Source organism: Vitis riparia, chromosome 7, assembly GCF_004353265.1.
Source record: "Vitis riparia cultivar Riparia Gloire de Montpellier isolate 1030 chromosome 7, EGFV_Vit.rip_1.0, whole genome shotgun sequence".
Lineage (NCBI taxonomy): Eukaryota > Viridiplantae > Streptophyta > Magnoliopsida > Vitales > Vitaceae > Vitis > Vitis riparia.
Genome location: NC_048437.1, coordinates 17,575 through 89,663, shown reverse-complemented (window position 1 = coordinate 89,663; position 72,089 = coordinate 17,575). Strand labels below are relative to the sequence as shown.

General features: G+C 33.8%; 3 protein-coding genes across 11 annotated transcripts; 2 read left to right on the top strand and 1 right to left on the bottom strand.

Annotated features, from left to right (window-relative positions):
* Window positions 1-11,380: 11,380 nt before the first annotated feature.
* On the bottom strand, window positions 11,381-21,813 carry LOC117918804 (protein FATTY ACID EXPORT 2, chloroplastic-like). 3 transcript variants are annotated; one of them, XM_034835701.1, is made up of 4 exons: window positions 21,485-21,805; window positions 21,332-21,451; window positions 21,093-21,227; window positions 11,381-12,217 (listed from the first exon to the last, which is right to left on the bottom strand). In XM_034835701.1, exons 1-4 carry the CDS (start codon window positions 21,783-21,785, stop codon window positions 12,078-12,080), a joined length of 696 nt encoding a protein of 231 aa, XP_034691592.1. In that variant the 5' UTR covers window positions 21,786-21,805; the 3' UTR covers window positions 11,381-12,077. The 3 variants fall into 3 exon arrangements, with proteins under 3 accessions (XP_034691592.1, XP_034691591.1, XP_034691593.1); XM_034835700.1 differs by lacking the exon at window positions 11,381-12,217 and adding an exon at window positions 12,333-12,601 and having other exon boundaries at window positions 21,485-21,813; XM_034835702.1 differs by lacking the exon at window positions 11,381-12,217 and adding an exon at window positions 14,407-14,468 and having other exon boundaries at window positions 21,485-21,809.
* Window positions 21,814-37,758: 15,945 nt separating this feature from the next.
* LOC117919349 (anaphase-promoting complex subunit 8-like) lies at window positions 37,759-43,614 on the top strand. The gene is made up of 4 exons (XM_034836530.1): window positions 37,759-38,178; window positions 38,368-38,674; window positions 41,594-42,844; window positions 42,978-43,614. The coding sequence occupies exons 1-4, from the start codon at window positions 38,093-38,095 to the stop codon at window positions 43,065-43,067; spliced, it is 1,734 nt and encodes a 577-aa protein (XP_034692421.1). The 5' UTR covers window positions 37,759-38,092; the 3' UTR covers window positions 43,068-43,614.
* A 5,854-nt stretch (window positions 43,615-49,468) lies between these two features.
* On the top strand, window positions 49,469-71,914 carry LOC117917936. Of its 7 annotated transcripts, none has more exons than XM_034834409.1 (15): window positions 49,470-49,573; window positions 50,997-51,051; window positions 51,162-51,270; window positions 56,667-56,874; window positions 60,592-60,721; window positions 60,833-60,935; window positions 63,007-63,130; window positions 65,602-65,667; window positions 68,570-68,608; window positions 69,103-69,183; window positions 69,305-69,352; window positions 69,991-70,041; window positions 70,156-70,224; window positions 70,902-71,147; window positions 71,225-71,914. In XM_034834409.1, the coding sequence occupies exons 4-15, from the start codon at window positions 56,725-56,727 to the stop codon at window positions 71,477-71,479; spliced, it is 1,362 nt and encodes a 453-aa protein (XP_034690300.1). In that variant the 5' UTR covers window positions 49,470-49,573; window positions 50,997-51,051; window positions 51,162-51,270; window positions 56,667-56,724; the 3' UTR covers window positions 71,480-71,914. The 7 variants fall into 7 exon arrangements, with proteins under 7 accessions (XP_034690304.1, XP_034690301.1, XP_034690300.1 ...); XM_034834408.1 differs by lacking the exon at window positions 49,470-49,573 and adding an exon at window positions 49,608-50,903; XM_034834413.1 differs by lacking the exon at window positions 50,997-51,051 and having other exon boundaries at window positions 49,469-49,573; window positions 51,162-51,204.
* Window positions 71,915-72,089: the final 175 nt, after the last annotated feature.

Below are 72,089 nucleotides of genomic sequence, written 5' to 3'. Positions count from 1 at the left end.
AAAATGTCACCTATGGTAAGTATTGTATTATAATTATATTATGATGAATCATAAGTTTTTTGGAATGAAGTATTATGTGATTTTGCATGATCGGCTTGGTCCTCTAAGGTTAACAATGAACCATCAAATAATTGTCCTCACATGGTACTAAAAGAACCCAAAGATTTATTTGTTTGATGCTTGTTTATCTATGATAATATCTATTAATCCTTATGAGATGTCATGACATATTGGATCAATTGTTATTTTGATGAGACAATTGTCTTGTCATTATGGGAGGAAAGTTAGTTCCAAAAAAACGATATAAAAATAATAAAACGCTTGGAATGCATCAATTTTGTTTCATCTTAAAATAAACGTGAACTAGAAATTCACAGAATTATTCAATTGCAAAGTTTTGCAAATCAATTACAAGATATGCTCATTGACACAATGATAATAACAAAGTTACATATACTAGATGTAAACCTTACAACATGTGTTATTATCCCTAAAAGACAGATCAACAAATTCTATAGTAAATAAATCGAAGATATGCCTTAAGCAGGATAGATTTGTCTATTCAAAGAACAATGATTCCTTAAAAGAGGTTGGCATGAGGAAAAAACACATGAAAATATCAGTGCTCCTAAAGAGACCACAATTAGTCCTCCTAAGGATGCTACAATATTAAAAAGAGAAATAAAATGATTGATCAGTCCAAAATTGATTAAATAAATAACTCTAAAGAAGCATAAATAAATAAACCTAAAAAGGAAACAAGTTATACAGCATCCTTTGAAGAGGTAGATGGTTCCTAAAAGGGTATGTAACCCCTAAATAAGTATAGGTACCTAAAAATAGCGAGATCTACATAGATCATTTATGTGAGAGAAATGAGATCAAAATAATATTTTCTTTCCAAGGTGACTTAACATCATTAAAAATGATGAGGATCTTAACCAAGAAAAAAAAAGGTAAAAAAATCATTAATCAAAGTGGAAAAAAGTTATCTAAATAGACTTAAAACTTGTTAATGATTACTTCTTTTATATAGTAGTCCTAAAAGGACTTAATACATGTTTTCTTAATGTAGTTACAATTTATTTATATGGATCCATAAATATTAATATATATATATATATATATATATGTAAGAAAATAAAGGCTAATCTTAAAAGAGAAAACACCCAAGAGATGAGAGAGAGAGAGAGAGAGGGGGGTGAATTGGGATTTTAAAAATCTTTTTAAACACAACAAATTTAAGCATAAAAAGAGCAAATATAAAGAGATAAGGTTAGAGAAATCAAACTCAGATTTTATAGTAGTTCGACACTTCATTGCCTACGTCCACTCTCCTCAAGCTCCTAACCAAGTGAGAGTTCCACTAACTTGAAACTTCAACCAAGCTTCTAATCACCTTTACACTTGGATTTTGGCTTCAATGGCTACACAATCTCTTCAAGTCTCCACTCACTTGAAGGCTTTATCACTCAAATAATAAGTTTAAGTCTCTCAACCTAATTCAACAATGGCTCAAATACAACTCAAGGCTAGGATGAATCACAAAGGTGCACTAAAAAAATATGCAAATAGAGATTTAATGCACCAAGAAAAGAATGAGAGCTTTTAAGGCAAGAACAAGTAGGTAAACAAATAAATGTAGGTGTTATCTTGCTCATAAATGAAATGAGGCTCTTTATTTATAGGTTTCTAACCCCGGGAACAAAAAAAAAACGGTATCGACCGGTCGAGTTGGGGGTCGACCGATTCACTAGCCGTTGGAGCATTTAATGCTTGACAGGTGACTGTTATCTTTGACCGGACCTCGATCAGGAAAGCAAATCTCTCGATCAGGAAAAAAACGCTACTGGAAAAGAGAGAGTGTTTTTTGCATCTCTCAATCGAACCTCGACTAGGGAGGTAATCAATCGACTGGTACCCTGGCCAGTTGAGCCGGTTGGCCAGTGTCTCGACCAATTCACCATTTTTGGCCCAAAAACCTATATTTTTCTGGTCATTTTTGCTTCTAGCACTTAGGCAAGGTCTTTAGGTAAAATTATATGCCAATTTTGAAACGTTTTGACTAAAGTTCATTTGATAGATCTTGGATTTTTATGGAAATGTAACTTTAAAGCATAAACCGAGTTTTTCAAATATGCATGAAATGATATGTAAATCTTAAGTGCACATATGAATTCATCTTACATATGTTTCCTATGATTAAAGGTCTTCCAAAAGTCTTGATATTTCATCCATTAGGTCCTTAGATGAATTTCCAAATCAACACTTAAAACTCTTTATAATTCAAACTAATTAGTAACTTAACAATGATTTGTTATCATCAAAACACAATTAGAAAAACCCTTGTGCTAACAATATGTGTAAATCCCTAAAGGATTTCGAATGTTTGAAGCAAATAATTTACAATCTGAAATGTATGAAATTCCTTAAGAATTTAAAATATTTGAAACAAATTATTTAAAACCTCATAATATGTTCACAATTAAGCTATAACAATCCTTGTATTGATGAAAGCAATTTAGACGCATAACTATCTCAGTGAATATTTACTAAGGAAATGATAATGAATAATGAATAATTTATTCATCAATGCAATGAGATTTGAAACTATTATAGTGTATGTGGATTATTGGAATCTTGTTGGAACTCTTGAAGAACTTAAAAAGATAATTGGCTATCTGGAAAGAGAATTTGAAATGAAAGATTTAGGAAATACAATTTTGTTTTGACTTATAGATCGTGTACTTTCTAATTGAAATATTGATCCATTAAGTAAACACATACAGAGAAAGTCATGAAGCACTTTCACATTAATAAAACATGTTCATTATACTCCTCAATAGTTATTTGATCACTTGAAGTGAAAAAAAAAAAAAATCATCTTAAAAATGCTATTGAAGAACTAGTTGGTCCAAAAGTATCATATCTTAGTGCTATTAGTGCACTCATTTACCTTGCAAATTGTACATGATCAAATATAGAATTCTTTATCAACTACTTTGCAAGATATAATTCTACACCAACTAGAAGACATTGGAATAAGGTCAAACATGTACTATGATATCTTTGTGGAACAACTTAAATGAGTTTATTTTATTCAAAAGGATCATAATCTCATTTACTTAAATATGTAAATGTTATATATCTTTCAAATCCTTACAAAGCCCGATCTAAAAAAAAGTATGTATTTACCTATGATGGTACAAAAATATCATGGAAATCAATTAAACAAACAATGGTAGTCATCTCTTCAAATCATTCAGAGATACTTGCAACTCATGAAGCAAGTTGTGAATTTGTATGCTTAAGATTGATGATGTTAGCATTTTAGATCAATGCAACTGAAACAATATCAATTTTTTTTGAAAAATGATCTTTAGAATTAAAAATTTAACCTTTAGGTTTGAATGTTCCCAAACTTTATATTCCAAATCTTGAAGACTTAGAGATCTTCCACTCGATGACTCGTCCTTGAGCTTTGACACAAAGATGGTGGAAATCTCTAAAAATGGAGGGTAGGGCTCTCTTTGGAATGTGAAGGGGGAGAATGGAAGAATAATGAGACCTTAACCTCATAATGGGTATTTATAATGTTCCTAGTGAGCTTAAGTGACTTGAACCCATCTTGGACTTGGATCACTTAATATAGTCCAAAAAAAGTCCTAATTGATTAATTAACTCAATAAGGTTCCAATTAATCAATTATTCTAGTCTAAAGATGTTGTCCACTAATTCCTATGCAATATTTTGTAATTACCAAAATGTCCTTATGCACATAGTAAACTTAAAGTTGATCCAACCTTCATCAAATGTGCTAACAAGGTATATAAGCTCAAACAGGCACCATTAGGACCTATGGGATAGTACTAGCTCCATCAGAATCCAGTTCTGAAGTTGACTCAACACCCCATTATAAATAGTCAATTGCAATCCAGTACCCTATGTATATTACAATGAGACACTAAATGTTTCGACACGTGACCTACTATTCATTATGCATAGTCTCCTTATGAATTGGGGTTCATAATCTAATAAGGGGAAAGTTATTAACCTTTTAAGATTACCTATACCATCCTTGAGTTTTAGATCATCCTATAGTGTGGCCAATTAACATATCTTAACTCACTCAAGCTAATGTCAGGTTCCACTTAAGGAACTACCATGGTCATAGTTTATGTGAACACATGTTCTTAAGATCACCCAATGGGACACACTGTCTCAATCCCATGTCATGATGTCTATATTAAGAATACATATTGTTGTTGACTTCCACTAATAATGACCCAATCCATAGGGAATATATGATCACATTAGAATCTCACCTAGGAATGGCAACGGGACTGGTCGCCTCCATCCCAACTCCGCCCCGTTTATTCAAAACAATTCTCATCCCCGTCCCATTTAAAAAATAGGAAAAACCTAGATCTCTCCATTTCGCAAGCCCAAATCAGGTTAGGAACACACATAACTATTCTAGGCTTTTCTAAATCTTATGCACAATGGAAAAATAGCATTTTTGAACTTTAAATGAATTCAAAAAGTGCTACGAAAACCATACCTTAGATTCAAATATTCTCGAATCAAATCCATGTGGTGAAAATGAAAAATGAAATCGTAAAAGTCTCATAAACTCGAAGTCTTCCATCCGATAACTCGAACCTTGATCTTGACACACTTCTAGTGGGGATGGAAAAGAGTATGGAGGCTATAACTCTCTCTCTCTAGAGATGGAAGACGACTCTTTAGAAAAAACTATAAGAACTCTAACCCCTAAGGGGGTATTTATAGGTTCCCTACTAGGCTTAAGTGAGTTGAACCCACTAAGGGCTTCGGTCACTTAATCTAGCCCAAAATGGGTCTTAATTAATTAATTAATCCAATAAGGTCTACTAATTAATCAATTAGTCCAATCCAGAGACCTTGTTCACTACCCTTGTGCAATCTTGTGTAATTACCAAAATACCCTTATACATAAAAGTGAACCTAGAGCCAATCCGACCCTCATAACATGTGCCAACAAGGTATATGAGCTCAAAATAGGGACCATTAAGACTCATGGGAATATTGGATCCTTCATAATCCAATTCTGAAGTTGATTCAACATTCCCCTATAAAAAATCAACTGAACTCTAGTATCTTATGTAAATAACAATGAAACACCAAGTGCTCGGATTCATGACCTGTTATCCATTGTGTTTAGTCTCCCCATGTGTTGGTGTCCATAGTCTAACAAGGTGAAAGCTAGCAGCTTTTCAAGAGTACCTCACCATTCTTGAGTTACAAACCCTCCTATTGTGTGTTCAATTGACATGTCTAAACTCTCAAACAGCTTATGTCAAGTTCCACTTAAGGAACTACTATGACCATAGTTTCCATGAACACACCTCATTAATATCACCCAATGGGACACACTATCTCAATCCCAAGAGATATCATGGTGTCTTTATTGAGAATACCTATTACTACCAACTTTCATCAATAGTGACCCAATCGAAAGGGAATATATGATCAACTTACGATCTCACCCATTGGTTAAAGCCACTACTAACTTTAGCACAAACTCAATATTCTCTAAAGGTTGAGAAACAACACAACGAATCAACTTGGTGAAGTCATAACTACCTTGAGAAAATAAAGACTAATCTTAAAAGAGAAAACACCCAAGAGGAGGGGGAAGGGGAGGGAGGGTTGGGGGAGAGAGAGTGAATTGGGATTAAAAAAAAAAAAAAATCTTTTTAAACACAACAAATTTAAGCACAAGAGAAACAAATAAAAAGAGATAAGGTTAGAGAAATCAAATCTAGGTTTTATAGTGGTTCGACACTTCCTTGCCTACGTCCACTCTCCTCAAGCTTCTAACCGAGTGAGGGTTCCACTAACTTGAAGCTTCGACCAAGCTTCTAATCACCTTTACACTTGGATTTTGGCTCCAATGGGCTCTTACACAATCTCCTCAAGTCTCAACTTACTTGAAAGTTTTACTACTCAAATAACAAGTTTAAGTCTCTCAACCTAGCTCAACAATGACTTAAATATAACTCAAGGCTAGGATGAATCACAAAGGTGCACTAAAGAGTATGCAAATGGAGATTTAATGCACCAAGAAAAGAATGAGAGCTTTTAAGGCAAGAACAAGTGGGTACACAAATAAATGCATGTGTTATCTTACTCATAAATGAAGTGGAACTCTTTATTTATAGGTTTCTAACCTCGGGAGCCAAAAAACCAAAAAATAGTCTCAACCGATCGAGTTGGGGTTGACCGGTTCACTTGCCCTTAGAGCATTTAATGTTTGGCAGGTGATCGTTACCCTTAACCGGACCTCAACCGGGAAAGAAAGGCTACTGAAAGAGAGAAAGTGTTTTTGCACCTCTCAACCGGATCTCTACCGGGAAATGGCAACTGGTCGACCGGTACCTAGTTGGTTGAGCCGATTTGGCCAGAGTCTCGATCGATTCACCATTTTTTGCCCAAAAACCTATTTTTTCTGGTCTTTTTGCTTCTAGTACTTAGGCAAGGTCTTTAGTTTAAATTAAATGCCAATTTTGAAATATTTTGCCTAAGGTTCATTTAATAAATCTCGGATTATGATGGAAATGTAACTTTAAAGCATAGACTGAGTTTTTCAAAGATGCATGAAATGATATGTAAATCCTAAGTGCACCCATGCATTCATCTTACATATGCTTTCTATGATTAAAGGTCTTCCAAAAGTCTTGATCTTGCATCCATTAAGTCCTTCGATGAATTTCCAAACTAATACCTGAAATTCTTTATAATTTAAATCAATTAGTAACTTAACCATGGTTTGTTATCATCAAAACATGATTAAGAGAACCCTTGGGCTAACAAGCTGTCAAGTCATGACTCAGCATAGGTCTTGTCCAATGTGTAATCATACACGCTAGTGCACTCACCATGGGAAACTTATCCCAATAACCAAGACTAGTCATCCTTCCAATTAGGAGATGGTGCACCATAACCTCTAATAGGTTGTCTAGACCCATAAATTGACTATGAACAAGTCATCTATTTATAAGAAGCCCATAACTTGGATCTTTTGTGCAAGTCCTAATGCACCCAAGTCATGTACAATACAAAAGATGCAAGTCAAAGTGCTTACATGCATGGAAATAAGATAGATAAAAGTGAATTGAAACTTTATTAAATAAATAATAAAATCCAAGAATTTATTATATCATGTCATTCTTTTAATGGTTCTATCTTAACACAATATTTTCCTAAGGTTGAGAAACAATACAACATAACAACTTGGTGAAGGCATGATTACTCGATAGTCTTACCTCATGACTCACAGTAGGTCCTATCCAATGTATAACCATACACACGAGTGCATTTACTATAGGAAAGTCATCTTGATGGCCAAGACTAGTCATCCCTCAAATTAGGAGGTAGTGCATTACAACCAGTAATGGATTGCCTAAGTCCATGAATCGACTGTGAACAAGTCATTTACTTGCAAGAAACCCATGGCTTGAATTTTCTTTGCAACTTCTAATGCACCTGAGTTATGTACAATGCAAGAAATGCAAGGTGAGAATGTTCATAAAGTATAATGCATGAAATAAAGATAAATATTAGTGAAATTGGAATATCATTAAATAAATAATGAATTCCAAATCTATTACATTATGTCATACTTTTAAGGGCCATATCTTAACATATAATCTAACATATTAGAAAATCATGTGGACTATCCTCCATAAAAGATATTAAGGTTATGATCTAACATATTCAACAGTCATGTGGACTATCCTTCATCAAAGATAATTTCACCAAGTTACATAAAAGTAATGCTGCTTATATTGCACAAATTAAAAAAAGATTTATAAAGGGTGACAAAACTAAGCATATATCTTCTAAGTTCTTCTATACTTATAAGCTCTAAGATAACAGTGAAATTGATATTCAACAGATTCGATCATGTGATAATCTAATAAATTTACTCCCAAAAGTATTATCATCTACTACTTTAAAAAAATTAATATATATAACGTTGAAATATAGAGGTTAAGAAACCTATAAACTGAAGCATTGAAGAAAGCATAATTATGTCCACATCAAGATGAGGATATTAATATGGATACATTGTACTCTTTTTACCTTCGTTTAGGTTTTGTTCCAATGTGTTTTGCTGGCTTTTTAACGAGGCAGTCTTGATAATAAATTCTTTAAAAAATGTTGTACTCTTTTTCCTTCACTAGGGTTTTTTCCATTAGGTTTTTTTTTTCTTAGTAAGGTTTTGATGAGATATATTCTTATGATCATCAAAAAATGAGTGTTATAAACTAAGGAATTTATTATGGAAATTTATTAGGATGGATGACCATTCGATTCCTAATATATCTTAAATGTTGTCGTAAGCCTCCTCCCAACTTTCTATGAAAAGGAGACCTACTAATGGAATGAACAAATCATTTCCAACATTTCAATTTCTTTGTTCTTCCATTTACTCTTGTTTTACAACACATTTTGGTGTGCATTTTTGTTATTAGGTATTGTAGATAATATTATTATTTTATTAGATATTATAGATAATATTATTATTTTATTAGGTATTATAGATAATATTATAGGAAAAATAATAATATTATCTACAATACCTAATAACAAAAACACACACCAAGGTATACAGAGAGCATACAAAGATGTCAAGGAGACGTTTTAGATGGAGAGATTTTTTAAAATATAAAAATAAAAATTGAAACACCTTGCTTTCATTAGCAAGAGTTTGACCAGTCAACAAAATTTAGAATGTACATAGAATAACCATCTAAAGATTTCCTTATCAAACCCAGATAGATAAAGCATAGGGAGGAGTTTTTGATAGTTTGAATTGGTTGTTCTTTAGTAGAAAAGCTCTATGATTCCTTATGTTCTAGATGGTATAGAATAAGTATAAAGGAACTAATGTTATTTCATAAAGAAATACTCTAAGGTAATTATTTTCTATTTTACTTTCATGCCTAGAATGTTATTAGCTAAAAAAACATTATAAGCTAGTTAGAGTCTAGGAAATGTGATTTAAAATCAATTTTTTGTTGTTAAAAAATGGAAAACTATTTTTAAAAAATTATAGGTTTATTTATAGAACTGTTTAGTCATTGTTCTTTAAAAACAATTATTAAAAATAAAGTAAAAAACAATTTTAAGAGAATAATTAAATATTGTTTTCACATGTTTTTAAAAACAAAAGAAAAACATGAAGAAATAAAAAATAAAAACCATACAAAGTAAATAAAGTGGCACACAATATCTTTTTCTTTTATTCTCTATACCACCCATGAAAAAAAAATCAAATATAATAACACATGTTTTCCCAAATTTCTTTTCCTTTAAATTCTCTAACTTTTTTATTAGATAAATAAATTTAAAATCATGCAATACTTGATACATATAATTTACTAATTCTTAAAAATAATTTGAACTCAAAAAAAAATAAATTTAATTAGTACTATAAAATCACCAAATTAAAAACCAATCTGATTAATATTAGAAAGTAATATTTTAAAATAGTAAAAAGTCACAAAGCAAAATTCATTATGAATGACTTTGTTATTTTCTTCTTTACACATAACCATAATTTTGTGAATCTTTTCCCAAGGCATATGAACTCTAAATCCAACAAAAATTAATATTTTTTATTTATTAATGAGTCTAATAATTTTTAAAAATAATTTGAAACTCAAACACAATTAATATTGAAAAATTATGAAGAAAAATTGGTCCAAAATAAACCTATTGTTTTTCTTTTACATTAAATCGGATTTTTCTAAATTTTCTCATTAGCCAAATACACTATAAATAAAGCAAAGCTTAATAAACTAGATTCAGTAACTAGTCCATTAATTTTTTTAAAAAATAATTTAGAACACTAAAATCAGCATAATTACAACTAGAAATTCAATTTGGTCAAGAATGAGTATAGTTTCACCTACACATAATTACATTTATATTAATTTTTTCACTGAACAAATAAACTTCAAATCAAGCAAGACTTAATTTATTAAATTTATTAATGATTTTAATATTTTTTAAAAGGAATTTGAAACTCCAAATTATATTTAATTGTTACAAAAACAAAACAAAATTAATACATAATGAGTAATGACTTGAATTACTATTTCTCCTATTCACACAACTATATTTTTCTAACTTTTTTCTTTAAAAAAATCAAGTGAAATTTAAATGTTTTAAATTATTGAATGAATATTCTAATTTTTAAGAAGAATTTGGAATAAAAAAATCTGGCCTAACTAATTAGAAACTGAACCAAAACTAATCTAAAATACCTTGCATGTAATTAAGTACTAAATATATGCATGCAATAAAAAACTTGACTTATTTACATATCAAGGGCTTAATTATTTGTTGACATTTGTTAACTATTTTTTAGAAACCAACATACTCTAAATAGTTTTTTATTAAAAAAAATATATATATAATATGATGAAACATTATCTAGGTTTGTCGATTATTGTGTACTATTTATGAGATATTTCTAAGGCAAAGTTAAATTATGCTTCATTAATAATATATATATAATTCATTTATTATTTATAATTAAATTAAAGATAAAAACATGGTAACAAAAGTAGTGATTTTTTTTTAAATGAAGCATTTCTTATTTGAAATAAAAGAAAATTACAAGTAAAAATCTTTATTTAAAATGTTATTCTTATAATTAAAATTTTGAAGTTAAGACAAAGTATTAAATCAAGGTTTGATGTCAATTTTTTCGTTAACAGTTAACTGTTACGAAAAATTGTTAATGTGTATATTTACTTTTGAAATAAATAATGGTTAAAAGTTTCATCTGATTTACCATAAAAAAAAAAATACAATATCTATATAATTAAAATTAATCAAAAATTAAGTGTGTTGAAATTATTAATAAACAAAATAATATTGAAAAATAATTTATTAACTTCAAATCTATCTTTCATTTTTCTTGGCTCTTTCCTTGAGTTTTTCCTCTAATTGTTTTCCTTGCATTTTCCCATAATTTTTTTAAGAAATAAACCTAATATAAGTGTATAGTCTTAGCAATTTTTGACATGGCATTATTAAAAATTTGCGTGGGAATGTCATTGTAGAGCAATCTTTTAAGTTTTAAGTCGATTCCTTTATCTTTCTAGGACTGACTCCAGACAGAAAAAGCGTCCTCATAATTTGTTTCTTATTAATTTTGGTGGTCTATTTATTTTTGTGATTGTTAACACAAGACTCCTGCTTTCAACCATTTGAAGCTATCGACTATGATGCTCAAATCTTTTTCTTCACACTAGACAAAACACAATCTATCAGTACCAATCAGAATGGGCAACTTACTAGCAACCAAAACCCTTGGGAGTCCTTGTGTTTAATTCTGTACGCAAGTTCAAAAGCCTCTAATACAGAACCATAAAGCCAACTTCGATAATCGAAACTAGTTAATGAACGTTGGAGTACTTTTTCACCTTACCAGCTTCACCCCAACAATCTGTCAACTTCTGGAGTTCAAAAGCGTAGCCTTGATTCATTCTATCTCCATTTTCTTGGTGTGAATTGTTAAACACTTACATTGTTCCAAATAGAATGGGCATTCTACTTGGAACCCTCCGTTCTTCTCATCCAGACCCGAAACATGTTTTCATTTTCTTTCCTTTCTATCCTGAACCTTCACCTTCCCAGAGTAGTGATGACGCATTTTCAATCGCAAACCTCCAAAAAGGTTGATCATGGCTCATGAGATCTCATCATGGGGAAGGTTTGTGCTCTACTACTTCTGTTTATTACTGGGACTGTCAAATGCTCAACACACCTCCAGTTCCTATAATCATCAAGTTTCTTCCTCTTTACATTATAAGCTAACTGCTGAACTTGTCACTATTCATTAACACGCACACGCACAAACACACAAAAAGGTGCCTCTGAACACTGGTCTGTAAAAAGTTTAAACTCCATATTCTATCATAGCAATTCTACCTACCAGATAGAGGCGTGGACAAAGACTCTGACAAGATAGTTCAAATTAAAACCATCAACCCTTCATATCCATATTTTAAGCATCTTCAGTGCAGACTTCGCAGAATACCATGCAGGTAGCCACCAGTCATCACAAGAGACACAAGGGATACAACACCTGCTGGAAACAGCTTTCCCGACTTCTTGAAGCGAGAACCCATCACTCCAACAAGTGCAGCAGAGAGACCTGGAAATGGAGAAGAATGAATTAGTGAACATAGACTTGCAACAAACTTAACTGAAGATGAATCAGTGTCCCAGCGATGTGGGTGAAAAGATCAGTTGTTGGGCCATTAGTAAAAAGTGAACATCTTTGTGTTGCAAATATGAAAACTCAGAATTTACTTGCTCATTTTGTCATAAATTAGCATCATCTTAGGACTTCTGAAAGAACTTCTGTTGCTTCTTAGCCAAATCTCAAATACACAGCTCCATATAATTAATAATCTACCATTGATAACCTTTGAATCTAAATTATCAACCAACCAACTTGGTTCAATGATGTACAAGTAGAGTTGCTCAAACTTCCAGTAGAAGCTTCTCAAACTGTCTAACATAGCCCGAAATTCTGCTGCAACAACCAAACCATTTTATTCAGTTTTAGAATAGCCACTCTAGCAAGAAAGATTGGGATCAAAGAATGCCTTTTTTTTTTTACCCAAATATCTATAAATTTAACACAGGATAGACATGGAAAAGATCATGAAGTTCCAATGGAAGGCCATTGTCTTCCCCCTTCTAATTAAGGTAGCCTTGCAGCTTCCTTGATCTTCAGAAGAAATCCCCCCTGCGTCTTCTTCTCCATGACAGAACAATGGACCCATATTCTAATTGACACAGTTTATCTCTTCTACTTCATACTCTAAACCAGCCTCTGAGAACCCAAACAGGCTAGTTTTGTTCAACCTTCCGGTCTGAAGTAAACCTCCAAATACACAATGCTCTGGGCTCTCTCCACAGCTGCTTCTCCACTGTTAGGCTATTCTTTACACACAGATAGTTATGGACTTCCCCACCCTCAACCGTCACCCTCCAGACAGTAGCACTGTTGATTGGGCTTTTGACAAGTAAACATTTGGCTAGCACCCTCATTTAAGGGAAAACTTAGGTGGGCACTGATCTTGTGCCAGAAGATTGCACTTTACCATGTTAATCTCAGGCACCCCATGATTTTGGGCAGTTAAAAAGATGACAAACTCTATTGGGTCCTAATTTAGGATGCTATTGGGTTTTAAGCTTTTCGTTGATCTATTTGCAGAAATTAATGGCCTATTCTCAAGTTGATTCAAGAGCAAATCAGTTAGGCCTCATTTCAACTCTTTTATAATTATTGATGTTGATAACTTGAAAATAGCGAGTTCTGTCCATCTGAATAAGTAATAAGAATATTTATAAGCCTACATAAATCAAAATGCTCCAACAATCTTCCCTCTAAAAAATGCCCTAGCCTCCTAAACAGTGTGAAGAAGAGAAGAGAAGGGGAAAAATAAAGTGAAAATAGAGGAAAATTTTCAGGCACTTGATTATATTATATAAAAATATATATGTAAAATAGGGTGCGCCTCACTTCACTAAAGCCCACGCCTTTGGTGCGCCTTGAGCCTTTTAAAACTATGCTTTCTCTCTCCAAAAACGAAGAATGAACTTCTACTGAGGCAAGCAAATACCATTCTTTGATTTTGAAATTTCAATGCACAAAAAATAACGAAGCTTATCGACATCTATAGTATGAAAGTTGTATACAAGTGATTAAACAAACTTTCAATCCCATTGAGTTCTGCTCATGCCATGAGATACTCTTATATTGCTTAAATTTTTCAAACCATACATGAAGAGATTGTTTGAATATATAAATAGACTTTTTAAATTAAACAACATACTCCCCTTAGACGAAAACCCAAGTGGCTAAGCCATGAAGACTATTTCATTCAACTTGTCATAAAGGAATGCATTTTGTTACGTCAATTTGACAAAGGGACCAATTATGATTTGTTGCAATAGATACAAGATTCTTACAAAATTTAGTTTAGTCACAGGATAAAAAGTCTCAAAATAAGTCAAGGTCATAGGTCAAGTGGATCATTTAGCCACCAAAGAAGCCTTCAATCTATCAATTGTATCATCAAGATTGCCCTTTATGGTAGAGACTCGACAACAACCAACAATTGGAACATTAAGAGGCTAAAGAACAACACCCAAGGCATGATTTCACTTTAAAAGAATGCATTTTTGCTTCTAACTAGGACCAAAAAGAGTTTCATTGTAAGACTTAGGAAAAGTAATAGAAGAGAGAGAGGTAAAGAAGGCTCTAAAAAATGGGGGGAAGGAAAAAGGATGTTTAAAATGAGTGTGTACCTTGACAAATAGTGATTGGGAGGTCCGAAGCCAAATCTACGGACGCCAAGGGATTGGCGGAGGTGACAACGAGGACTTCACTCCTTTAAGAGGAGAATGTCATTGTCATTTGTGAACATCGAACCTTTGGTAAGAAGGAATAAAAAGAACTAGAATAGGACTAACAGGTTTTGGAAGAAAGAGGCTCATGTAATTCATTTCACACCATAAAATAATAAGGTACATCCTTAAAAAAGGTAGCATTAGCACAAGGAAAGTGTTTTCATGAAGTAGGATTGTAACACCAATATCCTTCTTAAGTTTGAGAATAACCAAGAAATAGACACTTTCAAAAACTTTGGGAGGAAGATAAAAGGTTCTTGGTCATGAAATAACATTTGAAAAGGAGACTTTCCATAAAGAACTTGAGAAGACAATCATTTAGTAGAAGAGTCATCATGAAAACATCTCCCCAACATAACTTTGGTATAGTCATTTGAACTATGAAGGCACAAGCAATAGCAAGCATAAGATCATTCTTACTTTCAATAATTCTCTTTTGTTAAGGTGTATTAACACATAATATTTGGATGAATAATATCATTTCACTCAAAGAAACACTAATAGTGTGAATGTTTGTACTCAAGGACATTGTTAACTATAGGAATTTTTAATTTAACATTCAATTGATTAGAAATTTTAGCATAGGCGTTAAAAACATCAAATACTTGGGTTCCATCCTTGAGAACATATAACCAAGTCATATGGGAGAAATCATCTATGAACTAATTAAAATAACAACCAAATAATCCAAAGTTGAACCCCAAATATTAGAATGGACTAGCTAAAAGGGATACAAATAGGTTTATTAAAGCAAAATTTGGAAGTAGACTTATAATGTTTTATCAAACTCATAGGTTTCATAATTGAAGTGACTAAAAGAAGGTAAACTAGGAACTAATCAACAAACACTAACAAAGGAAGGGTTTGAGAGCAATTGTCACAAGCACGTTTCTTCCTTTGAACTTTTGTGTCTATGCAATGCTTTAATGCACCCTAAGACAGCCCAAGAGAGGCTACACTAAATTGGAACAAAGAGAAAACCACAGAGCACACAAGATTATAGGGCCAAATTCCCCCAACTTGTGTATTTATTCTCTATAAAATTCAAGACAAAACCTTCCAACAAGACTCCTACAATTTGCTTGGTGAGTTCAAATCTTTGAGAAGGAACTCTTGCCCTCTTTATACAAGTTGGTGGCACCAGCCACCCCCACATATCTAAGAACAAGCCTATACTTTCAAAGGTCTTCAACGACTACTTTATCCTTTTGAAATTGTCTTCCCCGCTCATGCTGCTACCACATGTCCAAGACACTCAACCCATTATGCTCTTTAGAGACTTGGATGCTCCACTTGCTTAGTCAAGTGTCTTGCCCCATGACTCAATCCATGATTTAGCCTACCAAGTGTCCTACCTCGTGACTTAGTCCACACTTATGCTAAGTGTCTTACCTTATGAGTTAGTCCACATCTCAACCATTCAAGCACCAGCCCTGCATCTTATAAGCCTGCTACATGTGTCTCTAAGCAATTTGTGTGCGTGCCAAGCCCCCTCTGGGCCACACATTTAGCAACATGCCTTGGTGCCAATCTTGCCCTCGGCTCATCACCCATGTTGCTCCCCATTAGCCCTTAGACATGCTAAACATGCTTACATGCATTCCCATATCGAGATCGAGTCCAAGCCAAGGCAACCAACTCATGTTTGTTTTGTACCCACACCCCATGTCATTGCACCCACGGGTTGCACCATATACCATGGCTTAATACCCATGGGTGCGTGCTTGGCAAGGGTCACTACCACTCCTAACCCATATGTCCAAAGCCTGAGTGTGTGCCCTTGGTTAGGAGTGGCTTATGCCACCTGCTACCTATGCGTGCTAGTAGTGTAGGCCATGTGATGCTCATGCCACCTACTGCCATGCATGCCAACGCATTAGAGGCAATGTGTGAACAAATTGCACGCTTGGAGACACATGTTGGAGGATCTCTTAATGCAGACACCACTCTATCTATAAGAGTGGCAAAGGCTTGCAATGAACTTGGTGTTTAGTGGGGTGCACTTGAAGGTTGTGATAAGTTGGTTGAGAATTGAGTTGTTGCCTTCACAATTGAGAACAAGGCCATCATTGAGGAATTCTAGGGCAAGATCGAGTCCCTTTGAGGGGAGATCACATTGTTGAAGCGAGCTATCATTCAGGGAACACCAGCTACTTCAAAACCAACCCCAGCCAAGGTGCAAGTACCTAATCTAAAGCCCTTTAGTGGGGTGCATAATGCAAAGGACCTGAAGAACTTCCTGTAAGACATGGAGCAATATTTTAGTGTTGTCTATATCCCTTTAGTCAAGCAGGTGACCATAACCACAATGTATCTATCTGGAGATGCAAAACTTTGGTGGCACACGAGAATGAGTGATGATGTTGAGTCAAGGAGGTCTCATATCACCACATGGGAAACTCTGAAAAAGGAATTGAAGGATCAATTCCTCCCCACTAATGCTCCATGGGTGGCTTGAGAATCTTTGAGAAGATTGAAGCACATGGGTTTTCTACAAGAATATATGTCAAAAAGTTAAGTTCCTTGATGTTGGACATCAAGAACATGTTCAAGGAAGACAAACTATTCAACCTCATGTCTAGGTTGCAAGGGTGAGCCCAGACTAAACTGTGGACTGAAGATTTCCTTGTTGCAATGGCTACAACAAATTACTTAGTGGACTATAAGATAGTCGATGCCATCTCCACCACCCAAAACTCAAAAGCTGAGGGGACAAAGAAGTCAAGGGTAGAGGGAAAACCTCCTAAAAAAGAGTTAGAAGGAAACAGGGTCAATTGCAACCCTAAAACAAGTGGAGGAAACCACTGAGGTGGTGCAATAGACATCCAAAATGGCAAGTTGTTTCATCTGCAATGGACCTCATCATGCTAGAGACTGTCCAAGGAGGGGAAAATTGTTAGCCCTCATGGCTACTGATGCTAAGGGAGACTCAGACTCAGACTCAGATGAGTCTACTGTACAAGTCGATCCTTTGCCATGGTTGAATGTTCTTCACCCAAGGGGCTTTATTCACAACGAGCTGATGGATGTGCCATTGTTGGTGAATGGAAAAAGGGGGAATGCAATGGTTGATAGTGGTGTAAACCACAATTTTGTGGCTAGCAAGGTAACAACCGAATTTGGGTTGAATTTAGAGGAAGATGGCTGCAAAATCAAGGCCATGAATAGCAGAGCCACGCAAATTGATGGCATTGCTAAGAAGGTTCATTTTTAGGTGGAAGATTGAAGGAGCACCTGTAGCCATTTAGCAATACCCCTAGATAACTTTGATGTGATTTTGGGCATGTAATTCTTTCTACAAGTTAAGAAGGTGTTGCTCCCTCACCTTAATAGGCTAATGATCTTGGAGGAAAGTCAGTTGTGCTTTGTGAATGCTCTGAGGGGAAAGGTTGCTGGGAAGGGCCAGACAAGCATGTTTTCTATCATCCAACTCCATAGGAGTCTAAAGAGGGTCAACAACAACATAAAGGAGCAACATACAAGGAAGCAACTAATTGAGTTGTTAGAAGCGGGTTTGGAAAAGGTGTTACAGTGAACAAGACAGAAGTTAAGCATGGAGGAAGGACTTTGACAACATTGGCTAAACCCTTTTATTGGCAACAGTGAGGTAAGGAAGTCTGAGCACATGGAAGGCTTTGCATGAAATACCAATTGGATAAAGACATGGAATGAAAGTTCCCAATCAGAGCTGAATTAGGCATATGAGAAGGTCATCTTCAGGTGGGGGTGGCTTTGTAAGCACCTTTTCTCAAACGAATTTGCGCCAAAGGCCTCATGGGCTGGCATGTACCCATGAGGACCTTAAGAGTGAGACAAGGCGGAGAATGATGTAACAAGTGCAGTGTGTGCAACCTAAGTGGAGTAGGTGGAACAACATTTGGAATGGCATGAGGGATTGCATGCAGTAACGTGACATGTTGCAGCCAACACAACACAGAACATGCCACTTTAGACAATGCAGCGTGTCACTAGCAGCACAACAACCACAACACTTTGACTCAAAGTATGTGGCCAAAGGTCTGACATGATGCCACCAAAACTTCCTAAGATGCTCCTTCCTCGACAACTTATTGACCATCGAATTGAGTTGTTGTCGGGAGCTAAGCCTCCAGCACAAGTGCCCTGTAGGATGACTCCACTGGAACTGGTGGAATTAAGGAAGCAACTAAATGAGTTACTGGATGCAGGTCTGATCCAGCCCTTGACAGCACCTTGTGGAGCATTAGTGCTCTTTCAGAAGAAGCAAGATGAGACCCTTCACATGTCTGTTGACTATCAAGCTTTGAACAAGGTAACTATCAAAAACAAACATCCTATGCCACTAGTTGTAGACTTGTTTGATAGATTATCCAAAGCCACCTACTTCACAAAGCTGGACTTGCATTTTGGGTATCGGTAAGTCCAAATTGCACAAAGGGATGAGGGGAAGACTGCATGTTACACGGTATGGCATCAATGAATTCTTATGATGTTGTTTGGGCTTACCAATGCCCTTGCTACTTTCTGCAACTTGAGGAATTATGTCTTATTCGATTTCTTGGACTGTTTCGTGGTAGTGTACTTGGATGACATGGTCATCTACAGTCAGATTCTAGATGACCACGTCATTCACCTTGGGAAGGTGTTGCAGCGGCTAAGACAACACCAGCAATACGTGAAGAAGGAAAAATGTGAATTTGCCTAGACCCAAATAAAGTTTCTAGGAAACTAGATCTCTAAGGGGAAAATTCAGATAGACGAGACTAAGTTGGAGGCAATAAGGGATTGGTCTGCCCTTGCAAAGGTAACAAAACTATGTTCTTTCCTTGGTTTAGCTAATTATTATCATCATTTTATAAAAGGTTACTCCAAGGTCACTGCTACTTTAACTGGTTTGTTGAAGAAGGAAACAAAGAGGTATTAAGAGTCGGACTCTAAGACAACTCTCCAAAGTCCAAAGAAAAAAGAATTAGAAGATGTTTGGAAGCATGTTCATGAAAACTATTCTTTAAAACATTTCATGATAATAAAAAATATATATATTTTTGTTTTAGAAGCGCAAGCACTTAAACAATTGAAAATGCCAAAAATTCAAAGTCTTTTTAACATGCCCATAGTTTTCAATTCTTAAGATACAAACAATTGTTAAAAAGGAAATTAAATAAAATCATCATTTACCAAAGAGGCCTGCTTGTAGTTTTTTTTTTCTTTTAATCGTTTTATGAGAAATTTTCAATATTCTTTTTTTCTTTTAATTTAAACTAATGTTAGTGTCCACATCAATATAGCAGTATCATTCACACTACTTGTTCTTTTTGGTTAGGTTTTAGTTGATGATAAAGGATTAGTTTGAATTAGAGGCTTGGATTAATAGTTAATGGAATTTTTAGTTTGGCAAAAGGGTTGTACACAGTATTTTGAGCAAAAGAATTCTGAATTTAAAATTCATAGCAACAAGACTTTATTCTATATGCATAATTATGCATATATGTATTCGTGTATTTTTTGTTCTTTTCTATTAATTCTATTGCAATTACACAATTTTGTTGTATTAGACAAAAGCCACAAATTAAACTATCAAAACCCCTAAAACACCTATTTCTACGCCAAATCCTCTATTAACCGATTCCTAATCACCCTTTAACCTGTGTAACAAAAAACCTAACCCTAACTCCCAATTAAAGTGCAACCGATTCTATCTTTCCCTAAAGCTTGAATTTTCTCTTTATCAACTCAATAATCATGGTTACAATACAAACAGATGTTTTCTCTCTTTGGTGTGGCTTCAGTTCTCTCCTTCTCGGTTAAGAAGGCACTCCCTAGGTGGCATGGTTCCTTTGTGGGTAAAGCCCGCAACAAGGCTTGGAAGGTGGCCCCTATGTTTTTTGGATGGTATGGAAAGAAAGGAACTTGCTAGTGTTTGATAATGCAGGGATTTCGATCCATAAAATTAAAAATTCTTTTGTATGTAATTTGTGGTCTTGGTTTAGGGCGTTCGTAGATATGAGACTTATTTCCCTTGTTAGCTTTATTGATTGGTTAGGTTCTAAGCAAGGGTAAGTGATGTTTTTTGTTTCTCTCCCTCTCTCTTTTGGGTGAGCCCTTGGGTGGCTGGTGTATACTTCATGTATACTTGGGGACGCTATTTTGGCACCTCTTTTTATTAATTTATATTTTCACTGATCTTACAGGGAAAAAAAAAAACAACCTTTAATTAAAGTTTAAGGCCTTTACACAAGATTGTGATTCCCCAAGAAAAATATCACTTGGATTAAAGATAGATGTCCTAGCGATAAAACTTTGGAAGAGAATAACTTTTTAGAGTTGATGTCCGCTGCTGTTGTAGGCAATGAACAGTCTGAAAAGCTAACGTATGTGAGAGTTAGAGCATCTCTCTTGATTTTGAAGGCAAATACAGCTTTGAATTTTCATCTCAGGTAAAGTATGTCAAGAGTGCTAATCAAAAAATGCCTTCTCATACTCGGTAAGATTGAATGAGCAATTCTGGAAAAGATAATTACAGAAAACGCTAACAATGGGTTCACTCTTTTTCGTTAATGCATAAGATAATCGTATATGCTGATCTCAAACAAGACATTATTATTAAGAATTATACGATCTCTTACCAAGCCCCAAGAATGATGCAAAAGCTGGTCGTGTGGGAAGCTGAGTATAGACATAATACAGAAGCAAGGCTGATAGTCCACCTGCCGCAAGAGACTTCTGGCTGCCACTCTTCATATAGCCCATAACTCCACCGACTGTTAGGAGATTGATCAAAATCAGATAGAAAGCGCAGCGCACAGGGATGCCAAGAAGTTGCACAAGTAAAACACCAGCACAATCCACTAGAAAATGAAGTTACCTCCGACCAGGGCAGCGTAGCCCAGAGTCAACTTTTGGGACATAGACATGGCAATTTTGTTATTGCTTTCGTCCGATCCGCCCTCGCCCTTATTGTCGTCTTTGTCGTGATCACCACCACCACCGCCACCGCCTCCGCCGCCACCGTCACCACCACCGCCTCCGTTTCCACCCTCGCTACCAGAACCGGCTCTGTCAGTGGTATCTGGTTGGACGTCGATCTCTTCCCCTGCCGATTCAACGATGAAGGCGGGCGCTTTAGAGTCAGAGACAGCGGTAGCAATGATCCCCGAGGAGACAGTGGTTTGCCGCAGCCCAGCAATTGATTTGTGAGAGATCACCGGCGAAGAAGCCCTAAATCGAATCCAAGATTGGCGCCAACCAGTTAGAGCCCTAGGCCCTCCAAAATGAGGCAACACGAGAGAGGACTGAGAAATAGCCACCGATTCTGCCATTTTCCCCAATTGGATTTTACCCTTCTCTCCGGCTTTTTGGCTATATCGTGTGTAATTTCACACTCTAAATCATATTATAGTATCATTGTTATTTGTTAATCCAATGAATTTTTGGAAACCTATTTTAATCTCGATAACAAAATTTTATTTAGGAATTTTAAAAAAATAAAATGAAAAAGGAACAGTTCTCTTGGTGTATTTTTCATTAAAATATTATGCATTTTTATATAATGTACAAGTTTTCAAATTAATTATCATATTTTTAATTTTAATTTTTTTGATATTGAAAAAAAACTTTTCATAACTGTTCTTTGGACTCTCTAGGGAATCCAAAGCTTAGGTTATTGCTTGGATACTTTCCATATGTTCAACGTTGATAATAACCTCTGGAACTTTGTGAGGTTTTACCTATTTATGATATTTTTCATATATTCTAAACTTCTCAAATAAGGTTTTAGGCTTTGGTTTTCTAAGATTGAGAGATTATTTTCATCTTTCCTTGCTTGTTGTGCTGACCTCGGTCTAATGTTATGAAATGTAATTCAAAATTTAGGATTATTGGTGCATTTTTAGGACCCTTAGATATTTTTCATGCGTTATAAGCACTTTGCAAATGTTGTAACTTTTTATTTTTTTTAGATTTTATCTTATTTTTAAGCTTGTCAAATAATTCCATCTTTACATGACTTGTTGACATGGCCTATCTATGAGTAATATGATATTTAGTGAAATCTAGTATAGTTGATGCATGTTTGGGACCTTAGATATTTTTCATATGTTCTAGATACTTTTAAATATATTTTAGAATTTTTGTTTTGATTTTATTTCATCTCTAGGCTTGTTAAATAACTTTATCTTTACATGACTTGTTGTTCTATCCTATTTATGAGTAATAATATGTTTTATAGAGTAATAATATGTTTGATTAAATATGGGATGATCTATGCATGTCTAGGCTCTTCAGGCTTTGGGGTTGTATTGTAGACACTTTGAGTATGTTGTATAATTTTTTTTATTGATTTTATCCCATTTCTAACTATTTTATTTTGATTTATTTTTGTAACTCCCTATATTTTGTCCAATTTCTATATATCTTATGTAAACTTGCTAGTTTGGCCCTTATGTATGCCTTTGACCTTTTGCATTATAGACTTCTCATGCATTTTAGATGAGCCTTTCCCTATAGCATGATCCCCCCTTTTGCTATTTTATTTGGTTTTATTTTGTGATTGCATACTTGTTGGCAATTTTGAACCTTGTGTATGTTTAGTGTGTTTTATCCCACTTTGATGTTAGTTTAGCATTTCTTGTTTCTTAATTTGAGTTGTGTACTTCTTGTATATATTAGGAGATTTTTGTTTTGATATCATATCCCTAGGAAGGCCTCAAATGCATCCTACGACGTACATAAATCAAATGTTAACCCCAAATTAGGTTGAATGAGATCATGTTAAACCCTCAAATAAAATGTTTGTTTTTTATTTATTTATGATGTATGTATATATATATATATATAAGAATATACGTATATTTTCTAAAAGATGTACCTAGGGTTCTACCATGTTAGATCGAGTTTTGGAAGGCCTTAAATGCATCCTGAGGCATACATAAGTCAAATATTAAACCTAAATTAGGTTGAATAAGGTCATGCTTAACCTCAATTAAGTGTACGTATTTCTCTAAAGGATGTACGTATTTTTCTTAAGAAAGTACACATTTTTTTAAATGATGTAACCTAGGATTTTACCATACCAAATAAGGTTAAGGAAGGCCTCAAATACATTCCAAGGCATACATAAGTCAAATCTTAGACCCAAATTAGGTCAAACTAACCTTAAATCAAATGTATGAATTTTTTTTAAAAATGTACCTAGGGTTTTACCATATGGAATGAGATTTGAAAAGGCAAGCCTCAAATGTATCTTGGGGCTTACATAAGTTAAAATTTAGACTCAAATTAGGCTGAATGAGAGAACTATTCAATTCAAATCAAATAAACATATTTTTCTTAAGGATGTATTCAATGTTTTACAGAGTGAAATAGGGCATATGAATTTCTCAAATAAATGTATTTGTTTGTTAGACCCAAATTAGGCCAAATGAGCGAACAATTCAACTCAACTCAAATGTATGTAGTTTTCTAAACTTTATAAGTATTTTTCTATTGATTGTAACCAACGTTCTACTATGTCAAATGAAATATGAGAAGGACTTAAATGTATCTCAAGGTCTACATAAGTGAAACCTCGTGTCCAAATTAAATTGAATGAGAATAGGATTGAACTCAAATGAAATTTACTTTTCATTTTTACTAGATGTACCCTTTTATTTTACTTTTTTAAAGAAAGTATATAGTTTTCTAAAAGATGCATGCAAATGTAAAAATAAAAAATAAAACCTTAAATTATATTTACAAAACAAATAAATATTTTATTTAACATCTATATAAAAAAAATCTTATATCCTAAAAATTTAAGTGATAAAACGTGAATTTTAAATTTGAACCTTAAATTTTCAAATGTATTATTATAATTAATATTTAAATTTATTAAATATATTATTTGTAGGATATGTTATAAAATATGAGATTTTTTACCACTATGGTAACTTGTAGATGATCATCCATAAATATCTTTTATAACTCCTTATAAAATGGAAGGAACCCTAATGAAATTATATTGAGTTTTCTAGTGCATTCCATTCTTTTTTTCTTTTTTTCTTCTTCTCCCACTTTGTTTTACAACACGTTATCAGCACGACGCTCTAAGTGTATAGAAAAATATAAGAATACTTGAGGTAGAAAAGAAAAGGACAAGAATGCTTAAGATAAAAAAAAAAAAAAAAAAAAAATCATCTACAAAATTTCTTATAGGTATGTAGCCTTATTCACTTTGAATGAAACATGAATAGCATGCATTATATTATTATAATTTTTATTTACTTTATCTTTTAACCAGAAGCTATGTAAATCATATTTCGTGTAATTATAGATTTTAATTATTTAATAACTAGAAGTTATACAGAAAAATTTTCATAACTAGAAATTATGAAAAATATGCATAATCTTTAGATGTTATAAGGTAAATTACAAAATTACAAATACATAATCGGAAGTTATACATAAAATCCCTAATTATTTTTTAATTATATTATATAACTGAAAATCATATAAAACAACATTATATGGTCAAAATTTATATAATGAATAGTTCATAACTTGAAATTATATACAAATCCAAACTTACAAATATATAGCCAGAAGTTATGTATATAACTCATAATTATTTGTTTTTAATTATACACTATAAGTGGAAGTCATACAAAATAATATTATATAGCCAAAAGTTATAAAATGAATAGTTCATAACTTGAAGCTATACATAAATCTACACAATGAATAGTTCATAGCCTGAGGCTATGCACAAATTTACATATAAAAAAAAACAATTCATAGCCTCAAGATATGTACAAATTTAAATATTTTCTTGTTCTGATAAAATAATCATAGTCTAAAGTTATGAAAGATATTAATTTTTTATTTCTTTAATTTCTTTTAATTATATTGTGTAACTGGAAGTTATACATAAATAGTTCATAGCCTGAAACTATGCACTGATAAAAAATAGTTCATAGCTTGAAGCTATGTACAAATTTGCATATTTTCTTATTTGACAAAATAATCATAATTCAAAGTTATGAAAAATATTAGATTTTAATTTTTATTTCGTATTCACTTATTTTTCACAACAAAAATTATGGAAAACATTTTTTTGTTAACATTTGTTTCATAACCAAAAACAATACATACAATTTCTAATTATCTTGTATAACCAGAAGTTATGCAAAACAAAATTGTCATTTAACAATTATGTTCCTAGAAGATACATAACTTTTTTCTTTTTTTTTTTTTTAATTTTGTTATATAACCAAGAGTTATATTATAACATAATTATCAATTTACTTAAATTTTAATTATTATAGCCTAAAGCTATGAAAAAAAATTTAGTAAATTAATAATTTTTAAAACTCGTATAGCCAAAAGATATATGAATATATATATATATATATATATATATATATATAACCAGAAGTTATATAAATATTATTATTTATAACTCAAAGTTATGAAAATAAGAAAATTAATCTTCTTTGTGCTAATCAAAGGTTATGCCAAAGTTATTAATATGTATTTTCTTATAGCTAGAAGCTAGAGAGAACAAAATTGTTAACTAACAATTTTGTACGACTTTATAAAATTTATATAACCAAAAAGTTATAATGAAATATATTATAACCTGAAGTTATGATAACAAACATATAGATAATATTAAAATATTATCAAAAGATTAATATTTTGTACATCAAGTTATACAAATTGGTAAGTGTTTGATAGTTTTTATAAATTTCTATTATTAGAAGTTATACTGTTATTAGTAGAAAAATTTACATATAAATGTGGAATTTTGGATTGCATGTAAGTATGATATTTTTGTATTAGAGGTGATAGTTTGGAATATTTTTTTTTTATTCTAGTTGTTTAATACACAATAATCTTTTGATTTAGAAAATTGAGATTTTTTGAATTCATGTGAAATATATGACTTGGTCATATAATTAATAAATTGATTTTGCATATCAAGTTTCTTTATAACATGTTTTTATGATTGAAAAATTTTGAGTTATATAAAATAATATATATATTGCCTATTGCTACATATAGTATTTTTATTAATGCAATAATTTCATTATCCAAAAATAATTTTGAAATTACAATATTTTCAACTATTGTTCCCAATATATTATGTTATATCTTTACATATATATATATATATATATATATATATATATATATATCTAGATGGATTTATAGTATTTCAATTAAAGTTTTGAGACAACAAGATGCTTTAAATCATGATATGTTCTCTTGAAATTTTGATTTATGAATTATATTTTGCATATTGGTTTAGATCATAATAATATTTTTGAATAAAATTATTGATATATCACTACAATTAGTTTGATTATTGAAATACTTCTTAGTTATTTCATGTATAAATTGCTCCACACTTACAAAATCAAATGTGTGAGATATTTAAGAAATATATAACTTTAAAGTATCATTTTCATATTTGTTTTATTGTGTTATATATGCTCTCATTGCTTTTACATAACTTATTAAGTTAAGTCATCATCAATGACTAATATTTTTCCATTGATTTTAACTTCTTCTCTATGATAATATTTCTTCAACTATATTAAAGTGAGGTTTTTATGACATATTTTATAACTTGTTATTTTGATAAAACTCTTGTCTCATTAATTGCACAACATTGATGACAAACAATGTTAATACTATATAAAGTGATAGAAACCTAATTAAAGGCTCCAAAAGAGCTTATACTATGTCACTAATAGTATTTGATTCCATGTGAATGACACTTTATACGATGCTAGATTTAGAAGAATCTTGTAAGACCAACTTGGTCCCCCAGGGTAAAAGGTCGTATGGATATATATTATAAAACCAGAAGTTTTTATTTAGTGACTAATCTACCTATACACTTGAAAAATAGAATGACATGTTGCGCAGATTATTATTTTAATGAGACAATTTTCTTGTTGTTAGGGGGAGAAGAGTCAATTCCAAAAGAACGGCGTGAAATTATGCATTGATTTTGACTTATCTTAATCCTCGTACTAATCAATGTGAATTGGAAGTTCAAAAGATTATTTATTTGCAAAAAATTGAAAATCAACTACCAAATGCTTTCATTGATGCAAAGAAAGTGACAAAATCATTTTCACTAACCTAGAATATTCTAATATGAATTGATGTCCTTCAAGGATAATTAAATAATGAGTTGATGTCCCTGAAGGATAATTAAATAATGAGTTGATGTCCCTGAAAGACAATTAAATAATGAGTTGATGTCCTTGAAAGACAATTAAATAATGAGTTGATGTCCCTGAATAACATTTAAATAATGAGTCTAAGACAAGCTTGAAGCGTGGTAAACCTTAAAAAGGCAAACACATTCCCTAGAAGAGGAAAACATTAGGAAAGATATATGAAATATGGCACTCTTGAAGAACCTGCATATAAAGTGAGTTATTAAAATGATTGATTAGTCTCAAACAACCCTTGAAGAGACACAGTTTAAACAAGTAGCCCTATGAGAGACATATGTTTTACAATTAGCTTCTGAAAGGGTACAAGTACCTGATATTGATGAGACCTCAATTATTTACTTATATATGAAGAAAAATGGGATTGAAATACTCTTGTCATTGACAATATATTTTTCTTTCCAAGTAGCTATTGGCATCATAAGAAATGATGAGGATCTCAAACCATAAACTATGGATGAATGACAACATAGAAAAAATTGGCCAAAATGGAAAGAATACATCCCGACAAAATTAGACTCATTAGAAAAATGAGAAGTATTTGGACTTATAGTTTAGACGCCTGAAGTTGTCAAACTTGTTGGGTATAAATGAAATCACGAGATATAAAATGTGACTCATAGCTCAAGGTTTCCCGCAGAAACCTAGTATTGACTACGAGGAAACATATTCTCCTATGATTGATGCAACCATATTTAGATATCTAATTTGTTTAACAATCTTAGAAAGATTGGATTTGCGACTCATGGATGTCGTTACTATATATTTACATGGATATTTAGATTGGATCTTTAGATAATGACATATATATATATATATATAATATATATATATATATATATATATATATATATATATATATATATATATATATATATATATATATATATATATATATATATATATATATATATATATAATCCCTGAAGGATTTCAAATGCCTGAAACAACTAATTGAAAACATTGTAGCATATATTCAATTAAGCTACAAAGATCCTTGTATCGATTAAGCAATCTAAAGACATGTGGTACAATCACTTCAATGAATATTTGAAGTGAGAAGTATGTATGTTTTACCTTATTTGTCTATGCATATTCATTATGTTGAATATTTACAATTATTATAGTATATGGAACATTGAATTTTGTTAGAACTCCTAAAGAACTTACAAAAATAGTTGACTATTTGAAAAGTAAATTTGAAATGAAAGATCCTGGAAAACAAAAATTTTCCTTGACCTACAGATCAAGTGCTTTTCAAACGAAATATTAGTTTATTAGTCAACATAAACAAAGAAAGTCTTCAAACACTTTCATATGGATAAATCACATCTATTAAATTCTCTGATGATAGTTCATTCACTTGAAGTGAAAAAAGACTTCTTCTATCCTAAAGAAAATAATGAAGAACTACTTGGTCCAAAAGCACCATATTACAGTGTTATTGGTGTATCGATGAATCTTGCAAATTATACATGACCAAATATTGCATTCCTTGCTAATTTACTTGTGAGATATAGTTCTACACCAACTCAAAGACATTGGAATAAAATCAATCATGTAATACAATAACATGGGTCTATGTTATTCCGAAGAATCATAATCTTAGTTGCTTGAATATGTAGATGCTAACTATCTTTTAGACTCCCACAAAACTCGATCTCAAATGAGGTATGTATTTATTTATGGTGGTACGATAATATCGTGGAGATCAATCAAGCAAATAATGGAAACATATGGACTACCCTCCATTAGAGGTAATGCTACCGAGTTGCACAAATTAAAAAAATGATACATTAAAAATGATAGAATTAAGCATATATCACCCAAGTCTTTTACTTTCATTAACTCTAGAAAAGTGATGAAATTGTTATTCGACAAATAAGATCAAGTGACAATTTAGTAGATCTATTAACAAAGGCATTGTCAATTACAATACTCAAGAAGCTCATTAGAATACGTCGACTCAAATATCTCTATGTTGTGCTTTTATAGAAAATATAATCATGTCAACATGAGGGAGAGCTAATTGATAAGAATATCACTACATTGTACTTTTTTTCCCTTCGTCTAGGTTTTATCCCATTGGGTTTTACTGACAAAGTTTTTAATAAGGCAATTGTAGTAATTTGAAAGAATTTTGTACTCTTTTTCCTTTACCAGGGTTTTTCCCAGTAAGGTTTTAATAAGGCATATTCTTATGATCATCCAAGGAGGAGTGTTATAAAATATGAGATTTTGTACCACTATGGTAATTTGTGGATGATTATCCATAAATATCTTTTGTAACTTTCTATAAAATGGAAGGACTCCTAATAAAATTTTATTGAGTTTTCTCGTGCATTCTATTATTTTTTTCATGTTTTATTCTCTCTCAATTTGCTTTACAACAGGATACTATTTTTATTATATGTTGATTATATATTTAATTATTTGTTTATTATAATTTTGTGTTTAATGTGTTAAAAATGATCAAAATTAATAAATATTAATGTTAAAAAATGAAAAAAAATTTGAAATTTGTTATAAAATATAAAATTTTATCGAATTATGGGAACTTGTGGATGATCATCTATATTGATGTATATCTCGTTGTGACTTCCTATAAAAGGGGAGACCACTAATGAAAATTGATTCAATTTTCTTTTATTATACTTTTCTTTGAGGATTTTTGTTTATTCTCTCTTTATTTTTTTTCTCATTCTTTTATTTTACAACACGTTATCAACACGATACTATGAGTATATAGAAAAAGAGAAGAATGTTTAAGATAGAAAAATATAAGAATTTATCTATAAAATTTCTTATAGGTATGTAACTTTATTTTCTTCAAATGAAATATGAAAAGTAGTATGCATTGTATGCTATTATTATAATTTTTATTTGCTTTATCTCATGTCCAAAAGTTATGTAAATCATATTTCATATAATCAAGTCAAAAGCTTGTAATTGTATATATTTTAATTATTTAATAACTATAAGTTATATTATTAAAATTTTCATAACCAGAAGTTATGAAAAATATGTACAATCCTCATAACTAGAAGTTATAGGGTAAATGAGAAATTAAAAATACATGGCCGAAAGTTATGCATATGATCTCTAATTACTTTTAATTATATTATATAACTGGAAATTATATAAAACAACATTATATGATCATAAGCTATATAATGAATAGTTTATAGCCTGAAGTTATGTACAAATCTATACAATGAATAATTCATAGCCTAAAGTTATGTACAAATCCAAAATTACAAATACATAGTCATAAACTATGTGTATAACTCCTAATTATTTGTTTTTACTCATACAATATAACTAGAAGTTATACAAAATAATATTATACAGCTAGAAGTTATAAAATGAATAGTCCATAGCCTGAAGTTATGAATAAATCCACACAATGAATGGTTCAAAGCTTGAAGCTATGCACAAATCTACATAATGAATATTTCATAGCTTGAAACTATGCACAAATTTACATAAAAAATAGTTTATAGTCTGAAACTATGTACAAATTTACATATTTTCTTGTTTTGACAACATAATCATAGTTTGAAACTATGAAAAATATTAACTTTTAATTTCTTTTAATTATATCATGTAACTAGAAGTTATACATGTTGGGAACCCTGATTACTTTGTTCCCATGCCCTGGATTGTGTTGGGTGCATGCAAATCTATCATAGGTTCTCTAAATCTATCACAACAAATAAACAGGTATTAAAAAACAATATAGATACAATAGAAAACATAGATCTAGAGAATAAAGTCACATACCTTTTATTCAGATGTTCCTGGATCAATTCCAATCGATGTAGATAACTCCAAAGTCATAATGAATTTTGTAAACACCATGATCTTTCGCCCAATGACTTTTCCTTGTGTCTAGGCATTGAGATAGTGGAGATCTCAAGGGTAGAGGTTAGGGTTCTCTCTCTAAACCGAAATGGAGAATGACAAGACTTGGAAACCCTAACCCTTATAGGGGTATTTATGAGCTTCCTATTAGGCTTAAGTGACTTGAGCTCACCATGGGCTTGGGTCACTTAATCTAGTACAAAAAAATTACTAATTGATTAATTAACCATACAAGGCCTAATTAATCAATTAGTCCAATCTAGAGATACCACTCACTTATCCTTGTGCAACCTTATGTAATTACCAAAATGCCCTTATGCACAAAAGTAAACTAAAAACCAATCCAACCCTCATAAGTTATGCTAACAAGGAATATGATCTCAGAATGGGGACCACTAGGACCCATAAGAGTACTGGCTCCCTCATAATCAAATTTTGAAATTGACTCAACATCCCACTATAAAGAGTCAATTGCACTCCAGTACTCTATGTAATTACAACGAGACACCAAGTGTTCAGGTCTATGACCTACTATCTATTGCATGTAGACTCTTCATGAACTGTTGTTCGTAATCTAACAAGGTAGTGCTATCACCTATCAAGATTACCTCTTAAATCCTTAAGTTACCGATCTCACTTATTATGTGATCAAATGACAAACTTTAACTTCAATGAGCATATGTCAAATTTCATGAAAAGAATTACTATGGTCACAGATTTCATAATCACATGTCCTTTGGATCACTTAAGGAGACACACTGTCTTAATCACATAAGATATCATGGTGCCTCTGTTGAGAATACTTATTGCCACCAACCTCCATTAATAGTAATCTAATCCATAGGGATATATGATCACTTTAAAGTCTCACCCATAGGTCAAAGCCTCCTATTGATTTTGACACAGACTCAATATCCTCTCAAAGTTTAAAGTCCATGCAGTATAATAGCTTAGTGAATCATGACAATTGATAGTCTTTCATCATGATTCGCCATAGGTCATGTCTAGTGTGCATCACATATACTAGTATACTCACCATGGGAAACTGATCCCGACGACCAAGATAAGTCATCCCTCCAATTAAGAGGTGGTGCACTATAGTCTCTACTGGATTGCCCAAATCCATTAACCAACTGTGAACAACTTATCTACTTACAAAGAACCCATGATTTGCATCTTTTGTGCAACTCCTAATGCACCTAAGTCATGTACAATGTAAGACACATGGGTTGAATGCTAAAATCATTGTCAATACACCAAAGAGATAGTAAGAAGATAGTTAAGTCTAACTTTGTTACATTATGTCTTACTTTTAAGGACTCAATCCCAATAATACATGAATAGTTCATAGCCTGAAGTTATGCATAAATTTACATAAGGAATAGTTCATAACCTGAAGCTCTGTACAAATTTGCATATTTTCTTGTTTTGACAAAATAATCATAACTCGAAGTTATGAAAAATATTAGCTTTTAATTTTTATTTCGTATTCATTCATTTTTCATAACCATGAATTATTGAAATAATTTTTATTAACAATTTTTTCATAGCCAGAAGCTGTGCACATAATTTCTAATTCTCTTGTATAACCAGAAGTTATACAAAACAAAATTGTCAATGAACAACTATGTAGCTAGAAGATACAAAAAAAAAAATTAATTTTGTTGTATAACCAAAAGTTATATCATAACATAATTGTCGATTGTTTAATGTTATTATAACATTACTCAAATTTTAATTATTCATAGTATGAAGTTATGAAGAAAAAGTTAGTAAATTAATAATTGTTAAAACTTGTATAGCCAAAAGCTATATGAAAGAAAATATTTTATTATAAACTTATATTATTTAGCCAAAAGTTATATAAATATTATTATTCATAACCTAAAGTTATGAAAATGAGAAAATTAATATTCTTTGTACTAATAAAAGGTTATGTCAAAGTTGATAATATGTACTTTCTTATAGCTAAAAGTTATAGAGAACAAAATTGTTAACTAACAATTTTGTACAACTTTATGAAATTCATATAACCAAAAGTTATAATGGAATATATTATAGTCCGAAACTATGATACCAAACATATAGATAATATTTATATATTATTAAAAGATTAATATTTTGCATATCAAGCTATACAAATAGGTGAGTGCTTGATATTTTTTTTATGAACTCTTATTATTAGAAGTTATACTATCACTAGTGGAAATTTTTACATATAGATGTGAAATTTTGGATCGCATGAAAGTATGATAGTTATACTTAATATTCTTATGTTAGAGGCGATATTTTGAAATATGGTTTTATTCTAGTTGATTACTACACAATAATCTTTTGATATAATAGTTGAGATTAATGTTAATCTTTGTTTTCCAATATCTAATGTAAAATATGCTTGTTTCATATAAAATGTTGAGATTTTTGGATAACATATGTACTTATATCTTGAAAATTTTGGATAATATCTTTTATTTGAATTTACTTGTTGAAAATTTTAATAATGAAATTATGTGTTGAAAATTTTGATTATTTGTTTTGGATACATGTGAAATATATGACTTGGTCATATGATTAATAATTTGATTTTGCATGTCAATTTTCTTTAAGACATGTTTTTATGATTGAAAATTTTTGAGTTGTATAAAATAATATATATTATTGTATGTTGTCACATATGGTATTTTGATTAATGCAATAATTTTATTATTCAAGAATAATTTTGAAATTACAATAGCTTCAACTATTATTTTTTATATATTTTGTTACATCTTTATAAATATATATATATATATATATATATATATATATATATATATATATATATATATATATATATATATATATATATATGGATTTGTAATGTTTGAATTAAAGTTTTGAAAACAACAAGATGGTTTAAATCATGATATATTCTCTTGAAATTTTGATCTATAAATTAATTTTTGTTTAAATAAAATTATTGATCTATCACTACAATTAGTTTGAGTATTGAAATACTTCCTAATTATTTCATGTATAAATTGCTCCACACTTATAAAATCAAATGTGTGAGATATTTAAGAAATATATAACTTTAAATTATCTTTTCTATATTTTTGTGATGTTATATATGTTTTTATTGCTTTTACAAAACTTCTTAAGGTAAGTCTTCATCGATAACTAGTATTTTTCTGTTGATTTTAACTTTTCTTCTATAATAATATTTCTTCAACTCTATAAGGATGAGGTCTTTATGACATGTTCTATCACTAGTTATTTTGATGAAAATTTTGTCTCATTTGAACTTGCTCCTATGAACTTGGGCTAAACTGAAACTTTGGGGACCTCACTTCCTTTAGTATGATGTGAACAACTACGGAATTGGCCATGATGACATCCAAAATGAACTACACACTCGCACTACATTAGACTGCATATGAACATACACAAGGCTCGAAAACCGATCAAGCCCAAAAGGGTGGCCATGGGGTGCCATACAAAAATAATAATAAAAAAAATAAAAATTGGGTGCATGTGACACCCCTAAGATAAATGCAAGTGTCGAAAGACAAAATTGAGGGTCTACAGTGTGAACCAACAGTTCAAAAGATTATTCATTTGCAAGGACTTGCAAATTAATTACTAAATGTTTTCATCGATGCAAAAAAAGTGACAAAATCATTTTCACTGATTGAGAATATTCCAGTAGGAATTGATGTCCCCAAAAGACAATTAAATAATGAGTTTAAGGCACGCTTGAAGTGTGGTACACCCTAAAAAGGCAAACACAAGGAAAAATATATGAAAAGTGACACTCTTGAAGAAATTGCATATAAAATGGGTTATTAAAATAATTAATCAATCTCAAGCAGCCCCTGAAGAGGCACAATTTAAACAAGCAGCCCTAAGAAAGACATATATTTTATAATAGCTCCTGAAAAGGTACAAGTACTTGATAATGATGAAATCTCAATTATCTACTTATATATGGAGAAAAATGGGATTGAAATACTCTTGTCATTGATAATATATTTTCTTTCCAAGTGACTATTAACATTATAAGAAATGATGAGGATCCCAAACAAAAAACTATAGATGAATGTCAACATAAAAAAGATTGGCTAAAATGGAAATAATATATCCCGACAAAATTAGACTCATTAGAAAAATTAGAAGTATTTGGACTTGTAGTCCAGACGCCTTAAGTTGTCAAGCTTGTTGGATATAAATGAGTATTTATAATAAAGTGCAATGAGAAAAATGAAATCACGACACATAAAACCTATATGACTTATAGCTCAAGGTTTTTTGTAGAGACCTAATATTGATTACAAGGAAACATATTTTCCTATGATGGACACAATCATATTTAGATATCTAATTTGTTTAATAGTCTTAGAAGGACTAGATTTGCGTCTCATGGATGTCGTTACTGCATTTTTATATGGATTTTTAGATAATGACATATATATGAAAATCCCTCAAGGATTTTAAATGTTTGAAGCAACAAATTTAAAACATTGTAGCATATACTCAATTAAGCTACAAAGATTCTTGTATCAATTAAGCAATCCAAAGGCATGTGATACAATCACTTCAATGAATATTTGAAACAAGAAGTATGTATGTATTACCTTATTTGTCTATGCACATTTATTATGTTAAATATTTACAATTATTATAGTATATGTGGAATATTTGAATTTTGTTGGAACTCCTGAAGAGCTTACAAGAATAGTTGACTATTTGAAATGTAAATTTGAAATGAAAGATCTTGGAAAATAATTTTTTTGTTTCGACCTACAAATCAAGTACTTTTCAAACGAAATATTAGTTTATTAGTCAACATATAGAAAAGAAGTCTTAAAGCACTTGAAGTGAACAATGACTTGTTTCATCATATGGATAAATCTCATTCATTAAGTTCACCTATAGTTGTTTATTCACTTTAAGTAAAAAAAAGACTTGTTTCATCATAAGGAAGATAATGAAGAACTACTTGGTCTAGAAGTAGCATATTACAGTGTTATTAGTGCATTGATGTATATTGCAAATTATATACGACTAGATATTGCATTTTTTGTTAACTTACTTGCGAGATATAGCTTTGCACCAACTAAGAGACATTGGAATAAAGTCAATCATGTACTACAATAACATGAGTCTATGTTATTTGAAAATATCAAAATTGTTTGAATTTGTAGATGTTAGCTATCTTTCAGACCCTCACAAAACTCGATCTCAAATGAGGTATGTATTTATCTATGGTTGTACGACAATATCGTGGAGATCAATCAAGCAAATAATGGAAACATGTGGACTACCCTCCATCAGAGGTAATGCTACCAAATTATATAATATTGTATGCATTGCACAAATTAAAGAAGAACTCATTTAAGGGTGATAAAATTAAGCATATATTTCCCAAGTTCTTTTACATTCATCAACTTCAGAAGAGTAATCAAAATGCTATTCAATGAGTAAGATCAAGTGACAATTTAGTATATCTATTCATAAATACATTGTCAATTGCAATACTTAAGAAGCTCATTGGAATACGTTGACTTAAAGATCTCCATGCTACACTTATAGAGATAATATAATCATGTCAACTTGAGAGGGAGCTAATTGATAAGAATATCACTACATTGTACTATTTTTTATTTCATCCAAGTTTTGTTCTATTGAGTTTTATTGACAAAATTTTTAATGAGGTAGTTGTAGTAATAAAAAAAAATTTTGTACTCTTTTTCCTTCACTAGGATTTTTCTTAGTAAGATTTTAATGAAACATATTCTTATGATCGTCAAAGGGAGAGTTTTATAAAATATAAGATTTTATTGAATTATGAAAACTTATAGATGATCATCTATATTGATGTATATCTTTGTGTGACTTCTTATAAAAGGGAGACCTCTAATGAAAATTAATCCAGTTTCTTTTACTCTATTTTTCTTTGAGGATTTCTGTTTATTCTCTTTTATTTTACAATGAAATTAAAAATGTTTTACTATAGAATATGTTTGTGTATAAAAAAGAAAAGAAGAAAAAAAAAAGCGAGTACTATAGGTGTTTAGTAGTGACGTGCGAGGCTTCTAGATGTGAGATATGGGGAACATTAAAATAGAAGGGTTATAGGTAAGAAGTGGCTTGTGATAAAAGTTAAAAAGGGTAATTTGAGGATTCTCTTTAGATTACACTGTTGAATTGCACGCATTAAGAATAATGTTTCCCTTCTTGTGGGCTGAAATATGAAAGTTTGAATTTAGAAGGGTATATTTTTCGTAGCTAGTGTATGAACTATGAAGCATACTTCTCCCATGATAAAATGGCGCTTAAATTCATGTGTGGTCAGTGGTCAGTGGTACTGCTACTCGAAGAAAAGTCGATCCCTGATCAAACCCTGCGTCTGATTCTGTTGAAGAGCTCGGGCAGGGACGCGTAGATCCACTCCGGCGCACCTTAGAGACGGCCACATTTTGATTTTTGAGTTAGACGGAAAAGCGCGCGAGGACCAATCGAAAAGGAGAGGGAGAGCGAGAGCAAGAGAGAGATCGATGAGTTCAAAAGATAGTTGCAGAAACGAGCTCCGATTTGCAATTCGTCAACTAAGCGATCGTTGCCTCTACTCTGCTGCCAAATGGTATCCCGATACTTTCAAACCCTAACTCCTTTACTGAATCCATATCTCTGTGGTCTTGCCCATAAATGGAAGAAAAAAAAAGGAAAAGAGAAACGATTTTGTTTAATTAGAAGTGTAATATTGAGGTTTGTTTGTGTTTACCCAAAAGGAGCGGAGCTGATTTTGGTTTTGTTTGATCACTGTTTTCAGGGCAGCAGAGCAGTTGGTGGGGATCGAGCAGGATCCGGCCAAATTCACACCATCGCACACCAGATTCCAGCGAGGTAGCTCCAGCATTCGCCGGAGATTTCGCACTAATGAGATTGCTTCCACACCAACCGCCGGCGTGTCTTACGTATCTACACCAGTGCTGGAGGAGGACGAAGCCGTAGATGGTGATTTCTACCTTTTAGCTAAGTCGTATTTTGATTGCCGGGAGTACCGTAGGACTGCTCATGTGCTTCGTGATCAGACTGGAAAGAAAGCTGTGTTCTTGCGATGTTATGCTCTTTATCTGGTTCGTCTCACGCTTGTTTGATCATCTTTTTTGGTTCGAATTGGTCATTCATCTATCATTTCATGGTTTTGACCTTTCATTATGTTGTGCCTGTGGACGCTATCTACGGTGGCAGGGGTTGGGATGGGGAAAGGGAAAGTTCCAGGTTCAATTCCATGTCACAGAAAAAAGAAAAAGGGTAAAAATATTACATACGAAAACCTGGATATTTTTTTTTTTTTAATTATTAGGAATTATTGCTCCAGTATGGTGTTTGTTGATTATGAAAGTTAAATTGGTGCGCTGCCAGTTTGAGTTTGGTTAAGCCGGCAGTTTGAGGTTGGTTTGCGCATTGGAGTGTCAAATGAACCCTATCAGTCAACTGGTCTACGGTTTGCAAACCCAAGAAAAAAGGGGTCTCGGCCTTAGAAATCTGTCTGTTTTAAACTCTGCTTTTCTGGACAAGTGGGTTTGGAGATTTGCGTCTGAAAGAGAACCTCCATGGAAGCAAGTTATTATTGGCAAGTTTGGAAAGAAAGGGGGATGTTGGTGCTCCAGTGTGCAAAGGAAGGCTTTGGTGTAGGATCAAGGAAGGCAATAAGGTACAAATGGGAGGTTTTTAAAAGTAGAGTTCACTTAATTGTATGAGACGGAAGGAGGTTAAAGTTTTGGTTTGATAGACAGTGTGATAACTCCCCTTTGAGAGCTTCATTCCCCTTCTTATATGCCATTGCTAGTTCAAAAGACTTATGGGTAGCAGATGCATGAGAGCAGGTTGGGGAGAGGGGTCTTTGGAGCCCTTAATTTTTAGGGGAATTCCATAATTAGGAATTAGAGATGGTGGAAACCTTTCTGAGAACTCTTCAAAAGCATATAGTGAGACAGGCAATAGAGGATAGAATGTTTGGTTGGAGTCTAAAAGTGGTGAGGTCTTAGGAAAAGCATTCTGCACCTTCCTGGCTTCAAAGGGTTCAGAGCCCAGCTAATATTATTTGGTATCTATGGATTTTGTCGATAGTGGGGAATTTTTTTTGCATGCAAAGCATCATGGGGTAGGATTTTGGTTTTGGACTATTTGAAAAAGAGAGGTGTGTTTGTAGCAAACAAATGTTATATGTGTAAGCAGAAAGGACAATTCGTTGACTATATTCTTCTACATTGCGTCCTAGCTAGCATATTGTGCTAGTTGTTCTTTTCCATGTTTGGGATAGCTTGGGTGATCTACTCTTCAACAAGACACATGATGCAGCTGGAAGGGATTCTATGTTGGGAAGAGACAGAGGAGAGTGTGGACGATTGCCTCTTTATGTTTTTTTTTTTTTTTTTGGGACTATTTGGAGAGAGTAAAATCAAAGAACTTTTGATAATTTGGAATATGCAAAGCAAGGGCTCAACTATTTATTTATGTGCAAGTTTTTGGATTGTATAAGGCATTGTATAGAGGAGGCATCTATGTTTATGGTGGATTTTGTTGATTGGTTGGGCTTAGGTTGGGTCAGAGATAGAATTGTGTCTTTTATTTTTTATTCTTTTTGTTGAGGACTCTTTGTATACTCCCTGTATACTTTGTTGTGTCTTGTCTATATCACTTTCTAAATATTTTCATTCTCATACATATATATATATATATATATATATATATATATATATTGATTACCAAGGAACCTTCCATGGTTGGTCTCTTCAAACTCTCCATAAGGACCCAAACCTTAATGTATTGACTGCGCACACCGCAATTAGCATCGGGTAATATAGGATGACCAACCAATTGCAGGAATCGAACTCGGGACTGTGCGCCTCTACCATGCATCCTAACATTTGCCCTAACCAACGGGGCACGCTGATAGGCTATATATATATATTGTGTGTTCATAAAAAATTATGGAATACATTAGGGCTTTGTATAAGATTACCAATCCATACCTCCTGTGGTGGTGGCATGTGAAGCAGATTCTGAAGAGATGTTTAATCAGTACTACTTGTGGGGATTGATATTGTTGCTATAAGAGGCATGAAGTAATGCAATTGGTGGATTTGAAATTTAGTTTTTGGAAAAGAAAAAAATGTCTTGATGAGATTTGTGATATCATACCATGTATGTCCAACCATGAGTTGATTGTAGCATTGTACTTGACCAAATTGAAAGCTATACCATATGTAGATAGTTTCTGTTTCTTTTTAGTGTCTTTAGAATAAGCATTTTCAGTAATTTCCGATACAAAATTGTTTTTGTATCTTCACACAACCAAACATTGTGATGTAATTTGGTTAGGTCTGGTTCATGGGTAATTCATGCCCTTGTGCTGACTGCTGACCTGAGAAACTTAGGTGTGAAACTAACTGAGAGTTCTTTGTTGATCATATATCATCAGGTTCATGGGATCATTATATCTGGTAGACTTGTTTGACATGTAATGAGTTGATTTCACTTTAGTATAAGCATATTTCATTTTAGTTCTAATGCATGAACTGGATGTAGCTTAGATTTTGGGATGTACCATGTCTATCCACCATTGTCTCCCTTCTCTGGCTTTGAATATTGTTTTCTTAATTTACTCCTTTTTAACCTTTAATTAGATTTCCAGAGTCCAGACAAATTGATTAATGAATTTGGGCTGATTTATTTACTTCAGACACCATTCTGTTACATGAATGACTTTCATTAAAGGGGTGGCCTTCTAAATATGTTGGGGACTGCAATTACTAGTTGGACCTGCTTATGATTGACCTGCTTATCATTGGTGTTATAGTTCTGTTCACATGCTTACACTGCCAATACATTATGTCACTCCTTACAGAAATACTTTAACATTATCCAATGCATTTTAAACTGGTGCACTTATCTGATATTGATTCAGTTGAGGTGATGTATAGACATAGCTCTATCACTTCCTAAAAGTTCTATTTACTTATTTTTCTACTTTTAAATGCTTCATGTAGGCTGGGGAAAAGCGCAAAGAAGAAGAAATGATAGAACTTGAGGGACCATTGGGTAAGAGTGATGCTGTGAACCATGAACTGGTTTCTCTGGAAAGGGAGTTGTCAACGCTCCGCAAAAATGGCACTGTCGATCCCTTTGGACTGTATTTATATGGACTTGTGCTCAAAGAGAAAGGCAGCGAAAATCTTGCCCGTACAGTACTAGTGGAGTCAGTGAATAGCTACCCCTGGAACTGGAATGCTTGGACAGAGCTGCAGTCTTTATGCACTACAATTGACATTTTGAATAGTCTTAATCTCAATAATCATTGGATGAAAGACTTCTTCCTTGCCAGTGCTTACCAAGAACTCAGGATGCACAATGAATCCTTGGGAAAGTATGAATATTTACAAGGCACTTTTAGTTTCAGTAACTACATTCAAGCTCAGATTGCAAAAGCCCAGTACAGTCTGAGGGAATTTGAACAAGTAGAAATAATATTTGATGAGCTTTTAAGGAATGATCCTTATCGAGTTGAAGACATGGATATGTATTCCAATGTGCTCTATGCAAAGGAATGTTTCTCTGCTTTAAGTTACCTTGCTCACAGGGTATTCTTGACTGATAAATACAGACCCGAGTCTTGTTGCATTATTGGAAACTATTATAGTTTGAAGGGGCAGCATGAGAAGTCAGTTGTGTATTTTAGAAGGGCACTCAAATTGAACAAAAATTACTTATCTGCTTGGACACTCATGGGTCATGAGTATGTTGAGATGAAGAACACTCCAGCTGCTGTTGATGCCTATCGAAGGGCTGTAGATATAAATCCGTGTGATTATCGAGCCTGGTATGGGTTAGGACAAGCATATGAGATGATGTTTATGCCCTATTATGCTCTTCATTACTTCCGAAAATCAGTTTTCCTGCAGCCAAATGATTCTCGGTTGTGGATTGCCATGGCTCAGTGCTATGAAACTGACCAGCTTCAAATGCTTGAGGATGCCATCAAGTGTTACAAAAGGGCAGCAAATTGTAATGACACAGAGGCAATAGCACTGCACCAGCTAGCAAAGCTTAGTAAGGAGCTTAAGCGTTCTGAAGAAGCTGCATTTTACTACAAAAAGGATTTAGAGAGGATGGAAGCTGAAGAGAGGGAAGGGCCAAATATGGTTGAAGCTCTGCTTTTTCTTGCTACATATTACAAATCCCAGAAGAGATTTGAAGAAGCAGAGATCTATTGCACCCGTCTTCTTGATTACACTGGCCCAGTGAGTTTCTCTTATAAACCTTTTTTCTCATGTGTTGTTTACATAAAAGATTAATTACCCATTTTACAATTCATGAATAACGATTGACAACAAAAACTTTACCTCAGCTCTATTGACCTTTTGTGTTTTGCAGGAGAAAGAAACTGCAAAGAGTTTACTCCGGGGAATGAGAAAAGCACAATCTGGTTTCCCTTCTATGGATATTGAACATTTGCCCCCCTAATACTTGTCTTCATGTGAAAGTGGTATAAAAATCTTTGAAGTAGGTGTGACTTTCCCTAGTTTCTGCCTTTGGAATTTAGCGATGAAAAGCTTGGGATAGGTCAAGTACTAAGTGAGAGCATGTCCTGGACTTCAATGCTGCAGAAAATTTTTTACCTTTTTTTTTAACAATTATCTAAACTATCTTACTAGTTTCATGATTGTGTCCCAACATTGGTGTTTTTCCTCAATATGGATAGAGTTTATTTATATTTATTTAGAAAGAAATGGATATCACCTTTCCCAGAGTTCCAATTTCAATGTTGCACCACAGTTCTCTGGGGCACGAGTTTTGAGTACAATAAATGGTTTGTCTATATTTTTATGGAGGTTGTAGCATCCACTATACCGTAGCTAGATGCCCTATAAAATCCATTTCAAGCTTGAGGATCAGGTGGGACTCACTTGGAAGTTATTTATAGGACCAGTATCAGGCTCGAACAGCTATTCTTATGTTTACCTACCTAACATACTTTTTATCAAAGTATAAAGAAATTTTTTGTTGCCAATGCCATGTGACTGTGTAGTATTCTTTGGATTCTGGATTTGATAACTGTACATTCTTTCCTTTCCATATTTGTTATCATGTTTTATCACATACTAGCTATTGAGGCGCACACACGATGCACTTGCAATGCAATAAATTATTAGTTTTGCAAGTAATTGTACAATAATATAAATATCAAATTGAAAATACATTTAGTTAGATAAATAGTTAGATTAATGCTATGTTTGGTTCCCAAAAAATTTGAGAGAAAATGCAAGGGAAAGAAAATATAAAGGAAAAGTAGAAGGAAATAAAAAATGAAGAAAAATAAAAAATAAATTAAAAGTCGATAAATTTTTTTTTTTGTTTCAAATTCATTTTATTTATTTTAACTCATTAATATAAAGATTAAATAATTTAAAAATACATAAAATTTTAATTAATTTTAATTATATTTGATTTTTTTTATATTTTTTATATGACAATCAAATATGAAAAAAATCATTTTCCTAGGTATTTTTTTTTCTTTTCTTAATAGTTTCCGGTAACCAAACATAACCGGTTTTGTCCGCAACCTCATTAATAGTTTTTTCCAAACATCTTCACCATATCTAAATAAGTAGCAATACAAAAACAAAAAAGTAGGTATTTTAATAAAACTAAATTTTCTGGCGAAACCTTTTGCCTAGGGATGGCAACGGGGCGGGTTTTTTCGGGTACCCGCCCCGCCCCGTCCCATTAGGGGCGGGACGGGGTTAAAATTTATTAAACGGGTTTGGGACGGGTTTGAGATTTTTTTTTAAAACCCGGGGCGGGTTCGGGGCGGGTTCGGGTATTGCCCCACCCCGCCCCGTTTACATATAAAATTAATTTTAAAATTTAATTTAATTTAATTTTAATATTTTTAATATATAGATAATAATAAATTTTTTTAATAAAATAAGTTATAAAAAATATAATAATTTTATTATTTATAAAATATATTTATTTTAATGTAATTAAAATTTTTTAAAGTAATAAAAAAAATTTTAAAAATTAAAAAAAAAAAAAAAAAGCTAAACGGGGCGGGGCGGGGCGGAAATGGGAATTTCCCATACCCACCCCGCCCCGTTTATTTTTTTAAATGGGACGGGGATGAGAATTGGTTTTGCTAAACGGGGCGGGGTTGGGATAGGGGCGACCCGTCCCGAACCCGCCCCGTTGCCATTCCTACTTTTGCCCTGCTATCCATTGCAACCTGGGGCCTAGTTTTTGAGAAGCAGCTGGGTCTTGGATTTCTTCTTACTCCCAAGCCGTACATCTCTTAAGATAAAGGTAAAAAAATTAATAAAACAAAATTATCTCACAATTAATTAACATTGTCTAAATATTTATAAAAGCATTTGTTGATTACCAAATGTAATTTAATTTTACATTATTTTAAGATAAACAAGTTATATGATATAATAAATTAAAAATGATCCAAATATAAATATAATATTTATACCATATAAAAATAATTATTGATTTTCTAATGTAAACATGTTATTAAATCATTATTTTTATAATTATGATTTTTTAAAAAGGTTTGTTTTAAATAATTATTGATTTTCTAATGTAATTTAAAATATTAAAAGACAAAAAAAATACATGATATAATAAATTAAAAATGATTCAAATGTAAATATAATCTCTTTACCGTATAAATACATGTCACATGCTAAACTATCCATGTTATTTATTAAATCTGATGTTGTATATAAATTACCAAATATTACTCTATCAAATATTAAATTTGATGCTGCATATTACCCAAAACTCTCCCCCAAATCCCGATCATAGTTGAGGGTCATAGTAGTTGAAGGAATCTGATGTTCGGTCCACTCAAATTAGCATCGATGTCAATGAATTACCATCCACTAGCATCAATATCAATTGTGGTGAGGTAAGTGAGCCCTCATCCTTCTGGTCTCTCATCTTATAGATTTCGAAGGATGTCATAGTTGGATTAAATTGGAATATTTCTTCTTCTTCTTTAATTTTGATGGCGGACAAAATTGATGATTTCAAACTGATATTTGAGAATCTTACGATCAGACTTGTCACAACCAGTGTTGAGGTAGATACGACGACTAAGCCGATACTTTGAACCTTGGTTTGACAACTCTTGGGCTTCGGGCTTTAATTTTTAGGGGAGTCTCTCGACAGCTTTTCTGATTTGCAAGTAGCTAGAGAGGTCTCGTTCTTCATTTTAATAACTGTAGAAGAGCTTCTGCCATTTTATAGTCTAAAGAAAGCCCCTTGGAGAAGAGGGTTATAAGATAATCTATGCTTGATGTGGGTAATGGTTTGTGTGGATGGGAAGCTCAATTGTACAGTCTGCTAGTCTTTGTCCTCGTAGTATTTTATAGTGGAAACTGCTGTAGATCAGACTGACCTGAGAAAACGCACAGCAATGCCCCTTTTTGCAAGTATGAACTGCTAAGCAGCACAACATAAACATGGGGTTCTACAAAATGTCTACCAAAATACTTGAGGAGTTTTTTAATGCCGTGTTGTGTGAGAGAGGAAATGCTCATTGACAACTATAATGCTATATGGGAAAATAGAAATTAAATTTCTTTTATTTAAACTTGGAAATGTTAATTTACACATATGAGAGAGAGAGAGAGAGAGAGAGAGGGAGGGATGCGAATGATACAAAGCAGAACATTTAAAAGACATTGTGCAGACACCAAGGATTGTAATCTCGAGTGAGTTTTGCACTGCAATCTACTTCATCCTGAAATCGCACTGTGGTCTACTTCAGCCTGAAATAAGTACCGACTTGGGAAAGATACGAAGCAGAACATTTCTAAGGCATTCTGCAAGATAATAACTCTTAAGGTGTCACATAATCCCAACATACTTAAAGAGGTTTGAATTATCAATTACGTTGGAGTTTTTATCTGTTCTCACAAGCTCATGGTCTCCTATGTATATTAACTGCTTCTTCCTTGCAAGAGGTGACAGGATATCTTCATCCAATCTGACAAAATCCGTAGGAAGACTCCTGTTGAAGGAGGCACAGGAGCGTAGGAAATCCTGGATTTGTATCAAATCGAAGGTTGATCAATAGTGATACCATTTCAACGAGTGACATTTTTATTTCTTAGGACAATCAGAAAGAATAGGCAAGTTCATCAAAATCGACAGTCAAATTAATACGTAGAGTTCTTCCTCGTAGAAATTAAAGGTTTGAGAGCAATCGATTTGCCATTTTTATGTGATTGAAGTCCAGGGCACAGGGAATCTCTCTCTCTCTGTGAGAATAGTAGCAGAAGCATGAATGCAATACGAAACGCGTTCTCTCTCTCCCTCTCTCTGAGAATAGTAGCCGAAGCATGAATGCAATACGAAATGCGTTCAACATTTAAGTGGAACCCAGTTACAGATTCCTAACCTATTGACCGGATGCTGACCTTATCAACAAGTCGAGGAGTTATTTATAGCTGACAAATGGGTGCTTTTGAAAAACACAGGCATCTACAGATGGCCAACAGTTGCATTTTTCCAATTTCCGATGTGTTGATTCCGTTAATTACATAACTGACCATCAGTAAAGGGGACACCAGATTTATGCGATAGGCAATTCATCCACATGACTTTTCAAGTCAATCCCTTGATCGTGAAAATTCCAGTAACTTTCATTAATGTGAAACCTGTAGAATCAAGAATAAGACAATTGGAAGTTTGGAACCAAGACAAAGGTCGTACTTACCTCGTTGATGATTGGAGAGCTTCATAACTGGATAAACGTCTACGATTAGCTGCCAATAACAAAAAGAGTTCAGTATCAAGCATTTCATTGAATCTTCCCACAACCCCATATAAAACCCTATTGTTTGTTAGTAATTTGCAGCACTTGGAGCCCTGTGTGCAGGATTGCATGCCAAATAGGGGACAAATTTGGGCAACTTCATGTGGTTGCAGCCTGAGCAGCAGGTCAGCACACAAATGACCAAAATTATTTCCCAATTCTCCATGTATAGAACATGGGAAATTACAGAAACCAGACACAAAATTTGATTTAGCATCATTACATGATTTAATTTAAGTTACTTTCATGTAAACATTTTTTTAGTCCAGAAAAATTCGCCGCATTAAGTTTGAAGACATTAATTTGATAATCAATTAATCAAACAGATACCTACAAATGTGAAAGAGAGAGATAAAGAAATTGCCAAGTTAATGAGTTAGCGAAAATGTAAAAAGCATAAGCCCATTGCTACAAGCGCACAGAAAAATGTATCCAAGTAAAATTCCTACATAATAGCTAACGGCAAGAAATACAAAATGCAAATATGTGGTCGGTTAGACAACTATGAGTATGTGTAATTTATAGAAAAATGAAATTAAAGCATAAAAAACATTTAATATCACATAAAGTGTTTCAGACAAGGCGTATATACTATTAACAGCACAGGAGGTTTCTAGACTCCTCACTACTAAGTTTTGATCCACTGGACCACTTCTTTTTAATGAAAATGGCTATGGGATTTAGATTAAATTTTTCTATGATGTGTATCAAAGTGTCAATATCATTTATTAAGTTTTATTATTCCGCTTGTTCAAGGTTTAATATATTTTTTAAAAAAACAATTTTTTGTTCATTAAAACAAAAGAAATAGTCTTCCTAATTTAAAAATATATATTTGATAGGCTTTTGATAAAAAAAAAAAAAAAGTAATTTTTTAAGAATGGATTTTAGCATTTGTTTAAATTTTTTATTGAAAAGTACTATTGACAAATAGAAGCATATCCAACTCTTTGAGAATCGATAATAATGATTCATTTTCAGGTATATTAATTACACGGTTCTTATTTATAGGTGCCATCTACGCAAAGTAATGTCTTATCTCTAATCCAAAAAACGATGCAGATATACCATCCTATGAAAGAAAAATTATATTGTAATTAGACATAATATGTTAGAGCACCATAAGAAAGCATTTTAAATGGACTACATTTTCATTACCTTCCAATATACAAAGTTTTCGATAAACTAAAGTTGGCCTTAGGGGCCACTTACAAAATGTGTATATATATAAGGAAATAACTACATGCCAACAATTTATTGAAAAAGAAACAAAAAGAAAAGGTTAACAATGGTCACCTGCCTTGTTGTTCATCCTTAGGAACATGCTTGGTATATGTTTCAACTATGTCCTCATCTAAAAATATTGGAGAACTACAAAGTGAGTATAACTTAATGAATAATAATATAATACAAGTGTTAGGATGGTTAGTCCAAAATAAAAAGAAAGTTTCATCATATATGTAACACTCATCATAAATAAATATATAGAGTAACAATCAAATAGTCATACAACATTGGACGACCTGATGTGTGATCAATCAACCACATACATAATCCATAACTATAGTGTCATCCAAATTATTCTGTCATTTGTCTACAAAGTAAAGGCCCACTCTTATTCAAAATTCCATACCCATTAATTTTTCAATTAAAGTTCCACTTAATGCATGGCCCAAAATCAATACCTCCCATCTTCAATGCCTTCAGCCCACCCCTGATTTTATTCATTTCAATTCATTTAACTCCCTTCACCATCCCATGATTGTGGCCCATATTTCAAATGGATTAACTGTTGGCCCCACATCATTTCCTATCCACCTTCCACTATCCCATAAAATTCTGAAACCAATACTCCATGGTAGAATTTCATCTATTTTAATATAATTTGTTTAATATTTGATTTAGATTTAATTCAAAATTTTCTCGAATATTTCTTGTTGTCATAATTTCTCTAAAAAATAAAAGTCCAGGACATGTGTTTATCTCCTTTTTAATTAAAAAGGGCCCATTTTATTTTATTCTCATTAGCCCAGTCTCACTGGCATATGTCCAGCCCAGTCTCATCATTCGTTTGATTCCCACCAACCTCACAAGAATTCTACCATCTTGCACAGATTCATCATCCACTTCTCGATCCACCACTGTAAGTGCCCAAGCTCGCTCTTCAAACCCTAATTTCTTCTCCTCATCTATCGATCCTTCCCGCTTTTCCAAGATCCCCAATTTTTTATTTGTGAATTTGTTATTTTATATCTCAGTTTATTATTTCAGTATTTTTTTGGTAATCTGTGCATGTTTTGGTTGATTTCAATTCGCAGTCTGGTTCTGATTTTGTGTGTTTATTTATTGGAATAATTTGATGATTGTTTGGTTCTCGACTTTTTGCTCTTTTCTGCGGGGATGGTTCCTCTATCTGCTTCTGAACTTTGGATTTTTATTCATTTTTATCATCTGTGTGACGCGGAATGGTGATGTCGATAGTGGATAGGGCTTTTAGGGTTTGATGTGCGACTTGGAGAACGAGGTCAAGTTGTGTGTGTGGAACATCTTGATAGGGTTTTTGTCCTTTTTTGGTAATTTGTTTATTTACTTATAATCTCCTTAATTTGTAGCAAATTTTTAATCTCAACAGTATTTAGGGATGGGAATGCGGGAGATGCAAAGTGGAAAATGAAGTTACTATGAAATTTCCGTTGCATGTCAAGTAAATTAAACGCCGCTTCTCTTTTGGCTGTTTGATTACGTTAGAAAGATGGGAAAAGAAACGGGTTTAAGCTACTAGGGTTTTAACTATTTGGGGCTCTATCAAATGAAACGTACCTTTAGCTGTAGGAAATATGACCTTTATTGCTTGACATGATATAGGTGTGCTTTTCATTTCTTGGTAGACAGAAAGTTAAACCGTAAAGATTTACTGTTTTCTTTTTGGCTCTTTTAGTGATTTGGTATCCAAACTGAACGTCTGGGTTTATTGGAATGGAGAAACGGTATGTTTTACTCCTTGTGGTCGTCGGTGTATTAGTTAAACTAATGACGATACTGGATAATGGTTTGTTTCTTTTGTGATGGGTTTATGCCTTATTCCTTGTTAATATTTTATTTTATGTTCTCTTGTCCATCATTTTAGGACAACCAACCTTCTCCACTGTCAGTGGATCTCACTTCAAGAATTTACCACTCCCTAACCTTTTAATCATCTCAAGAAACAACCCATTTATTATAGTTTCCTGAAGGCACACCAAGTGAGGCCTCTGTTATCTGATCAAAGATTAAACTGCCTTCCTTTGCCTGTTATTAATCAGCCTCTTAACATTCCAAAAAACTATTTTAAGCTTCATTAATCCACATGAACAAGAGACCAATCAATAACCTGATCCAGCCTTGCTACCTTATCCAAAAGGAGGGGTTCTCTCGATCGCCTTTCCTAACTTTTATAACCATCCTAGCTTATATACTTTGTCTTTGATAAATTGGTAAGCTTATCAGGCTGTATTTTGCAATGTGGGCCTTCTCTTGAGAACATATAGGATGTGCTTACTTCTCTTTTCTTCTTCACTATCTTTCAGGAATTTTTCTGTTCTAGCTTATTAAAGTATAGCTGAAGATATTGTTTCATTTAAAGTAAGCTGTTTGATTTCACCATCACTTTTAAATATAAGTTCATGTTTATGCCATTTGATTTATGGATTTTTATCTCCATATAGGTTCATTATTTTCTGTTCTTTTGACAGGAACCTTATATGTATGGTATGCATCTGAAGACATCATTGTTTGGTATGCATCTGAAGACATCATAGTTTACTCTGTTGGTGATATTTAATATACTTTTATTATGTCAAGGTATGGTTCTAGAACTCAGTGATTCTAGTTATGCTTTTAGTGGTTACATGCAAATATGGTAGATGATATGATATAAGATTATCCTAGATGATCTCCATACTCCTTGCTTTGCATGCTGATTTTGCGTAGTTTAATTGGATCTTGCTTATTGCTCTAGAGATCTTTGTAGAAATACATGCTATAACTGCTTAATTTGGATGATTGGTGTAGTGATTAATTGATTTTATGACAACCATGCCTTTCATTTGTCAGTTTCGTAGCTTACATATGCTGAAACTACCTGGATGTGATACTGTTATTCAGTTGGTCAGTTTGCGCCCTTTACATGCTGTACTGCTTCAATCTGATTCTATCAATTTGTAAATTTGTGTGCTACATGTCCTGGACATGGCACTTTGTGCCTCTTAAAAGATATCTTGTGCAGTGCTTTAAGAATGAAACTTGATGCATTGATTGTTTCTTTCTGAGAACAATGATTAGTGATACTTGTTACTCATGGAAAAAAAATTGATTAGTGATACTTGTTGGTTATTTTTTTTTTTGATAAGTAAAGAGAATTTCATACATAAAGAGACACCAAAAAAGCGACTCAAGGTATACAAACCTATACACCCACCACCAAATGGGCCAAAGAAAAAGAAGGAGAACAACATCCAGCTGGCCCAAAAAACAACCTTAATAGGATCCCAACCAATTAATAAAATTAACCATAGTTAGAGGGCATTCAACTATAACAACTTAGCCTCAGACCAAAGAGAATAAACAAAAGAGTATTTCAATCTCTGGATTGACAACACATCATCCTTGAAGGCCAATCTATTTCTTACCTTCCAAACCATCCAAAATATGTAAAGAGGAGCAGCTCTCCACACCTGCTTGTGCTTTTTGCCCACAAAAGAACCATGCCAGCTAAGGAGAGTCTCTCTAACTGAAGAGGACATCACCCAAGACACCCCAAACAAAGTAAAAAGTAACTCCCATAGGACCCTTGTTTTTGAACAATGAAGAAGAAGATGGTCTATTGTCTCTTTATTCTCAAGACACATAAAACATCTATTTGCCAAGGCCCATCCTCTTTTCTGAACAAGATCTAGGGTTAAGGCTTTACCCCACGTAGCCTCCCATGCAAAGAAACTAATTTTGGGCTGTACCCACACATTCGAAATACAGGTAGAGGGAAACAAATAATTGCAGTCCGCTTCTAGAGCAAGGTAGAGAGACTTGACTGAGAACTTGCCACTCTTTGTTTTGGTCCAAACCACCATATCATCCACATCTCCAAGCACTCTCTTCCCGTGAAGACCCTCCAGAAATCTTTCCGCCTCCTCCACCTCCCAATCATTTAGGGCTTTTGAAAAACAGGGATTCCAACACCCCCAACCCCCCTCAACCGAGGGATCCCAAAAATCCGCCACCCAAGCTTCCTTGTCAACAAACAAAGCAAAAAGGGAAGGAAAAGACACAAAGGGGAATCCCCACACCATCTATCCCTCCAAAATCTCACCCTCCTCCCATTACCAACATTGAAATAAATCCGGGCACCCACCAACTCCCAGTCCATCCTTATTCCAAAGCTCCACACCATGTGCCTCTCTCACTTCCCGAGAGCACCAACCCTCTCTATCTTCCCCATACTTTCCTCTAATCACTTGATTCCACAAAGTCTCTCTCTCATTTGTGAATCGCCAATTCCATTTGGAAAGAAGAGCCTTATTGAGGATGGAAAGGCATTTGACCTCCAAACCCCCTTTCTTTTTACTTAAGCACACCAACTCCCATCTTACTAAATGTGGTTTTCGCTCCAAATTGCCACCATCCCAAAGGAAATCCCTTTGAATTTACTCTAGTCTCCGACTAACTGAACTTGGTAAGCGCAACAAAGACATAAAATAAATAGGAAGATTCGACAAAGTACTTTAGATTAGAGTTGCTCTTCTTCCCTTGGATAAATATTGTCTCTTCCACATGGCCAATCTTCTACGGAATCGCTCTTCCACTCCATCCCACACTGATACTGACTTAAACGGAGCACCCAAGGGCAGACCCAAATAAGTGGACGGGAGACTATCCACTCTACAACCAAAGTCCAAGGCGAGATCATCAATATTCGCTACCCTCCCTATTGGAATGAGTTCAGTTTTCTCCAAGTTTATTCTCAACCCTAACACGGCCTCGAACCACATAAGCAACCAACTTAGGTAAGTCAGATGGTCTTGAGAAGCTTGGCAGAACACCAAGGTGTCATCAGCAAACAACAGGTGGGAAATCTGAACCCCCTCTTTGCTCCTACCCTTCACCCTACAGCCCGACATAAAACCTCCGTCCACAACCCTTTTAAGGAAGGAGCTAAAGACCTCCATGGCAATCACAAAAAGATAAGGTGAGAGAGGGTCACCCTGCCTCAATCCCCTTGAGCTTTGAAAGAAACCCTTAGAAGTGCTATTAACCAACATAGAGAAACTTGCAGTGGATATGCACCACTTAATCCACACTATCCATTTCTCCCCAAAACCTATTTTCTGCATAACTTTAAGAAAAAAAGATCAGTCCACATTATCATATGCCTTCTCTATGTCAAGTTTGCACAAAATACCATTCTCATTAGTCTTTAGAACCAAATCAATAGTTTCGTTAGCTATCAACATTGTATCTAGGATTTGTCTACCCTCCACAAAAGTCCCTTGAGCCTTAGAGACCACCTTTCCAACCACTTTTTTTAGCCTATTAGCTAGAACCTTAGCCAACCACTTGTACAGGCTTCCAACTAAGCTTATGGGCCTAAAGTCCCTTAAATCTTCAGTCCCCACTTTTTTTGGGATTAAAACAAAAAAAGTTGCATTTAGACTTTTAACAAATTTACTGTGTGCATAGAATTCCCTGAAGAAACTCATCACATCATCCTTCACAAAGTCCCAAACAAACTGCCAAAAAGCCATTGAAAAGCCATCAAGCCCTGGAGCTTTATCCCCACTACATCCCAACAACGCGCCATACACCTCTTCTTCCGTGAACAGCACCTCCAACGCACAAGCATCCGTATTCTCCAGCATTTCACACTGCAGCCCTGATAAAGGAGGGCGCCAGTCCCCCGGATTGGACAGTAGAGATCTAAAGACATTTACTATCCCTTCGCTAATCCCATTCTCCTTCGAATGCCAAACACCATTAATCCTAATTCAGTTCACATCGTTTCTTCTTCTGTGAGCATTTGCCATCTTGTGGAAAAAACCGTATTTTTGTCACCCTCTTTCAGCCACACTTCCCTAGATTTTTGTCTCCAAGTAATCTCTTCTAGTAAAACCCTTTTTTTATAATCTTCCCTCGCTTCTCTTCTAGTTTCCATCTCTTTCAAAGACAGTCTGTTAGTCTTCTCCTTAGCATCCCAAACTCCATTTGATCTAAAGCCAAATTCTTCCTGTATTCAACCCCGCCAAAGACATCTCTGTTCCACTCCTTTAACTTAGACTTCAAGACCTTTAGTTTTTCAGCCAAAATAAAGCTTGCAGAACTATTAAAGTTGTCCCCCTCCCATCAAGACTTCAACAGATCCTTAAAACCTTCCACTTTTAGCCACATATTCTCAAATCTAAAGGGGGATGGTCCTCTTCTCAAACCCCCTCCTTCTAACAAAATTGGGAAGTGGTCAGACACTGGTCTCATGATTGTGGCCCATATTTCAAATGGATTAATTGTTGGCCCCACATCATTTTCTATCCACCTTCCATTATCCCATAAAATTCTGAAACCAGTTACCCCTCCATTTCCTGACAAACCCAACCCACACTCTTTCATGTCTTAAACTCCCATATCCAAAGTATCCCAAGATTCCTTTTTTTTTTTATCCTAAAATGATGGCTGACCAACTCACGTTATTTTCATTAATTTTTTAATTAAACCAATTTTATTTTATTTAAAACATTTAATGATTATTTAAAAAAAAATACAAGAAGGGGAGGGGGTGGAAGTTCCGAGGTGAGGATTGTAATTGTTTTTTAACATCTCTCTCTCTCTCTTTTTAATTTATTCCATGTAAATACCCCATTGTAGAATTTCCTCTATTTTAATATAATTTGTTTAATATTTAATTTAGATTTAATTCAATTTTTTATTTATTCATTTTTTTCTTTAATATTTCTTGTTGTCATAATTTCTCTAAAAAATAAAAGTCCAGGACATGTGTTTATCTCCTTTTTAATTAAAAAGGGGCCCATTTTATTTTATTCTCTGTAGTCCACTCTCACTGGCATATGTGCAGCTCAGTCTCATCATTCATTTGATTCCCACCAACCATGGGCTTCTCATAGTGTTTTATTAAATTGTGGGCCCCCACTTCCTTTCATACCCACTGCCCATTATCCCATCAAATTCTGAAATTAGGTATCCATTCATTTTCTCGCAAGCTCAGCTCACACTCTTTCACATTTTAAAAGTCCACCATTGTCCTTTGAAGGCCATAATATCAATGAGATTCTGCTCTCCAGCCCATACTATTATCCTATAAATTTTAAAACCAAGGATCCCAATGTCCCCTTTTTTATACACTTAGCCCACTTTTTTTCCACTTTCAGAAGTTCATATCGGCGCACTTTTCTATATTTCTTATTTCAATTTCCTTTTAATTCAATTGTTTGGTAATAACTAAAATATTTAAATTCTATTTATTTTAAAATTAGTCTCAAATATAATTATTTTAAAAAATCTAATTATTAATTCCTAAGAGTGAATCACTTATGGCTGTGTTAATTATTTTTTAATCACATGTTGTGTTAATTATTTTTTTAACAAATTTAAAACTTGGTTTATATAATTTTTAAAACCTAGGTTATTTTGTTTTAAACACGTTGGTGCAATTACTCATAACGTGAAAGAGAAACATTTCGCATATGATTGCAATTGCTTATAGAGGATAATTAAACTTCTTCCATTATTTGTGCAATTACTCATAATATGGTACAAGTAAATGTTTCTTGTTATTAATATAATTACTCATAGTTTTAGAGGTATTTGTGCAATTACCAACTAGGATATTGAAGCAATCTCTAATTTTCATCTTAATTGTGATCTATAAGTTTTCTTTTACAGTTTTTTTTCTTATTTTTTTTTTCATAATTTCAATGCCGTGTTTTAATTTATTGAGCAATATTGCCTTTGGAAATGAATTTATGACATGTGCAATGATCATTTTCAATTTTTTTTTTCCATGCATAACTAACAACTTAGAGGTTACCTCTAGCTTGGCATGCGTGTTGAGAATTCTGCCCTCAATGGTTAATTTTGTTTAAATGGTCAATGGGTAAATTCCTCTCTTTTTATGGAGGATGGGTTTTGGTATTTTCTATTGTGGTTTTAAGCAAATTTTGCATTATTCTTATATGTTTTTGTCTGTACTGTTAAAGTGTAATGGAGTTGGTATGAAAACAAATTCAGAGCTGGTTCATTTGGAGCTGAGTTGACATGAGTAGGCTATCATTCAGGCCTCGTCCTCTTGATATTCACAAGAAGCTCCCAATTGTAAAATCTGTCAAGGACTTCGAAGATGAAGATAGCCTAACTTCCACACGAAATTCACAGATACTGCGCCTTGCTGCAGAGGCTGATAATGAGGTATTGCTTATACTCTTAGTTTGCATATTAATTTTCCTTTGGGTGTTCCAGTTGTTAGACAGTCATTGGTTCACAATTCTCTTGAGTGTGGAACAAAATAAAAATCCAAAAGCTCTTACTAATGATAATGTTACCAAATGAGCTCATTTGTTATGTTCATTGTGGTGTGCCTCTGAGATTTTTTATTCGTTCATATTTGCTAGAGTAGGCTGACAATGTGAAACAAATTGCAGCAAGCTCTTAACTGCATAATTAACAGATTCCAACTAAGGTGGGCCAGAACCATGTATTACCATTCAGGCAAACAATATGGTACTCACCATTCAACCTATTTAGGAAAAGATTATAGTACTTTGCAATTCTATGTCATTAAATTACTTATAAACATTTGTCAAATAAGTGCAGGTTGTTATGGCTGTCCTTCCCATTAATGATATGTTGTGCTGACAGTCCTGCATCTATAACTTTAAAAGATTGAAATGGCTAGAAAATTTCCAACATTAAGGATATATTATTTTTTTGATAAATAAATAAGAACATTATTAAGAAGTGCCAAAAAGGGGTGTACCAAAGTACACATGATGTATACAATGGCCACCAAAGAGCGTCAAAAAAGGGATGGGAAAACAAAAAACTACTCCCCTCAAACTGAACCTAACCAATCAATGAAATCAAATAAAGACATCGATCTTTATCCGATAAACAGTTTGGACTAGGATAATAAGCTATACAACAACAAGACTTTCAATCTTTGATCAGAGAGCTCCACATTCTCAAATAATTTTTCGTTTCTCTCCTTCCGAATTATCCACAAAAAAGGTATAAAGGAGCTGCTCCCTAAACCTTTCTCCGCTTCCTTTCGACAAAAGAGCCCTGCCAACCTAACAAAGTCTCTCTAACAGAGGAGTGAATCACCCAAAAATACCAAAAAGAGCAAATAAAGGCTGCCACAACACCCTCGTCTTGCTGCAATGTGAAAGGATTTGGTCAATGAAACACAAGAAACATCTTTTGGCTAATGACCTACCTTTCCACTGTAGCTGATCAAGAGTTAAAGCTTTTGCCCAAGTCGCTTCCCAAGTGAAAAAGCTCACCTTAGGTGGAACCTAAGCATTCCACACAATTACATACTGGGAACGACATTGATCTCCCCACCTCCAGGCTAGAGTAAAGGGGCTTAATAGAAAAAGTTCCACACTTTATCTCTAACCAACACACCATGTCCTTTCCTCCCTCAACTATCAGATTATCTTGTAGCCTTGCCAAGAAGTGCTCCACAATCTTAATGTCCCAATCGTTTGGACATTTGGAGAATGTAAGAGTCCAAACACCTCTTCCATTAGAATGAGACCATAAGTTTGCCACTCAAACCTCCTTTGAACTAGCTAAGGCAAATAAGGAGGGAAAAGAAACGCTTAAATGTTCGTCATTACACCAATTATCCTTTTAAAACTTTATCCTTCTCCCATTGCGTACAGAGAAAGATATTCTACACTTAACTATGTCTCATAATTTTCTTATGGCCTTCCATAATCCAACATCGTAGTCATCACTTGCTTCCTTAGGACACCACCCCCTTCAACTTCCCCATATTTTTCGCTTATAATTTGTCTCCAAAAAACCTTCCTTTTGTTGCAAAGCACTAGCACCACCTAGAAATATATTGTCGTTCCCACATTTTCAATCTTTTATGGAACCTTTCTTCCAACACATCCCAAGCAACCAAAGAATTATGAGGGGCACCTAGAGGAAGGCCTAAATAAGAGGTCGGGAGCACACCCACTTTGCAACCTAACTTAAAGGCCAACTCCAAGTTCTCCACCTTCCCAACCGAAATAAGCTCACTCTTGATTAGGTTAATTTTCAAACCTGAAATGGCCTCAAACAACATAACTAGCTTAAATAGGTCATTTGGGCAAGAGAGGGTTCACAACACACCAAAGTGTCATCAGCAAACAACAAACGAGAAACCTCCATACCCTCTCAAGCTCTACCATTCACCTTGAAACCTGATAAAAAATCACCCTCCCTAGCCCTCTCAAGAAGGTCGAGCGCCTCCATGGCTAACATAAACAGGTACAATGAAAGCAGGTCCCCTTGCTTCAATCCCTATAGCTTTGCAAAAACCTGCAAGGGGTACCATTCACAATAACATAGAATTTTGGTCAAGAAATGCTCCAACTAATTTAACAAGCTCTACCATTCACCTTGAAACCTGATAAAAAATCACCCTCCCTAGCCCCTCTCAAGAAGGTCGAGCGCCTCCATGGCTAACATAAACAAGTACAATGAAAGCGGGTCCCCTTGCTTCAATCCCTATAGCTTTGAAAAAACCTGCAAGGGGTGCCATTCACAATAACATAGAATTTTGGTCAAGAAATGCTCCAACTAATTTAATTGATTCACCTATGCCTAAATCTTATCTTGTTTAAGATCGCAAGCGAAAAGTCTTAATTAAAATGGTCATACACCTTCTCAATATTAAGCTGACAAAGCACCTCTGGCTTGTTACTTTTTAGCATCGAGTCAATTGCTTCATTGGCTATAAACAAACATCAAGAATTTTGAGATGACTTTGCTCATTACCTTTTTAAGCCTATTGGCCAACACCTTAGCCAATAACTTATAAAGGCTACCCACCAAACTTTTTATTTTTTTATCAGAAACAAAATATATATTGATTATGATAGTTGAAGAGAAGGATGAAACGTCTTGCCTGCAAAGTACAAAACCTGATCAAAGTAAGGGTATACTCCTCCATTGTACAAGGAGAAATACCGATAAAAGCATGTAGAAATTATTTCGAAAACCAAAATCAAACTCTTTCAAACGTTATCCACCCCTTTCGAATTACAAACCGAAAGCCAACTATGTAGAATAACATTAAATGAAATTCCTCTCAAAGTGGCAATACAAGAACCCCAAAAAGAGGAGTAGAAATGAATAAGATCCCATAACATTCCTTTTGTTCTACACTTTTCCTAAAAAATCCTAACATTTCTCTCTTGCCACACAACCCACAATATAGTGATACATGTGATATGCCCAAGAGTCTTGCTTCCAATTGAATTCTCTAAGCCTCTAAATGAAATAATCATAATATCTCCAATACTCCTTGGTGGAACCCAATCCAAATTAACTACATTGAAGGGCCTATGCCAAAGCCCTAGTGTTACGGAACAATGTAGAAAAAAATGATCAATTGATTCTCCACTCCCTTTGCATAAAATGCACCAATGAGGACTAAGAGATTTGTAGGGTCTTCTCACTTGTAGCATGTTATTGGTATTTGCCTCCTTAAGGTCTTCAACCCCTCCTTTCTTTGGCACCAAAACCAAAACCGTTGCATTGAGGCTCTTTACAAATCTACCCAATTCGTGAAATTCCTTAAAGAATTCTATCACCTCTTTCTCCCTAAGAGCTTCCCTCCAACCTCCTCTAAAGAGAGAGGATTTAGATTCAACAACAAACCAACTTCTTCCTACTCAGCCTTCATTCCCATAAAACCTTGTATGCTTCAACACTGAGGATATATTGTTTTTAGATGATGTTCAATAGTGCCATTACTTATGTTATTTTGCAATAGTTGCATGATGCATGTGACATTTGTCATAGATAAATGTGTGTTAAGGATTTATATCAACTTCTCAATGAGTTTTTCACTGAACTGTTGCTTGTCAATTTTTTTGAACTAACTTAAGGATATTTGTCCCTCAGGTGCATCAGGTTCCTAGCAAGAAATTGGCTCCTGAGATACCTACTCCACAGTTTGTTGTTGTTGATACATATGAAAGAGATTATTCCCGCACTTTTTGTCAACCAACATCATATTTACGTGGAAGGGGAGGTTTGTGAAGTAGGGAAATCCTTTATTGTTCATTTAGGAATAAGTTTGAAGGGTTCTTTTTGGCAGGGTATCAAATGATAAACAGTACTAAACCTTTGAACTATTTTGTAGCTCGGGCTGAGATTGGTGAGTTTGTTGAGTATGACTTGGACAATGAGGATGAAGATTGGCTTCATGAGGTCAACAATGAAAGAAAGATTCTTGCACCAGAAAAGTAATGATATCAAACATGATTACTCTGTACTCTGCATGTTCTTTTCTTTTTCTGTGAAATGACTTGAAGTTATAGGATCTTTAGGAGTTAGGGAAGTGACTCGTATAAGTTGGCTAAATGTTGATGAGATGTTTTAAGACTTAAAATTTTGGTTTAGAATTCTTGAAAAATTAAACCATTTAGAAATGAGGAAAAATTTAAGCTAATGTATAAAACACCTGAACTGCATGAAAATAAGGGAAAAATTATTTTGTTGCAAATATAAGCCCAAAATATATGCATGCAGGATAATAGAAGCCAATAAGCCTAAAACATGTTAGCCCAAAACATGAGTAGGTCAAATACTGATGGCATACCCCATTGGAGGACCTTATAAAGCCATTAGTTCTGACATATGCACCCCTATTTAGATTGGTGAAACAATAAGCCACTTGTTCCTCCTTTCCTTGACTTCCTTTGAGCTTTGGTGGTGGGTTGTTTTCTTCGGGAAAGATCCTTTAGGCTGTTTTCTGATATAAAAAAAAAAAAAAATGTTGGCAATAAAATGAGGGATGGATTTTATGGGAATGTGCCCTTTTTAGCTACAATCTGGGTGATGTGGAGGGAAAAGAACTCCAAGATTTTAATAACAAATATAAGATGGGGGATGGTGTTTGGTTTCTTACTTCTCATTCAGTTTCAGTGATTCAGAAGTTTATAGGTGTACCCTTGAGATTCATATGCATGGACTAAAAAGCAAGTTTGGTAAATCAAAAGTGAGGTCCTGATATTGTTAGAGTGTATCCTTTTTCCAGGCCTGATGTGTATTGGAGGGATCATCAAAGACAAACTAGTGGATATTATTCAAGTATTCTCAAAAGCAGTTTGGGATAGGGATGGCTATTGAAGTTGTAGCTTGATGGTGGAAGGGAATTTGGCATTGGTGTATTGTGGTCACAAGTGTTACATACCTTGCAATATCGACATTTTTATTTCCCAGTTTTTAAAAAAAAATGAAATTATACATTATGTGGCAACACGAGTTTAGATAAAATTGAGGTTTGAGCAAGTTTCACCTGCAACTGCAGATTCAAAAATGTTTGTAGGATTTAATTGTATTTTCCTGAGTGTAGGAAACCATGATATCTTATCAACGGAAGAGAAGTCTAGGGTTATCTAAAGTTGCTTATGTTGCTTGAAGTTTGGGATTTTATTTACACTTGTTTGGTTGAGTTTCTGCCACATCTCAAATTTGAGGCCCTGATTGACGTTTTGGCTGAGGACAAGTTGATTGTGGCTTAGCTTGATGTGTTCTCCGTTTGTGCAGTAATAGGAAAAAGGTTAAGAATTGGTTTGAGTCATTTCTTACTTAACCTGAAACGTTATTAGACCTTTACTCCACCTCCCACAATGCCCTCTATCTCCATTTATTTTCTTGTATTAAATGTGGCTCTTAAATTTGGTTCCATCAATATATTCTGAATCCAAGCCGACATGTACGAGTGTTCACAATGTGGCTGCAAATGTTGCTTCTCCTGATATCATATTAGATTGAGTAGCAGCTTGAATTTAAGCTATGGAATTTTACCTTTCTTTGATGCTTCAAGTTTGGATTCAGATTGACTTGAAACAAGATGGATCTTGGGTTTTTTTTTACCTCTTTAGACTGACCTAAACTCCTGTTAGTCCTCTGATGTTTTTGGCTTTACCTACAGTCTTCACATCAGGTACCATCGAACTGGCAAGTACCTAAATGATTCTAGAATTTGTTAATGTTTTAGCTCCTGATGTTTTTGCTCCGTCTTTGCTACAATATGCTGATTTACATTTTTAGATGGACATTATAAGGTTTTATTATAGATTGAATTTTATTGTTTCTATGCAATCTCACTGTTTTGGAGGTTGATAGGCTTAACCACTAGTTAGTGTGCCCTAATTGTCATTTATCATAATCAAGTGGGTTGGAGCTCCTTTGATGCAAGTGTAGCACATCTTAACTTTCACCAACATAATCAACTGCATTATGTTTGTTCTACTTGTCCATTTGTTACTTCTATTGCTCACAATCATGTTGGTGTTCTTGTCCATGCAGGTTTGAGTGTCTAATTTTCAAATTGGAAGTATTGGATCATAAAGCTCGAGAAAGAGCAGGGATTATAACACCTACACTTGGTTCACCAATTCCTGTACTTTTACAGCTTGATGCTGCTACTGAGGTGAAAGTTCATTGCACTCTTTAGGTGCATAATCCAATTTCCATGCTATTTGTTGTGTTTTCGACTTTTTTGTCCTTCCATCTATTTCTAGTATAGATTTGTTGATTATCTATTGAATTGTGTATTCCAATTGCTGATCTACAGTATGGTTGCTGTTAGTACCATGAATTAAAATAAATAAATGAGATAGCTGTGTGGTGTGTAGGTGCTATAATGAAAAGACAATATACTTGGATTTGATTGATCATATGGTTTGTATGGACATTGAGGTAAGATTGAATGCTTGTTTTTGTTTTTTTGTTTTTTTTTTGTTTCTTTGGCTTTTTAACGAGGGTGTAACCTTCATACTCTTGTTTTTGTTGATCTAAGACAATGTTAGGGTGGTTGCCTTCAATCAAATTAGATGGGCTGGGATTTTACCTCTTTTAGGACTTAAGGTGAGAAATGAGGAAATATTTGGGCAATGGGGAAAAGAAATTAAAAATGAGAAAAAGAAAGAAGATAGGAAAACCAACCATGTATACACCACATATACATGATAGATATTTTTCTTATGATCATGTTAATTGGGATTTCTTATTGGTAATCATGTCTAAATGGGGTTTGGGCAAAGGTGGATAGATAGATAAAATGGTGTATTTCCATGGAAACCTTCTTTGTTCTCATTAATGGCACTTGGTCCTGTTTTTTCCAGAGTTCTAGGGGGTCGAGGTAGGGGGGATCCACTTTCCCCTTGTTCATTTTGATTATGGAAGCTCTCAGTTAGATGTTGACTAGGGCCCAGAGTGGGGGCTTCATTACAAGTTTTAAGGTGGGTAGAAGGGATGGGGAGGAGTTGGAAGGACTTCATTACATGGCTATTGTATTTTCCTTTAGAAACTAACAAAACACTTAGGGATGTAACTAGAGATTATCGGACTTAAATTGGGACTCAACAGCAATGATTTGCTAAAGGTGAGGAGGCCTTTGAAGCTCTCAGCTTGGATTGTTGTGTTATGTGCCTAGGCAGTGGAATTCAATTGATTATTATATATATATTGCCAGTGACCTTGAGCCTTGTGAGTAGGCTATTCAGCTTTGCTAGGGTAGATTGGGTTCCTCCCAAGACCATGAAAGATACCTTGTTTATCTCTTTAGAGGATTTGGGGATACTCCTAGAGGAAAGGTTTTTGGCATGTAGCTTGCCTTCTTATTATGGATAGTTTAGAGGGAGTGGAATGTGAGATTTTTTTTTTTTTAACAAATGGAGGACCTTAGAATCTATTTGGAATTTGATACATTTACATTCCTTCCCATGGACTTCTTCCTCTAAAGCTTTTGAGGATACTCCTTTGAATATTCTACAACTTGATTGAACATGGTTTGCAGATCAAAGACGGAAGATTGCATGATCCTTTCAGTATAGACTCCACCTTTAATGAGTTTGATCACATTTAGCTTTGATGAGTGGGCTCTTGGTAACCTAGGCCACCTAGGAATTGAAGGATCACCACGTTAGAGTGTTGAGAGCCTTTTCCAAACCTGCAAGAGAGGTTTGACTATTGTGGCAGAGATTTTAGCTCATTTGGAGTGCTTATTGCAGGCCAGGACTTTGGATATTTTCAATTTATTGGTGGAGGGAGATTTTGTTGTAGTAATTTCATGGGTCTCTAAGTTGGAGAGAGGTCCTTGGAAGTACTTCTGGTAAGCAACTTTGGTTGTTCCCCTTGTTTAGCTAATGATGTTCCTGATCTATTTGCTAAACTTGGAGCTAAGAAGATGGTTATTTTTGAGGAATTTTTTTACCCCTTTGAGTTTTACGTTGTTGCTATATTTTGTACATTTTTTTTCATCTTTGATCTATATAACTATCTTGCTACTCTTGTTAGGTATGTCCCTTTTTGATCATTCTTCATGTTTTTGGAAGGATTTCTGATCCTTCAATTATGCTTAAAGTTCATATCATGAGAAGTTTGTTTTGAATAAAAAATTGTAGGGTGGGATGAAAAATATGATTTAATAAGTTCCCCATTATGCTTCATCTGATTAACTGTTACATCACAGATTAATAGCCAAATAATGGTATGTATGGCTTCGTCTGAAACACTTTAATTTTTTATTGTTTTGTTAGATATTTGTGATATGTGGATCAGTTAAATTACTGGTTTTTAATTTATCCATTTGATCCATTGAAATTCCTGTTAATGATCTGTCATGGAACTATGTTTAACTGTTATGAAAGTTAATGCCCTTTGCTCCATGCTGGTTGCTTTTGATCATTAGGCAATTTTATTCATTGAAACAGTAGTCCCTGTTTTGTAACCAGTATTTGATCCTTTTTCCCCCCTTTCTTTCTGTCTGTGCATGTACATATATCTAAGCCATCTGTGGGTCGATGTTTTGTCATTTACTGCAGTCACTTTTAACTACGAGTTTTAGATAACCTCTGGTTGTGTTATTTTGATTGTTTATTTGTTTCCTTATAATGCTAGGCCATACAAGCCCAGTCCATAAGATTTGCAGTTTTCCAGTCGGTTTATAATTACTGGAGAGAAAAGGTATGGATTAAATATCATAGTAAAAGTTTTTATGAAATACATGAAAGATCTTACATCATTTGGAAAGAATGCTTGCGCTAGAAGACTGTTGATTGTTTGCGGTATGCAATATTCTTTTGTAGGGTTGAGAGCTTAGTTGTCAACTCATAAATTATGTCTTGTATCATTTTTACCTATTTCTTCATGTTGTCTATCATTTGGTCTCCTCACAAATTATGCACAAAAAATTGTCTTTTTTTTTCCACAGTTAGAAATAAACTAAAAGAAAAAAATGTATATAGATTAGAAAAATGACATATAAAGCAATATGTAAGGAAAAAAAAAGGTGAATATATCCCGACAATAAAGATTTGATGATGTCATTAAATATGAAAAATATGGTCCATCAGCACAGTAATCCTGCCTTTGGTTATGGATTTGTATAAATAGCGGTGCACATCAGAGCTTGGATTTTATCCTGCCCCTTCTGTAGAGTGGATATGCTCCAGGGAATTATGGAGGCTCCTGCAATTCTATGACTAATCTGTACTTCTTGAAATGTGACGATCTCAGATGATGAAGAGATTGTAAATCTATCCCAAATTCTTTCAGTTTGTAGTGTTGTGTTGTCTACATGTCCTCCAAAACATCTCTTCACTTTGGATTTTCAAGTGCCTTATGTACATTTTTTTGGGGTTTTTACGCCAGAGAGATTAGTAGCAAAGGCTTTACAAGTAGAGTTAAGACGATGATAGATGCAAATTTTGAAATAGAGTGTTGAGTGCAAGATCTAACCCCCTTTGGATGGTTATTGGAATATCAAAATCAAATGAGGAAGTAGGAACTGAAAATAGGAGAGTCAAAACTAGTGTTACTTGAGTTAAGAATTTCTAAAGTGGAGGATTTTGACTATGCATTTGATGAATGGCCCCTTTATTCCTTCGAGAGTAAAGTTGGAGTTGTTTTGTTTCTTTCTTAGCTTGCTCAAGTATCTCATCAGTGAGAAGTAGTATCTTCCAAGGTTGCTCCCCCTCTTCAGAAATTCCTACAACATTTTTCACTTTCAGCAAACTCTAAAATGGGTTGTTAAAGGATTCCATCACAGGTAACACATTGCAAAACTGTTCTTCATCAACCTTATTCTCCCCTTGAAGAACAGTCTGGGAGTAATATAGTTGTTGTTCAAAGAAAGTGACATCCATGGACACATAAAACTTTCCTGTTGCTGGATGAAAACACCTATAGCCTTTTTTGTTAGTGAGTATCCTAGAAGTACACACTTGTGAGCTTTTGGGTCTAGTTTACTCCGTCCCTGGCTATAATCAATAACAAAAGCAGTAAAACCAAATATCCAGGGTGAAATTGAAGAAATTAAGAAGAGATTGGATAGACCTATCATATGATCCATGGCCACTAAGTCAATGATTTAAGGGTTGGATTTTGAGGTATGGAGAGCAATGATGAGAAAATTACCCATTTGGGCTAGATTTGATGAGGAAGGTTGTTTGTGACATTGACTCATGAACCTACAAAGTTGCTCCATTTGTTCCTTTGTGCAGAGAGGCACCTTTGCATTCACTGCATTTGCTGTTTCAGGACCATTAAGAGGATATGTTGTTTTTGCTTTGCATCGAGGACTATTGCTACGTTGACTTCAATTGTTTTTGTTCCAATTTTGAAGCCTTCTATGAAGCTTGCACCACATATCATAGGTGTGTTGTGACTGGTGACAATGATCACATCATAACTTATCTTTGTCATCATTTTTGTGCCTCGGTCCTCCAAAAACAGCAGCTTCAGGTTTGCTAACTGCAAGTGCTGAGTTTTTCAGCTTTGTATTCACTATGGTCAGTCGAGAATTTTGCTTTTTAATCGTCAATTAGAGTATGCTTTCTTCTTTCCTGATTGTGGAAAATACTTCTATTATGGATAGCATTGACTCCTTCCCTAAAACGTGACTTCTTACTTGATCGAGTTCTGGATTCAAACCTTCCAAAAATTCAAAGATTTTTATCTCTCTTGAATTGTCTTGAACAACACATTATCTTCCATATTTTTCCACTTATGATCTTGGTTCTTATCCATCTTGCCAAATTCTATTTATCTCATTGTAGCAGCCAGTTACAATCATAGAACCTTGACAAGTGATACCTATAAAAAAAAAAAAAGGAAGCTTGACGAGTGTTCCATACCTTTCCTTTTAGTTCATACAATTGTGTGCTGCTCCCCTTATCTAAGTATGTATCACCACCTCCCAAATTTCTTGTGTCTTTTCAAAACATTTCACTTATCGGGACCATTGCACAAAATTAGCACCATTTAATTTTTGGGTGGTGATCTATAGAGAATAGTTGTTGTTTGAAATAATCTCCTCCTTAGTTTCTTTTCTACTATTTCCTAATGCAAACCTTAGACATGGTTTTTTGTTTTTATGGGAGAACCAGCAGCAAGCTGGTTAACAAAAATGGACTATGATAGTCGAGGGAAAAAAGAAGATGTAGAACCCTAGAATGGCTCTGATACCATGAGGAAATTCTGGATTATTCCATTGACTTCTTGAGTGGTGATAATTACATATTTATATAGTTACAAAATTTAATCTAATCTAAACTAAGAAAGCATATAAAGTGCATTTGTACAATTGGATTCTGCATAAAAAAGGGAAATTCAACAGCCTAATTACATACATAATTCTAGGGAAACGCAAAGGAAAGGGAATTATCTAGAAAGTAATATTCATAGTTAGAAGACTGATTCATGCAATTTTGGTCTTTGAATTTTTCATCACTTCGGTTTGTGAGATTTGTTTTAGATTGCAATATGATGAGGTGATCTAGTTGTCTGCTAGTGCCTATCAGACTACATTGCCTTTTTAATTTCATGGAAAGAGCTCTTATGCATGCTTCCTTTTTTGTTTTACCAGCGTGAACGGTGGCAGAAGCCTATTTTGCGGCGATTGCAGGTTAGTTTTATCAATTGCTTATACTTTTTCCAGATGTTCTGTGCAGACACATTCATAATCCTACTGTTGATGCATGCATAGTGTTACCAAATCATTTGATTTCTTATAGCATAGTTCAAGTTTATTAAGAGCATAAAATTTAATCCACTATGGGCATAACCCATTTATTGTGCTTCTAGTCCCATATGATTGAAGGGTCAAGCATGAACTTGTGATTGTACCCTCTGTTATAAGAAAGACAACATTTTCTAGCAGACTTTCTCAAGCATTTGTGTGGCATAATTTGATCTTTCCAATTGTGCTAGTGGATTTCTAGTAGTAGTCCTTGGATTGAAAGTATGTGTACTTAATTTTGCCTACAAAAGAAAGATATATGTGCTTATTTTCATTTCAGTCAAGCTGCTGTTTCCTGGTTGCTAGGTATATTCTCTGAATTGTTTTTAGTGCCATGATGGGTCTACTAATCCTAACCTCAATTGCATTTTTCCTTGCAGCCTCCTCCACCAGTTAATGATACCAACCCGTACAATGTGTTTAGGCCAAGGGAAAAAGCTCACAGACTTCATACAAGAAGGGTAGGGTAGCAGATTTGGTTTAGCTATGCCTTTTTACATGGACTTCTAGTGGATATTCGATTTATAATCCTTATTGTAATTGTATTGTAGTATCTCAACCCTGTCTTGTCCTTTTATATAGATGCAAAGGAGGGAAAACAATGTGCAGTCATTCGAAAAGCTTCGCCAGGTGAGCACCCAGATCTTGGGCTTATCTCGCCTTCCTGGATTTCTCAAACCAGGCATGAGAGGCCTGTCTGAGACCATATATAATCACACACATGTTGAAGAGTGCCTTAACATGAGGCTAATCAATTAGTCACTATTAACTAACAGAAATCAATGACAAAAAGTTCATCCTAGTTAACAGAGTAAAGGTATTCTCATGATCCATTTTCAAACTTGTAAGGACAAGAGCAAATTGATGGAGTATAAGGGTTCATAGTATTACTTGCTTGGTCTTGATCTTATAACTACATTTGCAACTTATCAGAAGCTTGCCTTTAGGAAAAGAAACAAGATCCCAAGATGATGCATTGAAGGGGTGTGAGCTCCTCACTCATACCCTCCTATGCCTAACTAGAGATATAGGAAACATAATCATTGTGTTTGTGCCCTTTCATTGTTTGTAATGTCTGGTTAGAATCATTGCTATTTTGATGCTTCTGATAACAAGTTTTGTTCTAGAAAATAATGAATCAAATCAAAATAATATTATGCTTTATTGTTGTAAGTTACATTGCTTGTATTCTATTTACAGATATTTCTGTCTTGTTTATCTTCATATTTGCCATTATAATTTAATCATTCTTTTGAGTTCATCACCAGGTCAGGCGCAACCTAGACCAAGCCAAGACCATATTGGAGGCTTTGATTAAGGTGTTCTTTATTTATTTTTGCTGTTTTAAAACATTCAAGGAGATTTTTGTTAGCCTGGGGTAAAATATTATTATCACTAAAAAGACTCATCGCCTTTAGAAAATTCAAATGCAGAGAGAGGAGAAAAAGAGAGATGTCATGGAGAGTGAAGTTAGCCTTCAAAGGATTCAAATAAAGTATAAGGTATGCATGCAATGCACTATATTATTGTCTTTGGTCACTCTTTTCATATTTATGGACATGCAGCTAATAGCTTTCTTTTTCCTTGTTTCTTTTCATGGATAATGTGTCTAACGCATAGTTCAGCTCTAACATTTCATTGGTATGCAAAGGTTATGATAAAAAAAAATTGTGTATGATTTGAAGCTGGTAGATATATCTCAATGCTTTTCCATGGACTAAAATGTAGTTCTTACCAGTATTTCTGCTTCTTGTGCTTGCATTAGGAAATGTTAATGTGGCTTTTGGTAGATGTATGAAATTAGAAAGATTTACAGTTTGATGGCTACTGATGGAAAAGTTGTTTGTATCATGAACTCCAAATTCAAGAGGAAGAAAAAATAGAAAAGGAAAGAAGGAAAGTTTTACTCATTGATACACATGAAGTTGATATGAGATTTATTTTTTAGCTGTGTAAGCATTTGTATTCATGATAGATCTTTCCATCTTTGTTATATGCCTTAAGCTCGCATTATAGGATTTCAACTGTTTAAAACATTTTGCATTTATTCAGTTCCTTGATTTGCTGTTCTGAAGCATGCTGTGATGTTTGTTGCCATGTTCTAAGCCACATAAACATAAACTTGTTTTGATTTAGCTTTTTTTATTGATTGCTGCTTGGGTTCGCATGGATTTTCCAGCATGAAACTGAGCTTCTTGATGATAGCTTGGCACTCCCTGGATTTCCAACCTTCCCTTGTAAAATTGGTTCAAGTGAGGAAGAATTTGTGGACTCAGATGACGTTGCAAACAGCCGTCCACATATACGACCTACGGTAGGACAAAATCCATCTTTGGTGGACTCCAAGCTGGTGATGATTTCTGGAGGAAACCTGAGACGGGAGTTGAGGCGGCAGCATGTGCCCCAGGGGTGGCTTAATAAAATGGTATATGCGTTGCTCTTTCTACCAAATCAGATTTCCTTTTGTTGTTGAATTGTGTATAAATATGGAATTTAATCCAGGATCCACTTGAGCCTGCTTTGTTGTTCACAAGACCTCTAGATCCAGAAAAGTTGGCAGCTGCTGGCATAGTACCGCCATCTGATGATTCTTCAATTAAGCATAGTCCATCTTCACCGCACTTTAGCTTAAGTGGAAGGATTGGGCGTGGAGGGCGAATAGTATTTGACAGATGGAATCCACTTTTGCTTACTCCAATCGAATGGGGAAACCCTTTTTATATGCCACCAAAACCCAGGCCTTCAACACATAATTGAGAGATTCAGTTGGCCTCTTTTGGATCATGTGCTTGACCTGAGGCAAGGTGAAGCCAATGCAAGGAGATTCGATTCCATCCTTAACGGGATCCTAAAGGTTGAGAGAAATTTTGGAGTAGGTGCATTTTTGTTAGACCCAGATTTTGTAAATGGGTCACACCTTGTCCATCAGCTGATTTGAAGAGAGAGAATGTGTCTGCCCCTCTTCTCATCTGCTCATTATATGATTGTGCTCCCATTCTCTCTCTCTCTCTCCTTTGTATCACACACATGGTATAATATAGATAGTTTTAGGTGCTACCTCTCTTTCGCTCTCTCCCTATTACTCGCACGGTATGATATAGAGAAATTCTCTAATTTACTGTTCCGTGCTACCTCTCTACCTGTTTTTCACACACGTAATGGTATTCCATATGAACACATTGTCTGTTATTTGATGTTAGTGCTACCTAAACAATGAAGCAATATCTAGTGGCCAAGTGACCATAAAATGGAAACCTTCATATTATTTTGTCATTTATATACTTATCACGAACTTATTATCGAGGAGAATGCGTTAGACATGCAACTTCCGGTAAGCGAGAAGGCACGCTACTTAACGATAGAAGCT

Coding starts and splice junctions, on each gene's coding strand:
- LOC117918804 (XM_034835700.1), bottom strand. CDS start 21,785: ATGGCAGAATCGGTGGCTATTTCTCAGTCCTCTCTCGTGTTGCCTCAT. Junction 21,452..21,484: donor GGGTGGAAACGGAGGCGGTG/GTGGTGACGGTG, acceptor GCGGTGGCGGTG/GTGGTGGTGATCACGACAAA. Junction 12,602..21,092: donor TGCATCATTCTTGGGGCTTG/GTAAGAGATCGT, acceptor TGGTTGTTGCAG/CAGAATTTCGGGCTATGTTA.
- LOC117919349 (XM_034836530.1), top strand. CDS start 38,093: ATGAGTTCAAAAGATAGTTGCAGAAACGAGCTCCGATTTGCAATTCGT. Junction 38,179..38,367: donor CTCTACTCTGCTGCCAAATG/GTATCCCGATAC, acceptor CACTGTTTTCAG/GGCAGCAGAGCAGTTGGTGG. Junction 38,675..41,593: donor GATGTTATGCTCTTTATCTG/GTTCGTCTCACG, acceptor TGCTTCATGTAG/GCTGGGGAAAAGCGCAAAGA.
- LOC117917936 (XM_034834413.1), top strand. CDS start 56,725: ATGAGTAGGCTATCATTCAGGCCTCGTCCTCTTGATATTCACAAGAAG. Junction 56,875..60,591: donor CTGCAGAGGCTGATAATGAG/GTATTGCTTATA, acceptor TTTGTCCCTCAG/GTGCATCAGGTTCCTAGCAA. Junction 60,936..63,006: donor AAGATTCTTGCACCAGAAAA/GTAATGATATCA, acceptor TTGTCCATGCAG/GTTTGAGTGTCTAATTTTCA.